The sequence below is a fragment of the Lampris incognitus genome, chromosome 13 (assembly GCF_029633865.1).
Source record: "Lampris incognitus isolate fLamInc1 chromosome 13, fLamInc1.hap2, whole genome shotgun sequence".
In the NCBI taxonomy this organism is placed as follows: Eukaryota; Metazoa; Chordata; class Actinopteri; order Lampriformes; family Lampridae; genus Lampris; species Lampris incognitus.
Window position 1 is genome coordinate 6,055,797 of NC_079223.1, and position 72,089 is coordinate 6,127,885.

A 72,089-nucleotide genomic window follows, 5' to 3' on the forward strand; every position below is an offset into this window, starting at 1 on the left:
ATAGCGAGAGAGATAGATCGATATATAGATATAAATAATCCAGTGAGTCAAGTAAATTCTTTATGAGACAGTACAAGCCTGTTTCATGCCATAAGCCATCATCAGCTGTCAATAATAACGATGATGATTATTGACAGCTGATGATGGCTTATGGCATGAAACAGGCTTGTACTGTCTCATAAAGAATTTACTTGACTCACTGGATTATTTCGCTCCTTGTTGGTCGAGCACTTCCCCTACCGTCGAGTGTCTCTTTTAACAACGTTACATATGCATATATATGAAGTCCTAAAAAGCACCACCATGCCTGTTGCGGAGGCTCGACGGTCTTTCGTGTGAGGTTCGTGCGCGACCATTGGCCTCGTACGTCTCCATGGCTTGTGTACTGGCCGAGCTGCCGTAGCGCAGCGCTCCTCTGTGGCACTCCTCAGTACACACTGGAAAAATGGCGTCGGCACACGCACAGGCGAGACTTAACTGTGCCGGTGGGTAGAAAGTGCCGTGAAGAGAGTCACATTTGCCGCCCATGCAAACGTCCAGAGGTGCACAGCTCAGCCGAACTCGTCCGGACATGGTTTAGTTCATGCACGTTTCGGAACAAGGAGCCCCCGCCTTGCAATGGACCCTCCGGATCGCAACGAACCCAGCAGGTAACGTGAATTTCGCGTAACAGAAACTAACGCCGTCAGTGAGCCGCGCTTGCCAAATAGTGAGCCGAACGTGACACTGCAGTCGGCCGAACGGTCAGCGCTTGCGCAGCCCGCAGGAATCGACTTCCTGTCCAATAGTGGTTCGCGTGCAGATGCTGCATTTGCAACATTGAAGTTGTAAACTTTTTTTGTGTGTGTGTGTCTGTGTGTGTGTGTGGCTAATTTGTGTGCACGATTGCCTGCCGATATTCGGGTTTCATCTCTTGACGTATGCCAGAGGCCCCGGGCAAAATGCTTGCCAAATGAAAAGGTAATGGCTTGCTGGATTCCCAACTGTTCCGACAGTGCAGCACAGTTAAGCTAACGTTAGCTGGCGTTTGTCAGTGTATTGTTCAAGCGCAAGTTCAGTGTGCTAAGCTGCCTCTGCGAAGGTAGGCGACTGTGGAACCGCACTGCCAGACTGGCAGCCCCCCTTTTGTTGATTCTGTAAGATGGAAGACTTTGCATTAATATATCCTCTTTTTTTTTCTTTCTAATTTTGCAACCGCTGCTTTTGTAATTGCCTTTACCCAGCAGCCGCGCTGCACTGTTATTGATCATCTTGTTGCTCGATTGGCGCTCGTGCTGTTGCGTTGCATGTCTCCTGATGCATGGTGAAGAACCTATGGTCTTAATTGCGGCCTACGACAATTTGCACCGTGCAGATTTGTGTCTGATACAGGCCTGGGAATATTGAATTTGTAGCAACAAATGTCATTACAATGCATGTGCTCGCTGTGCTGCTGGGGAAAGTTGGTGGCGACGTGAATCGATTGAAGTTGTGGCATATTGCAGGAGAATGCATTCTAACAAAAAGCTAACGGTTTTTTTGTTTGTTTTCGTTTTGTTTAACTATTTGCATCAGAACGCATTGCACCTATCTGCCCCCCGACCGACGGCGACAGTCTCTGGAATATTCCTGTCTTCCGCTTTCCCTTCTCATTCCATGCATTTGTTTTTAGAGCCGCCGGTTTAAAGGTCTTGTGTCATGTGGCATTAGGAATGTCAGCTTTAACCACCCAATTATATGTGAGTTACACTGATGTCATATCAGACAATCCGAGACAGACGTGCTTAAATGTGGGCATTGCCGCTCTAGGAAACTAGGCCTACAGAATCATTTGCATTATTAGAAATGCAAGCAACATTTGCTTGTCATCATTGTTTAAACTACCTCCAAATCAAGAGTTGTTGTAATCACGGGGGAGCTTGAATGATTCGTCAAAGCTTGAAATCCACCCACCCTTCAATTTCAGAACAAACTGTGTTAAGTAGCCTAAGCCTTGTTTTCAGCTGCTCCTTATACACTCATACATTTTGCTGTGGTCTCCAGGGGCAGGTCACATTCTTGCATATGGATTGGATTAACCAACACAAGAAAAAAAAAAGTACAAGAATGATGTAATTTTGTGCTTCTATAACAAACACCTGCTTATTTTCCTTACTGACACTGCATGCTTTCATTGTAGATAAAGGCGAACTTGAGTTTGAAATGCTAATGACAAATGCTGAGTTAGTGTTTTTCTTTCAGAAAAATGGTGCACATACATTTAAGATGATTGGGTTAGGCTCTCGCTTTCAAAATGAAGCCTGCCATTGGCAGGACAGAGATCCTTTGTCAGTGTTGTCTTGCTCTTGAAATAAGTCTGGAGACATTAGACATTCGGGCCCACAAACATTCCAGAGATTTCAGGATGTGGTGTGCGTAGTGGATGGCTGGCTTGAGCCCTGGAGGCACCCATGGCTAACTCATTAATGCTTGTAAACGCCTACAGCACAGGCAGAGGAATACAGATAGATCCACCTCTAGCATTTCCTTGACTACGGCATATCAACAGTCACAATCTGGCACCCTCGAGTTAGCCTTTTTCCTTTTTGTCTTTCCAGTCTGTTTTGCATACTGTCTCAAAGTTGTGACATTGATCTCACATAGGTTGTAAATGTGATTAGGGTGGCCTTAAGATGCCAGGATATGTAGGAAAAAAACATTATTTTATAACTGCGGAATAACACGAGTTAATTTTTTGAAGCCGTACCTTTTGAATGCGTTGTGCATACTTGCACAGAAAATTGGAATACAGTTATTACTGAAGATGTTGTTTATTGTTTGCCATAGTTATCTTACTCATATAATAGGCAGCTGTGTGCACTGCATTTATGGTGAAAGTGGCACAAGTTAGAGGAAAAGCTGTCACGCTACTTATATACTGTGCCATCATACATTGTGAGTGTTGTAGGCTTGTAGATGCCCTTCTGCATCTATGCACATTAAATCGGTACTGTTGCTGTGTGGCTCGTGAGGATGTTGTTTTCTGATGTTAAGTTATATACAAGGTCAAATCAAAAGTATAGTTTTTGAGCATACTTAGCTTTTCTGATCAGGTATTGTTTGAACGGCTTGCACATACATATGTTGCAGATGTAAGGAGGTCCACTTTTTCCACACTGTTACACTATTCCCGAATTGGGTGGGGCCAGGCTTGTCCTGTTCCCCTTTGTTTTTTGTTTTTCTCTCTCTCTCTCTCTCTCAGCCTTTGGCAGGAATCCTGCTGGCTGCCTTATCTTGTTTTTCAGGCACTGGTGCTAGGTCAGTCACTTCAGGGGTCTGGTCAAAGATGCAGAAGTTTGTTTTGTGTCTTTGATGAGCTGAACTTTTACACGAGGGTTGCAGAATGCAATGGCAGTTGAATTTCTTCTCTTGATGCCTCACCGGTCAACTGCAGCAGAAAACTGACAAAAGTTTTGTGCCTTTTTAAAATTTGTTATCGGAATGCAGTAATCGGCCTAAAAACTAAATTGTTAAAGTCAGAATTAGATTAGTTGAAAAGGGGCCCTTGCACGAGCACAGCCAGTATTCCCCCCTTTTCCTCTCTAAAAGTCCTTTTTTAGTTTGGGCATTGTAGGAAAGTGTGCTCACTAACCAGCTGTGTGCTATTCAGCTGTGGGCCCCATGGGCCACGTGTCGCCACTATACAATAGATTGCCCTTTCCTCTTACAATGGTTCGGATGGTTGTGTGTCAAAAGGTCAGGCCCCTCCCTGACTCTGGTGGCCCTTGGTGTCACTGCCTCAGTCGGTATACAGAAAAGACTAAATTTTATGCTGTTTATTATGCACTCTGTGTTTCTGCCCCGGGGGCTGTAACATTCCATCGGCCTTTATTACAACCCCAATGAGCCATCAGATGAGCCATTGAGAGCAGCCAGACACCATCTGCAGCGATAATTCACCAACGGCAGCCAGGCAGGCACAGCTTGGAGATCACAGCACAGCCATAGTGAACAGGAGGGCGGGCAGGTCGCTGCCATTCTATGTGCTGCTTGCAGTTTATTTAGGAAAAGGAGAGAATCCTTACGAGGAATTTGTGCAGCCTTTACAGTTAGGACTCTTCCAAGTGCATGCTTATAATGTCTCATGGCAACCAAACAAAACACCGGCCAATGATGACATCACTGTTTCCGCTGTCATTCCTGAGTGATTTAGTCATTTCATTCTGCCTCGGACGGCGCCTTTTTAAAACTTGCACGTATTACCTCTCGCATGTATGCACTATTTACATCTTCAGACAGCACACACCTTTGCATGTTTTCTATGCACCTACGAGTGTGCATAAGCACTCAGTGCCTGGGGGTTTGGTGGGTGTTGTACACCAGAGTGCATCAAACCAAATGTGGTTTTGTTCTTGAATTCTCTTTTGCATGAGTGTGTTCGAGGAATAGTCTACCACTTTGAAAGCAGTTGCAGTGCATTCTGTTCCCTTCTTGCAGTTTCGAGTTGCGAATGTGCATTTTCTGAAAAAGCACAGTGGCATTGGTCAGTTGTAATTACATAGTGATAAATGGCCACTTGTGCACAAGATTGCTTACTATGCCTCCTTGTGCCTGAGGAATGAAACAATCGCTGTAGTGTTCTGTTCTCTGTGGGGACCCCTGAACAAGCCGCTCCACAGTTTCTCGTACAATACGGTCAGAAACCATACCTTTTCAGTGTTAGCGTTCCTCTGGAATAACAAATTTATTTTTTTTTCCTTTGGAGTTCATCTGGAATAATGATTTCTCCTTTACCTGATATTTTCCCAAATATGTTGGCCACTTGAAAGCCTGGGTTGCGTTTGGAGTCCATTGGCATGTTAGGCCAACGGATTTGCAGCAGGTGTCTCCCTGCCTTGTTCCTAGCTCTGCTGCAGCTCTCAGGGGACTGTGTGTGTTATTGTGTCTCTCAGGAGTGTGTGTGTGTGTGTGTGTTTGAAAGAGAGAAAGACTATGTTGCAGGGCAGACTGGCAGTAGGGGTCTAGACTCTTTATGTGACTCCTTTTCTTTCAGTGAAACGCTGCAGCAAGTTATTTCCAGATTGCGTCCCCCGCCCGCCCCCCTTCCCCCCAGGAGAGCCTCTACACAGACACTAATGGGCACGTGTGGGGGATGCCTTTCAGTCCGATGATGGATGGTGGGGCGTTTGGTGACCAAGCATATAGAATTTTGGATTTCAGCCCACCGCGCTTCTCCCTCCTGTTTTTGTTAGTGGGGGTCAGACCCTCTAACCCTCCTTTCTAATCCTATTAAAATACCCTCAGGAGAGGTTTAAGGAACAACAGCCCTGGCAATGTAATCTGAAAAGGCATGCCACTTGCATTGTTGTTTTTTTTTCCACCATAAAGGAAGTGTTTCGGGAGATCGTTTTACGATATGATCGTTTTCTGTAGAGCTAGACATACCATCTTCAGCTACCTTATGGCCGTGCTTAGCTAAATTTTGCAATCAGTTTGTCTGGCTGGCCTGATGCTGACCATTGCCACACCATAGTGCTGTGCTATAAGATTTGCAAAATAGCTGCCTTTGGATTAGCATTGTGATTTGCCTCCGTTCTACCGACTTTTAGACACTTGGGTTTTAATGATACGGCATGCTATTTTCTCATCTTGGCAAAGCTGTCCTGTTTACCGACATTAAGAGAGTTGCTACTAAAAACCCACAGATTATATTATCCTATGTCTGGACTACTGTGGTTATGCACACAGCATTGCTACTGTACAGTCCGGAGACAGCCAGTCAGGCTCCAGAGGAAAGACTACTCATCAGTCTGCTGCAAGTAGCAGTAGACATTTAGTCTGGTTTGAGTTCTTTAGCAACCTGATTTAAGAGACTGGTTGAATTATTGTGGGTACAAACTGCCCAGCACTGTTCGACCTTGTATTTGGAAGTTTATTTGTGTAGACCTGAATCACTGTCGGAGGGCTTTGCATTTACACAGTGACAACTGAGCAGATGCAGTAAAATGGCAGTTGAACATACCCTCTACCCTTACACCCTCTATGTGGAAGAGGAAATGCTCCACAGTCGGGCGTCTGGGTAGCGTGGTGGTCTACTCCGTTGCCTACCAACATGGGGCTCGCCGGATCGAATCTCCGTATTACCTCTGGCTTGATCAGGCGTCCCTACAGACACAATTGGCCGTGTCTGCGGGTGGGAGGCCAGATGTGGGTATGTGTCCTGGTTGCTGCACTAGCGCCCCCTCTGGTCGGTCGGGGCGCCTGATCCAGGGGGAGGGAGAACTGTGGGGAATAGCGTGATCCTCCCACATGCTACGTCCCAGCGTGCAATAGGTGCCGAGATAGACAATGCGCTAACAGATATGCTTAATGAAAGCACTTAATGACCAACTTATTGATAGAATGCAAAAAAAAAGAAAAATGGATGCTGGGATAGCACGGCAGTGCAGAAGCACATGAAGCATCTTCCCCAAATCTTGCTACAGAATGACACTGTACGGTGCAACAGAGATGTTGTGTTAAAGCATTATAGGGCCCTTGGGGGTCAAAAATAGTAGCGCTCTCATAGTCACAACTGGCAGGCCCAGGCACATCTCTCATAGAGGGAGTACAGTGTGTGGATGATGTGTATCCTGAGCCGTCACAAACGTCCATCTTTAAATGCTAGTGTGTGGGTGGGCCTTCACCAGTTGGCATTGTCAGACTGTTTGCTGCCCTTTTAGTGCCTCGCTTTGTTGCTCTTTTAGGTGGCAAAAGCAGGTATAGAGAGTAGAAGTCCTAATCATGTTTTTGCTTCACCCATGTAATAAACCAGCTGATTCTTATCAACGCCACTCTTCAGCTGGGCAGGCGTGGCTCCAGACCTTTTTTTTTTCAAGGTGTGAGTGATTTTTTTTTTTTATCCAACGGTAGCTCTGGTGCGACTGCACAATTAATGGACACTTGGGGGGAAATTTTTTTTTTCGCTGTCTGATTGAAACTGTTCTGGTCTGATTGTGCCTTATGACCATCTACAATAAATCTAGTCACTGTAGAAATGGTACCAAGGCAGCTACAGCCCATTTCTGCAGGCTATATCCCTTCCCATCTGAGCTATAGCAGCATGCGCAGTTTGCACATTTACTCTTGCAGATAGGCTACTGACAGCAAACATTGAAACTAACTTGGACAGTAGCAGTGACTGGCGATGAAACATGCTATCAAGTCATATTTATTATTATTACTAGGGCGGCATGGTGGCGCAGTGGTTAGTGCTGTCACCTCACAGCAAGAAAGTCCTGGGTTTGAGCCCCGGGGTTGTCCAACCTTGGGGGTCATCCCAGGTCGTCCTCTGTGTGGAGTTTGCATGTTCTCCCCGTGTCTGCAGTGGGTTTTCTCCGGGTGCTCCGGTTTCCCCCGCTATCAAAAAGACATGCGTGTTAGGGTTACTACTCCTGTCTGTGCCCCTGAGCAAGGCACGGCAAGACGAACTAGAGTTGGTCCCCGGGTGCTGCACGGCGGCTGCCCACTGCTCCTAACTACACAGCTAGAATGGGTTAAATGCAGAACATAATTTCCCCATGGGGATCATTAAAGTGTATCCAAATCAAATTAGATATTTTCTACCAAGTTCATCGAGTGCTGTACCCAGTAATGTTATAGCAGGTGAGGCACAAGGGAGAGTCAGGAGGCGACCAATGAGCCGTAAAATGCCACTAAAAAAAGACATACATTTTTCAACGTGAATGGCTAGTTGAATTTCCTTGGTTTAGGTTCAACAAGGAAAAGAATGAAATGCCCTGTGTGCACTGTGCAGAGTGTGGTGTTTCCAGTGGTGGCAACACAGAGTTCGCTACAGCCACAACCAACATGAGACATTAAGGCCTAGTCCACACATACACAGATATCAGATATTTTTCTAAACGGATATTTGACCTTCGCTTTACAAAATAGTTCCATACACATGAGAACGCAAAGACGACTACAAATGTTCAAACAGTCATGTCGGGCCAGTGGGTGGCGATAAAGTCTACAGTCATCGATAGGTCACATACCAGAGAAGAACATTCTGAGCATATGTAGAGCGCTTATGTTCCTTTGGCGGTAGTGACAAAAACAATAGTAGCTATTTGTCTTCATCTTTATCTTTATTTATCTGTGGCGAATGAAAGGAAAATATGACTGTTTGTGTGGACAGACGATGAGCTGGAGTTGCTGCTTAGTGTTGCGTTACAGTACAAGGCGAAGAAAGCCCAAGAAAACATCGACCGGGACTCTTGTTATACCGCAGATGCAGACATCTTGGTGGTGTTTCAGGAACAGTATCCTGGCAAATACTGATAAAGTGGAGAAAGAGTTACCTCATTCAAAAGACACGGTGAACGGGGCGTCTGGGTAGCGTAGCGGTCTATCCCGTTGCCCACGAACACAGTGATCGCCGGTTGGAATCCCCGTGTTACCTCCGGCTTGGAATTGTGTCCCTCCAGACACAATTGGCCATGTCTTCGGGTGGTAAGCCGGATGTGGGTATGTGTCCTGCTTGCTGCACTAGCGCCTCCTCTGGTCGGTCGGGGCGCCTGTTCAGGGGGGAGGGGGAACTGGCGGGAATAGCGTGAGCCTCCCATGCGCTACGTCCCCCTGGTGAAACTCCTCACTGTCAGGTGAAAAGAAGTGGCTGGCAACTCCACATGTACCGGAGGAGGCATGTGGTAGTCTGCAGCCCTCCCCAGATCGGCAGAGGGGTTGGAGCTGCCACTGGGACGGCTCGGAAGAGTGGGGTGATCGGCCAGGTACAATTGGGGGGAAAAAAGGGAGAAAATACCCCCCCCCCAAAAAAGAAAGACACAATGAACAAGGCAATAATATCGACCAAGCTCAAGACCATCCGGGCGAAGTACAGTGGGGCAGTTGACGCAGGACGCCGAAGTGGACAAGGTAGAGTGGTGCTGCTGTACTTCAAGCTATGTGAGCAGATTTGGGGTGGCTCGTCTGCAACGAGCTCCATATCTGCTGGCATTGAGTCATCAGACGCTGATGTGGATGAGACCTCCTGCACCAGTCTGGATCCTGCTACCACAGATTTGGATATTGCGTCTGCTGACAGCGAGGCGTCTGCCGGAGTGTCTGCCTTGGTCCTCAAGGAGCGACGAAATTGACTTCAGGTACGTGTGATTGGTCTTTGCTGATTGTTGTTGAAGTGAAACGGGATTTGCATTGTGTTGTACATAGGCCATACCAGTGTTTCTGAACTGATGTGTCCCCTGCTTATTTTAGTTGGTTGCATAGAGCCTCACCTCTTTGTAATTCTGCCCACAATTTTGCATTTCCCCACAAATAATCTTCATCATCGTCAGCACACTGTTTTTCTAAGGGCATATCAGTCATAATTAGAATGAAGTTAGTTTCGATGGCTCGTGATTGTTGACACTCAGTTATAATGAGGAGGCCATTCAGCTTTTCAATAGTGCGCTGAAGGAGGAGAGCAGACGCGTTCACACTTGTCCGGCTGAAGTGTTCATCAATAGTCCAAATCAGTCTGTCCTAATTTTGAGAACACATGCATTTAGATCACAAATATTTTGGAAAAGTCATGGAAGATCACGTCTCTCGCATTTTTAGTTTTGGAGAATTTTTTATTTTATTGGTTTTTTTTGGATTTTTTCCCCCTTTTTCTCCCCAGTTGTACCCATCCAATTACCCCACTCTTCTGAGCTAACCCGGTCGTTGCTCCACCCCCTCTGCCGATCCGGGGAGGGCTGCAGACTACCACATGTCTCCTCCGAGACATGTGGAGTCGCCAGCCGTTTCTTTTCACCTGACAGTGAGGAGTTTCACCAGGGGGACATAGCGCGTGGGAGGATCACGCTATTCCCCCCAGTTCCCCCTCCCCCGCGAACACGCACCCTGATCAGCTGGAGAAGGCGGCTAGTGCAGCGACCAGGACACATACCCACACCCGGCTTCCCACCCGCAGACACAGCCAATTATGTCTGTAGGGACTCCTGACCAAGCCGGCGGTAACACAGGGATTTGAACCGGCGATCCCCATGTTGGTAGGCAACGGAATAGACTGCTATGCTACCTGGACGCCCTAGAATTTTTTTTTTTTTTTTTTTAGGGCCTGCATACATTAACGTGTGCTGTGGTGCAAGTCAAAGCAGAGGAACAGGGTGGACACTGAGCATGATCACCCAAGACTCTGAAACTCTTATCAGGAGTAAAGCACGTCCCAACTGTCTCACTGGCTTCCTCAAATCCCCGTTAAGTGAAAACAGCCCGTTTAGTAGGCCTACTCGGAGAGATTATCAAATGATGTGTGTAAACACAGTTATGATGGTCATTTTATTCATGTTCACCAGGATCAGCTGCAGTTTTGATGTTCATACTCATCAGTTCTTCATCAGGATCAGTTATTGCTAGAGTAATGTGCTCTGAATGCAAACATTTGTTTATTTTATGTTAAAAAATGGTCATGATCGGGGCGTCTGGGTAGCGTGGCGGTCTGTTCCGTTTGCCTACCAACACGGGGATCGCCGGTTTGAATCCCCGTGTTCCCTGTGGCTTGGTCGGGTGTCACTACAGACACAATTGGCCGTGTCTGCAGGTGGGAAGCTGCAGGGGGGAGGGGGAACTGGGGGGAATAGCGTGAGTCTCCCACAAGCTACGCCCCCCTGGCGAAACTCCTCCCTGTCAGGTGAAAAGAAGCGGCTGGCAACTCCACATGTATCAGAGGAGATGTGGTAGTCTGCAGCCCTCCCCGGATCGGCAGAGGGGGTGGAGCAGCGACCGAGACGGCTCGGAAGAGTGGGGTAATTGGCCAGGTATAATTGGGGAGGAAAAAGGAGGGGAGGGGGATCCACACAAAAAAAAACCGGTCATGATGACATTGTGTATGTGTGTTTACGAGCCCATTTTTGAGAAATAAATTTGCTTAGTTTGAATGCTGTAAAAGTGGATCGCGACTTAATGACAATGGGAAATTGTAGGTCCCAAGGCCAGACCAGTTAACTGGGTTGTACCACAGACTAGTAGTTGCCTGTTGCTCTGTATTGCTTGTTTTTAAAGTCATGTTCCTGTGTAAGTCATGTATTCTCTTCTTCTATTCAAGGGCTACAGACATGACAAACTCAAAGAAGGCCTTCGGCGGAGAACGCAGCCCAAGAAGACCTACATGTGAAGAGGAGTGTGCTGGAGCTCATGAAAAGAGCAGAAACGAAATAACATGGAGAATCTCGACAAAATAACCTCCAACCTCACATAGCTCGCAACCTCGATCACTGAAGGGTTTTCTCTTCTGAGGCAAATGATTTGGCAACCTATCCACAGGATGCCACCATATTACACACAACCCCAAGGGTATTATGCTTATGCACAAATACATGTGCCCGCACCCCCACCTCAACCAATTACAACCAATTAGCCAATTACACACAGTCTCACCTCCACCACCAAATACCACACCACAGCATCCTCCTCGGTTCTCTTACAGGCAGGCTCTGTTCCAAGATGACATCAAGCTATTTCAGTAAATATTGTTATGTAATAGACTAATGTTGCAGTTAAACCCAAATTGTTGTTATTTGAAGTAATGTTGCACTAAGGCCTACTTTTTTTTACAGTTTTGTTGCATTACAGCTAAAACCTGTCTTTTAGTTAAGAGCACATTAAATGTATAGCATATGTGGATGAATGTACTTGACAGTACAAGCTAGACATAGAAAGATGTTGCACTCTCTGCAAAGTTAAGTTTATTAAATAAAACTTCTTTTTTTGAATGGCTCAACATGTTTGCTAAAATGGTTTTTTGCTGGAAAACTGAAATTTGCAACAAAAAACTGAAATCTGTAACATGAGGAATCAGGAACACTTTATTTGTCATTTCACTTCATGCACTTGCGTACATGAAATGAAATGCTGTTTCCCCAAGCCCACAGCACTATAACACAAAGACAAACTACAAGAACACACATACCCAAACTAACACATACAAAAAAAATCACTGTCCAAGGGAACGAACGCCAGCCAGGATGACTGTCGGAACCGCTGGTCTGCAAGGGTTAGCAGTTACCTTAGCCCGCCCCGCTTCCACCTGCTGTCAGACCGTCCTCAGCGTTTCCTCTTCGGGCATTCCTCTTCGACCACAGCCCCAGGCAGGGGCTGTGGTCTGCGGACCCACCGGACGCAGCAGACCAAGCTCTCCCAGCCGATCCAGCGCCAGCTCCCCCAGCCAGACACCCTCAACACACAGGCCAGACACCTTACGGAGTAAACTAATTTCAGCCGCTTGTATCCGCGATCTCACCCTTTCAGTCACTACCCAAAGCTCATGACCATAGGTGAGGGTTGGAATGAAGACTGACTGGTAAATTGAGAGCTTTGCCTTCCGGCTCAGTTCCCTCTTCACCACAACGGTCCGGTACGACATCCACATTACTGCTGATGCTGCACCAATCCGCCTGTCAATCTCCCGCTCACTCGTGAACAAGACTGTGAGATACTTGAACTCCTTCACTTGAGGCAACAACTCATCCCCAACCCGGAGAGAACAATCCACCATTTTCCAGTAGAGAACCATGGCCTCAGACTTGGAGGTGCTGACTCTCATCCCGGCCATTTCACACTCAGTTGCAAACTGCCCCAGTGCGCGCTGGAGGTTGCGTTTTGATGAAGCCAACAAAACCACATAATCTGCGAAGAGCAGAGATGGAATTCTGAGGTTCCCAAAATGGTCACACTCTTCACCTTGGCTGCGCCTTTAGATCCTGTCCATGAATATCACAAACAGAATCGGAGACAAGGGACAACCTTGGCGGAGTCCAACACCCACCGAAAACGTGTTTGACTTTGTGCCAAGAATGCAGACACAGCTCTCACTTTGGTTATACAAGGACCGGATGGCTTGTAGCACCTGCCCTGGTACCCCATACTCCCGCAGTACCCCCCCCCCTGGGGTGCCCAGGGGTACACTCTGTGAGGGGTACAGGGGAAATTAAAAAAAAATTTTTTTTTTATTTTGACAGTGGTGTATGCTCTCTAATCATGGTAAAGATGCCAGTTAGTATTATGTAACCCGATTCCTTCGTCCAAATGGATAAAATTACTGTTTAATTAATGGAGAAAAATGCTAGATTTCAGCTTTAATATTGCAATCAGCTGTTAAGATGTGGTTTTTCCTGGATGTTTGCGCACAAAAAGTAACACAATTTTCTCACAGGCAGGCCAACCCTCTGAAAGATGAACCCCAACAGAGCTCTGAGGTGGATGAACCATGGGACTCTCCCAGTGAGGAAGAGGAAGCTCTGTATGGCACATCTCCCCCCTGCACCCGCCGTCAGATAAAGCGCATGTCAGGCAAACATCAACGGAACAGCCAGACTAGAGCTGCTGGTCGCTCCCCTAACAAGAGTAAGTAAATGGGTCAGTGAAGCTGCAGTGTGAAGGGCAGAAACTGTTAAAATGAGTGGATTCACTAAATTATAAACATTCTTGAAAGAGTTGTGCAATGTTTTCTACATGTATTCCACTAAGAGGCCTCTTTCATGTCCATTTTCAGCAGACCTCAGTGCAATAGCCCTGAGAGAAAGTCCAAGGCAAACCGAAACCCCCGAGGAACACAGCTACAAACAGGGGAAGAAGCAGAGGGCCACACTTCGTTCCACTGAGAGAGACCACAAGAAGACATTTGAAGGCTCATTTATGTTGGATCCACTCTCTAAGTCAAGCCCTTTCAGTGCCCTCAACATGGACCCCAGGAAGCATTACTTGAGCTTGGGCTGCAGCAGTGGCAAACTCCCTGTCTCTATGCCCCATCCCATGGCCCGGACCCATCGGCAGACTTCACGCACAGACTGCCCAGCCGACCGCCTCAAATTCTTTGAAACCCTGCGACTGCTGCTGAAACTCACGTCCATGTCCTCAAAGAGGAAGGAAAAAGAGCAAAGGGGACTGGAGATCATGGCCTTCATGGGTCACAACAATGAGGTCATTTGGCTGGAGCTGCAGGCATGGCATGCGCGACGCTCCACCAGTGACCAAGACCTGTTCCTTTTCACAGCCCGCCAAGCCATCCCTGACATAATCAACGAAGTGCTGCAATTCAAAGTCAACTTTGACAGTCTGAATCCTGGTCGATTTGCCTCAAATCCAGGGTCAGAGCAGAGCCAGTTAGGCTGTCAGAATTCCCCAGATCTAGTTTGTGGAGAAGGGAGGGAGCCTGCCGTAGCAGAGACAAACCACTGTGGCATAGATCCCTGGGGCTTTAGCGCCTGCCCACCTTCAACTATGAATGCAGCAGAACCCTTAGGCTCTGGGGCAGGTTGCAGGGATCACCTTCAGCGTCAGCGTTTGGCCTTTGAACAGGTCAAGCGGGTCATGGAGATGCTGGAGTCTGTGGAAGCATTGTATCCTTCTCTGCAGGCTTTGCAGAAGGACTATGAAAAATACGCAGCACGGGACTTCCAGGGCAGGGTGCAGGCACTCTGCCTGTGGCTGAATATCACCCAGGACCTCAACCAGAAGCTGCGCGTTATGGCAACTGTTCTGGGCCTACATGATCTGTCCCGTATTGGGTGGCCTGTCTTCGAGATCCCCTCACCTCGTTGCTCCCGTGGCAACGAGGAAGATGACAATGAAGAGGATGAGGAGAATGACTCAACAGCCACTTTTACAGCTGATAGTGACGCAGAGGACAGGGATATTGGGGCGGACTGGGAAAAGGGTATGGCTGAAGGAGAGCTATCTCCCTCTCTGACACCTAAATTTGCCCGGCTGTTGTCAGAGGACGAGTTTCTCCCAACTGCTGGGCCAGGAAATACAGAAATGACTGGGGGAAGTTCAGTGTTTTGCCCCACAGCCATCTACAGGCCATTTGTAGATAAAGCTCTGAAACAGATGGGACTACGAAAACTGATCCTCAGACTGCACAAACTGATGGACCGTTCTCTTCAGAGGTCGAGGGCAGCCCTGCTCTGCCACACTCCTGCACAGGAGGTAAGGGCTGTTTGGCGATGAAGTAAATCACAATATGTTCAATTTTATGAAATGAATTATACTTGAACCTCATATCCACACCATTTTTACAAAGCAATAGTATCTTCCTGCTGCAGGGGCCGCATTTAGTACCAATTATGATTTACTCAAGTATACAGAATAAACTAGAATTGGATAAAAGAAGGTGGAATGTAAGATGCAGTGACAAGTTAGATTTACATGCAGCTTGTGTTTTTTTTTTTAACCACCTAAGAAAATATGTGTTAGGCTGTACTGTTCTTTTTGTAAATGCAGTGCCAAGTGGACGACATATCTAGGTTAATTAAGTGAAAATGTCTTTAAGTCAAGGGCCTTGTTAGAGTTGTATTAATGTATAGTGCCTTTTTTCTGGATCGGTTCTTCTCTGTTGAATTTGTCCGAGGAACTTAAAGGCCATAAAACTATCCAGAGAGCCGCCGTCCTCTCACAAGAGGGAAGTGTTTCTGTCATAATGGACGTGGTCTCCGTTAAGATCACGTTACATCTGTTGTCAGGATGGAAGTGGTCACTGAATTTATTTCTGCAGTGAAGCTAAATGGACATATGTGATGGCTGTTTTATAGTGAGCAGACCCTACACCTAGTGAAGATTCACTGGTGAGTCTGGAGGAGTGCATGACACTGTCAACAGAGTACCAAGTGATGGAGTATCCGGTACAGCTTCGACACACATATAGTCCACTCCTCTTGTGCTTTGTGGTCGTCCATTTACCTTTTTAGACACTAGGTCAGGGAGTTGGTTGGTGCCTCCCAATTATTCAATATTACAATATCTTACTGTCAATTTGATGCATATTGCATTTTTTTAAAAATATTGCAATATAATAAATAGCCTGCCACCCAGTGACTGCTGGAATAGGCTCTAGCATCCCAGTGACCCTGAGAGCAGGATAAGCGGTTCAGATAATGGATGAATGGATGATGTGATGGGGTTTTTTCAGGGGGGGGGGGCTCCTTCCCCTTCCTATCAGTAGTAAAATGTGAAATTTAAAGAAACTACAACAAAGCACATTTGTTTTAAGCCCCATGTGTTATAAAAGTTAAAAAACCTGAAAACGGGTATGCATTCCTGATTAAATATTTCAACAATTAAAACTCATACATTCAGAGATTTAGAAATCATTAAGAGGTTTGATGAGAAGAGAAAAAATATCCTTGCATCAGTAGATATCATTTCACTTCACAGGAATAAACAAATGTATAACTGGGCGTCGAGGTAGTGTAGTGGTCTATTCCGTTGCCTACCAACACGGGGATTGCCGGTTCAAATCCCGTGTTGCCTCTGGCTTGGTCGGGCATCCTTACAGACATGGTTGGCCGTGTCTGCGGGTGGGAAGCTGGATGTGGGTATGTGTCCTGCTTGCTGCACTAGCGCCTCCTCTGGTCTGTCGGGGCGCCTGTTCAGGGGGGAGTGCAATGTCCCCCTGGTGAAACTCCTCATTGTCAGCTGAAAAGAAGCGGCTTGCGAAGTATCAGAGGAGGCACGTGGTAGTCTGCAGCCCTCCCCGGATCGGCAGAGGGGTTGGAGCAGAGACCGGGATGGCTCGGAAGAGTGGGGTAATTGGCTAAATACATTTGGGAGAAAAGGGGGGGGAAACCCCCCCCAATATGGGGGGACCCCCCCAATATATATATATACACATGTTGATATTCCACTCCTCATTAGTCGAGCACTCAACACCATTGACGGTTTAAAAAAAATGCTATATATATATATATATATATATATATATATATATATATATACACAGTGCATCCGGAAAGTATTCACACCCCTTCACTTTCCCCACATTTTGTTATGTTACAGCTTTATTCCAAAATGGATTAAATTCCTTTTTTTTTCATCAATCTACACACAATACCCCATAATGACAAAGCGAAAAAGGTTTTGTAGAAATTTTAGCAAATTTATTAAAAATGAAAAACTGAAATATTGCATGTACATAAGTATTCACACCCTTTACTCAGTACTTGGTTGAGGCACCCTTGGCAGCGATTACAGCCTCAAGTCTTCTTGGGTATGAAGCTACAAGCTTGGCACACCTATATTTGGGGTATTTCTCCCATTCTTCTCTGCAGATCCTCTCCAGCTCTGTAAGGTTAGATGGGGAGCGTCGCTGCACAGCTATTTTCAGGTCTTTCCAGAGATGTTCAATGGTGTTCAAGTCTGGGCTCTGGCTGGGCCACTCAAGGACATTCATAGACTTGTCCTGAAGCCACTCCTTCGTTGTCTTGGCTGTGTGCTTAGGGTCATTGTCGTGTTGAAAGGTAAACCTTCGCCCCAGTCTGAGATCCTGAGCGCTCTGGAGCAGGTTTTCATCAAGGATCTCTCTGTACTTTGCTCCATTCATCTTTCCCTTGATCCTGACTAGTCTCCCAGTTCCCGCCGCTGAAAAACATCCCCACAGCATGATGCTGCCACCACCATGCTTCACTGTAGGGATGGTATTAGCAAGGTGATGAGAGGTGCCTGGTTTCCTCCAGACGTGACGTTTGGCATTCAGGCCAAAGAGTTCAATCTTGGTTTCATCAGACCAGAGAATCTTGTTTCTCATGGTCTGAGAGTCCTTTAGGTGCTTTCTGGCAAACTCCAAGCAGGCTGTCATGTGCCTTTTACTGAGCAGAGGCTTCCGTCTGGCCACTCTACCATAAAGGCCTGATTGGTGGAGTGCTGCAGAGATGGTTGTCCTTCTGGAAGGTTCTCCCATCTCCACAGAGGAACGCTGGAGCTCTGTCAGAGTGACCATCGGGTTCTTGGTCACCTCCCTGAACAAGGCCCTTCTCCCCCGATTGCTCAGTTTGGCTGGGCGGCCAGCTCTAGGAAGAGTCCTGGTGGATCCAGACTTCTTCCATTTACGAATGGTGGAGACCACTGTGCTCTTCGGGACCTTCAAAGCTGTAGACATTTTTTTGTACCCTTCCCCAGATCTGTGCCTCGATACAATCCTGTCTCGGGGGTCCACAGACAATTCCTTTGACTTCATGGCTTGGTTTCTGCTCTGACATGCGCTGTCAACAGTGGGACCTTATATAGACAGGTGTGTGCCTTTCCAAATCAGGTCCAATCAATTGAATTTACTACAGGTGGACTCCAATCAAGATGTATAAACATCTCAAGGATGATTAGTGGAAACAGGATGAACCTGAGCTCAATTCTGAGTGTCATAGTAAAGGGTGTGAATACTTATGTACATGCAATATTTCAGTTTTTTATTTTTAATAAATTTGCAAAAAAATCTACAAAACCTTTTTCACTTTGTCATTATGGGTATTGTGTGTAGATTGATGAGAAAAAAAAGGAATCTAATCCATTTTGGAATAAGGCTGTAACATAACAAAATGTGGGGAAAGTAAAGGGGTGTGAATACTTTCCGGATGCACTGTACATATATATATATATATACATCAACACAGATACAGGAAAATACGTTTTAGTACATTGCAGGTATTATGTGTAATGAATGCCTGCCGAGTAATATATGTAGTGTAATATATGTAAAATATGTAGTATCTTGACTACCTGAAACAAGCACACACACAGGATTTGTTTACTTGAATATTGATGAGACCTCGGGAGCACAACACAGAACAGCCATCTTGGCAGGCATTCATTACAGAACCTGCAATGTATTAAAACTTTTTTTCCTGTATCTGTGTTCATATTCCGCTCATCATTAGTTGAGCACTTATAACACCATTGACGGTTTCGGAAAAAAACGCTACATATATATATATATTAATTTTTATATAAAATGTAAATATAAAATTTATAAAATATATAATATATATAAAATAAATATATATATATAAATATATATAGCGTTATATTTATATAGCGTTATATATACACATACACACACACACGTGTGTGTGTGTGTGTGTGTGTGTGTGTGTGTGTGTGTATCTGTTATTTTTTTTGGGGTTGCCCCTAAAATCAAATTTTTTTTTTTTGCTGCTGACCTAATTGAGTTTGGTTTGATGGAGTCACTAGAGGTAATTAACTATTAAAAAAATTCTTACTATTATGGGTATCGGCACCTTTTAGTTATTATTATTTGTATTACTATTACATATTATTATGTATTATTAAGTATTATTATTGTTACTGTTGTGGGTATTGGCACCTTTTTGTTTGACACAGCAAACTGATTTGTTGAATTTGGGTCTGACAGAAAGCATTTTAGCATGTGCTGTCTTTTATACAGCTGATATGTAAAAATCCTGTGAAGCTGTTAATTGTAGTAATTACCAATTATATGGTAAACTGAATTTTTGCCAAATTTAAAACATATGATTGAAGTGTGTGACAAGATGTTCTAATAAATGCCTAGGGAGACGTTATTGGAAGTCAAACAAAACGTCTCCCTCCCGTTGCCAGTCATTAGACATCTTTTGGTCTAGCAGCGGCTCATGTCGGAAGCCGTCAATGTGAAATATCACGCAGGCAACGTCGGGAGAGGCTAGATTAATATTGCTTTAAGTGCTTGTTGAACTTCAGTTGTGCTTACTAAGCACAAAGAAATATGCAGAAATGTTTGGCTATGCAAAATAACAGTGTAAGAATTTCACATCTTTAAATGAGAAGAACAGCAGGAATGGAAAGGACGGAACAATCAGACTGTTAACAAGACATTTAAAAGCATTTTGGTGTATTTAGTAATCCATCCATCCATTATCCGAGCCGCTTCTCAGGGTCGCGGGGATGCTGGGGCCTGTCCCAGCAGTCTTTGGGTGGCAGGCGGGGAGACACCCTGGACAGGCCACCAGTCCATCACAGGGCCAACACACACACACACACACACACACACACACACATTCATACCTTGGGACAATTTAGTACGGTCGATTCACCTGACCTACACGTCTTTGAACTGTGGGAGGAAACCGGAGCACCAGGAGGAAACCCACACAGACACGGGGAGAACATGCAGAGAACTCCACACAGAGGATGACCCCCAAGGTTGGACTACCCCGGGGCTCGAACCCAGGACCTTGCTGTATAGCGACCGCGCTAACCACGGTGCCACTGTGCTGCCCCTACCCAGTTTCAATCAATTGCAATTTCAGTGTTAGAGTAATCCATTGCTGATAATGTTGGGAGTACTTGTGACCATTGCTGGCTGTGATTTATGAAATGCAATGTTGCATCTCTGGTATATTACCAGAAATCAGTAAAAAAAAAAATTAGCCTTCTTTTGCTAGGTAGTATTGATTTAGTGTGGCCAGTAGAATTTCACAAAATAGCTTTTTGTTACACAGCCTTTGAAAATGCAGTAAAATAACTGCAACTTTTCCACTTTCACTCTCCCACATTCTGGGCCTCATTGCAAATATGCATTCTAATCTTGCGTTGTACAAGGCAGTGTGAGAATTAGTTATTAATGGTTAACAAAAGGGCCGTTTGAAACGTAATGTAGTTCATGTCAGGATCACTGATGCTCTTTGGAGAAAAGGCTTTTGTGTAATTGTGCATATCGGTAAGAGTACAGATACTTGGAAAAGCATCCTCACTAATCTCATTGGACTTGTCTTCATCTGCAGTTTGCAGACTACCCAGACCCAATGCTGTACAGTGATTACCTGCCAGAGCTGTCCCGCCATGTTTCCTGTAGCGGTCCAGCTCATCCGGAGCTGGGGGCAGATCAGGTGTCCTGGGAGGATCTGCGAGAAATGGACCTCCCGTCCTTCCGGCCAGCTTTCTTAGTCCTTTGCCGGGTTCTTCTCAACGTCATTCATGAATGCCTTAAACTGCGCCTTGAACAGAGACCTGCTGGAGAGCCCTCACTGCTCAGTATCAAACAGGTAAGCAGTTACCTCGCCATGCTTGCTTTAGCCCCAGTGCTGAAGACTAACTGAGTCATTACCTCCTTAAATCTCTTCACGTTGCATGTTCCTATATGTGCCGGATGTGAGTTGTTTTTTAAGGATATTTTATGATACAGCCACGCTGTATGAGAGGAATGTGGTATCAGCCCACTCATGTTGATGTTTATTTGTGCCCTGCAGTTGGTGCGTGAGTGTAAGGAGGTTCTCAGGGGTGGCCTCCTGATGAAGCAGTACTACCAGTTCATGCTGCGTGGTGTGGTCACTGATGCTCAGGGCTTACAGACAAATGCCAACATTGATGAGTTTGAGGAGGATCTGCACAAGATGCTGGTGGTAAGACTACTCTTTACCTTCTCTCCAATACAGTGAAGCTAAAGCTATAAGCCCTCATTCACGAATCTTACTAGCAGGTTTACCAATGCAGTAGAGGTAGTAGCGGGGCAGTAGCATTATCTTCATTAATTAACAGGTATTAGTGCTTGACTTTAACGCTTGCCTCCTTTTGATGATTTGATGTCCTGTAGGAGCTCCATAGAAGCACACTGCTGCACTAAAACACTGCCTGCTCTGTCAAGGCAGTATAGTTTCTAACTTAATCATTATCCACATTAAAAAAAACAAAAACATATATATATAAAATGATCCCAAAAGTAATGTCAATTTGTGTCGTTGTTGTCTTCAGAAACCGGTATCAGTAGCCAATCCTAAGAGACACCATTTGGTGCTACATTTTCAGTTGGCTATTATGGACCATCGTTAAGGGCCAGTTTCCATCTAATTGATTTTGGTTCATGGTAAACATTTGGGAAGTATGTGATTAGTCGACTAGTTCGTTAAATGTTGCTACCCTCACTACTACTACTACTACTACTACTACTACTACTACTTTTGGCTGCTCCCGTTAGGGGGCGCCACAGTGGATCATCCGTTTCCATCTCTTCCTGTCCTCTGCATCTTCCTCTGTCACACCAGCCACCTGCATGTCCTCCCTCACCACATCCATAAACCTCCTCTTTGGTCTTCCTCTTTTCCTCTTCCCTGGCAGCTCCATATTCAGCATCCTTCTCTCAATATACCCAGCATCTCTCCTCCACACATGTCCAAACCATCTCAATCCTGCCCCCCTACTTTGTCTCCAAACCGTCCAACCTGAGCTGTCCCTCCAATATACTCATTCCTAATCCTGTCCTTCTTCATCACTCCCAGTGAAAATCTTATCATCTTCAACTCTGCCACCTCCAGCTCCACCTCCTGTCAGTGCCACTACCTCCAAACCGTATAACATAGCTGGTCTCACTACCGTCTTGTAAACCTTCCCTTTAACTCTTCTCCTGACACTCTTCTCCACCCACTCCACCCTGCCTGCACTCTCTTCTTCACCTCTCTTCTGCATTAGTTGGCACCAAAAATACTAGTTAAACTTTATCATTATTTTATTAATGTACACATTTAAATTACATATCTACACAGTTTGCACTGAAATGTCATGTCTTCCTAGTCAAATGTTGCTTTATGAAAACAGAGCGTCCTTAGCCTGTTCGGCAGAGTTGCCACGTCCGCTTCTAATAAGCGACTTTGGGCTTCTTCTTTTTTAAAGTCGCTTGACTGGGGCACCGCTGACAGTAACACAGTAGAGTGCCTGCAGCTTTAACCAGTGAACTTGGATTACCACAGCATTTGTGTGGCGCAGTGCCACACAAAATCAGTGCCATACAAAGTCAAACCTCAGTTAGGGCCCATTTTTGAGTATGGGCCCTGACTGAGATTTAAGGCTTTTTTTTATATAACAGCGATGGCCATGATAACATAGGTCGGTTTTACTCTTGTACGTTGTGACACACAGTAAACATTTGTAATTTTTAGAGTCACAAGCAGTAGTTTTGTCTCTTCATATAACCATCCATCCATCCATTGTCCAAGCCGCTTATCCTGCTCTCAGGGTCACGGGGATGCTGGAGCCTATCCCAACAGTCGTTGGGTGGCAGGCGAGAAAACACCCTGGAAAGGCCACAGGGCCCACACACACATACACACACATACACACCATGGAAATTCAAAATCCAATGATACAGCGTTATTAAAATCTTCTACCTGATGCAGGGACAGACTTTGTGCAGAAAGGGGCTTTTAAAGTCAGTTTGGGCTCGGTATTTTTGAATGACCTATCTTTTGTGAGAATTTGCTCTTCATACTTATGCAAGAAAGTCCTTGGACTATTAGTTGAATCAGTATTTTTCTAGATATAACATACATGCAGTGGTCACACATTGAGGCATATTAGACCAATACTTGACACAACCTGTTGCAGTAAATAAATATCCAGTTAAGTTAGAAATCAGTGTATTCTGCATCAGTGTATTCATTTGTGGCACGTTTGGCAAATAAAGTCTATACATGTTAAAATTTACCCCTGGAATGTTGAAGATGAGGACAAGGCATAGATAATTCTGCTTCACAGGAGATGTTACGGGTGCTTTTCTGCAGAAGGAACATTTTACAAACTAGTGTGACAGCTGAGCCTGGTACATAGTTTACAGAATGATTAAATTCACAGTTGTCTGCCTGTTTGTTGGAAAAAAGCTGGCGGTGTGAGATGAATTGAATGCATCACCTGGACATAGCCAGAGGTGTTTGCAGTGAGTTAAGTTCAATCATAGATAAGGTTTTAGGAATCCGGCTTGTTCCAGTGCAGTCTCTAGACGGTGGTGGTAAAGACGGATGAGTAACATCTCTGAAAGTCATTAAGACACACAGAGCCAAGGGAAGAAGTCCAGCTTTATCTACTGACAGTATTTTCATTTAAATATGAAATGCTATATCAATCAGTTAAATGCTACTCAACAGCAAGGCCTTCCCTAAATGTTGGTCCTGTTGAAGGACTGGTATATTTTGAGTGTTCTCTTCGTCTGTACACCGTGTTCTCATCTCTGCCTCATTATCTCATTGTCTAACCACTATTTTAGTTGCAGCATACCCACTTCCTTCACATTCGGGGCCCCAGTTAAAAAGATAGATATCCAGACTTGCACGCAAATTCAGCCACATCAGAAATGGAGAGGTGTCACAATAAGTCTCGTCTATATTGGAGACGAAATGCCATCTTATCCACACCTAATTACCCTCTTCTCCCGACCACACGGTGATCCAGCGGTTAGCACTGTTGCCTCACAGCAGGAAGGTCCTGGGTTCGAACCTCAGCCCGTTCCAGGCCCTTTCTGTGTGGAGTTTGCATGTTCTCCCCATGTCTGCGTGGGTTTCCTCCCACCATCAAAAAGACACGCATCCATTATCCGAACCGCTTATCCTGCTGTCAGGGTCGCGGGGATGCTGGAGTGTATCCCAGCAGTCATTGGGCGGCAGGCGGGGAGACACCCTGGAAAGACGTGCATGTTACGGTTAATACTCCTGCCGGTGTGCCTGACCAAGGAAATGGAAAGAAGAACCGGAATTGGTCCCAGGGTGCTACACGGTGGCTGCCCACTGTTCCCAGTGTGTATGTTGGGGTGGGTTAAATGCAGAGGATGAATTTCCCAATGAAATTAATAAAGTACATCTTAGCCCCCCCACTGAGCCATTAGTGATCATGTATTTTTTAATTTTTTAATGTCGCACCTCTCCCTTCCCCATTGGACGTTGTGCACGTGATGTGCATGACGAGGCAGTAAATGGTATGTTCTTTCCCATGTAGCTTTACTGACAGCTGATGATGGCTTATGGCATGAAACAGGCTTGTACTGTCTCATAAAGAATTTACTTGACTCACTGGATTAAAGTACATCTTAATTTATCTTACTTTAGTGTGATATGAATAATTGGTATCAATTAGTACTTATGCTCAACGCTCAGTTGTTTTTTGCAAAAAAAATTTTTTTTGGTGGGGATTTTTTTGCCTCCTTTTTTCTCCCCAATTGTATCCAGCCAATTACCCGACTCTTCCGAGCCGTCCCAGTCTCTGCTCCACCCCCTCTGCTGATCCGGGGAGGGCTGCAGACTACCACATGTCTCCTCCGATACATGTGGAGTCACCAGCCACTTCTTTTCACCTGACAGTGAGGAGTTTCACCAGGGGGGCGTAGTGCGTGGGAGGATCATGCTATTCCCACCAGTTCCCCCTCCCCCCTGAACAGGCGCCCCGACTGACCAGAGGAGGCGCTGATTCAGCGATCAGGACACATGCCCACATCTGGCTTCCCACCCGCAGACACGGCCAATGTAGGACGCCCGACTAAGCCGGAGGTAACTTGGTAGGCAATGGAATAGACCGCTATGCGACCCGGACGGCCAGCTCTACTTTTTTTTTTTTTGAAAGAACTATCATCTGCTGTTGGAAGCCAGCTTTGTCCTAACAGGTGCAGGTTTGTTGTAACCAAAAAAAATCTACCAAACTATTTTTCTGGTAGTAATTGGCAACTATCATGAACCTTCCTCTTGACCAACTCGTCTTCATGAGATGCCCATGCACGGCTGTGTGTGATCAGGTTATGTCTTCTTGTGACTCTCAGTTGGACAGATCAAAACACGAGACCTGTTCATTAGATGTGCTTGCTGCCTTTTCATTAACTCAGGCAGGTTACGGGTTATTTCAGTCCTCCAGGCCTATCTGTCATCTCTCGCTCATTTAGCCACTGGTAATTTCCCTCCCGTTTCAAGTATGTTGTATAAGCCCGCTTAATTTAAAGAAAAAAGAGGGGGAATAATACCTCTCCCTCCACATTGACAATACTGCTAGTTACAGGTCTATTTGGGAGAAAAAAAAACTTCAATCAATACATTTTCTTTTGAGTAAAACCCATTTTTGATTCACTCTGTTGTACATAGAAGGCACCTGTTAACACTAGAATGACCAAAACGGTTGGATTTTCAAAGTTTAATTACTGTGGGAAAAAAAAGATACAGACCTATCGCTCCATGAATGCTCCTAAAATTGCATATATTTGCATTAAAACGAGTTTTACATCAATTGTACAAAAAAAAGTTATAAGATCTACCTAAAACCACTATGAGCCGTCAAAAAGACGGCTCGTAATTTGCACGTGATTGTGTGCGTCACGTCACTATTTATGACGTGTGTTGGTCGCATCATTTCCTTCGTGAAGTTCATTGCTCTGTCCTAGAAACACACTAGTGTCCTCCAGTGCAGAGAAATAGTCTAAACTGATTTTTGATTATCGCCAACATGTCTGGTTACAGACGCCATTACAGACGCACCATGACTACCACCGAGGTGCTGCAGTGTTTACAGGCGTCGGAAGCGACCATTTTAAATTGTTTGAAAAATATTATTAAAGTTGTTAAAATGTCAATTTTGGTGTCAGTTAGTTTCTTAACAGACATACTAACATATGCAATGCATTAATATCTCAATTGGGTATTTATCTTGACAGAATATAGAGTTTAAAACCGGCTGTCATTTTGACCGCCCATGGTCATTTTAGGTAGGAGTGAAATCCCAGTCGTTCTAGTGTTAAAGTGCTAATAACTAATCATATCTGCAATGTTATTATTAGATGTAATATTTTCTTTAATTTTTTTGTACTTTTTGGCAAAGCATTTGACAAAAACAGGGCTTGTGGTGACAGGCTCTGTACCTCCACCATCTCTCGGGTTGAACAATTTCAGTTAAAAAACATTTTTTCAGGAATATATACAAGAAATTACTATATACAGGTAAAACAGGAAGACAATAGTGCATTGGTGCAGAGTGCAAAGGTGCTGGAATAAATATGTCAACAGGTTACTTATATACGCATGTATACATACAATATACAGTATATACAGCATGCTTTGATTTATTATGACAAGTGTTAAGTGTTCATCAGAGTGACAGCCTGTGGAAAGAAACTGTTCTTGCGTCTGGTTGGTTTGGGGGTACAGTGCTCTGTAGCGCTTACCAGAGGGGAGGAGTTGGAACAGGTTGTGACTAGGGTGTGATGGGTCTGCATTAGGATTGGGCGATATGGACAAAATCAAATATTACAGTATTTTTGGATCAAATACTTCGATATCGATATTGTGGGGATGACTATTAGTGCTTTCACAAAACATTTACAAAACCAGATTTTCGATAAATAATCATCAGTAATGCCTGTAATAACTAAGTGGGTAATGGCAAATAATACAACATCTAGAAGAGTCTGGTAAATTCAGAAAATCAAATCACTTTACTGTAATGCAGCCTTTAAAACCAGGTAAAGACAATACTTATGCTATATTATGATATTCAAATTCACAGATGATATCTAGTCTTATATTACAATATCGATATAATATCGATATATTGCCCAGCCCTAGTCTGCAGTAATGTTGCCTGCCTATTTCCTGACTCTGGAGATGTACAAGTCCTGAGTGAAGGGCAGGTTGGCACCAGTTATTTTCTTTGCAGTCCTAACTGTCCATTGTAGTAGGTTCCTCTCCTGTTTGGTGGCCGATCCAAACCTGGATGTGCAGAGAATAGATGGGATTTTTGCAGAGTAGAACTGAATCAGCAGTTCTTGTGGCAGGTTGAACTTCCTGAGCTGATGGAGAAAGTATATCCTCTACTGGGCCTTTTTGATGATTGCGTCTGTGTTGGACACCCACTTTAGGTCCTGGGAGATTGTGGATCCCAGAAACCTGAAGGTTTCCACAGCAGACAGCAGCAGACAGAGTACTGTCGAGTATGGTGGGGGGAGACAGTGTTGGAGGGCGGCTCCTGAAGTCCACTGTCATTGCCACAGTTTTGAGCATGTTCAGCTCCAGGTTGTTATGACCACATGAGGGCCAGCTGTTCAACCTCCCATCTGTATGCAGAGTCGTCACTGTCCTGGATGAGGCCGATGATCGTTGTTTCATCTGCAAACTTCAGGAGTTTAACAGACGGGTCTCCTGAGATGCAGTCATTTGTGTAGAGGGAGAAGAGCAGAGGGGAGATCACACATCCCTGGGGGGGGGGGGGGATTTTCCCCATCCTCACCAGCTGTCTCCTGTCTGTCAGGAGGTTTTTGATCCACTGACAGGTGGGGGCTGGGGCTTGTAGGGTGAGCCGGGTGAATTTGTAGTGGAGGATGTCTGAGATGATGGTGTTGAATGCTGAGCTGAAGTCCACAAACAGGACCCTTGAGTATGTTCCTGGGGAGTTGAGTTGTTGCAAGCTGTAGTGCAGTCCGATGTTGACTGGATCATTCATTGACCTGTTTGGCCGGTAGGCAAACTGCTGGGGGTCCAGTAGGGGGCCAGTGATGTCCTTCAGGTGGTCCAACACCAGTGTCGCAAAGGATTTCATGACCACAGACGTCAGGGCAATGGGCCTGTAGTCATTTAATCTTGAGATACAGGATTTCTTGGGGACTGGGATGATAGTGAACCTTTTGAAGCAGGAGGGGACTTCACTCAACGCCAATGGTCTGTTGAAGATCAGTGTGAAGATGGGGGCCAGCTGGTCAGCACAGACTTTCAGGAGAGACACCGTCTGGGCCTGGTGCCTTCCTGATCTTCTGTCTCTGTAAGAGCTGACACACATCCTCTTCACAGACCCTGAGTGCAGCTGGGAGGGTCAGTGGTGAGGGCTGGCAGGGGGTGCAGTTGGTTTTGTGATGTTGTCAGAGAGGGTGAGGGGTGTGAGAGTGGCCTTATAAAACCTGCAGTAAAACACATTCAGGTCGTCAGCCAGTTGATGGTTCTCTGCAGTGTGGGGGATGGTCTCCTGTAGTTGGTGTTGTCCTACAGGCTCCTCCACACAGATGCAGGATCGTTAGCTGAAAACCTGTTTTTCAGCTTTTCAGTGTAGCCCGTTTTGGCCACTCTGATCTCCTTTGTCTGTGTGTTTCTGGCTCAATTGTACAGGATCCTATCTCCACTCCTGGAGGCTTCTTCCTTGGCCTGATGGAGCTGCCTGAGTTTAGCTGTGAACCAGGGCTTATTGTTATTGGAAGGTGTGGAAAGTTTTGGTGGGCGCCACACATGTCCTCACAAAAGCTGATGTAAGATATCACAGTGTCAGTAAGTTTGTCCAAGTCTGCAGATGCAACCTCAAAAACACTCCAATCAGTGCAGTCAAAGTAGGCCTGAAGCTCCAGTTTTGACTTGTTGGTCCAGCTCCTCGCAGTTTTAACCACAGGCTTTGCAGATTTTAGTTTCTGCCTGCAGGTTTAGAGAAGATGAATCAGACAGTGATCAGAGAGTCCCAAAGCTGCACGGGGGACAGAGCGATAGGCGTCCTTTAATATTGTGTAGCAATGATCCTGAGTGTTTTTATCCCTGGTGGGACACTTAACATGCGGTCTGTATCTTGGTAGTGTGTGGCTGTGGTTTGCTCTGATAAAATCCCCAAGGATCACGAGAAGGGAGTCCGGTTGTTTGTGCTCCATGTTTATTATCTGGTCGGCCAGGTGTTGTAATGCCTCACTAACACAAGCCTGGGGTGGAATATAGACACCAGCCAGAATAAAGGTACATCTGCCAAATACATCTGCCAAAAGTTGCCGCTTTCCAAATCACACTTTTACGTATTGTTAAGCCTGTCATAATGTTTTATGCTCTTGATCTTATTCCTTTCTTGCATTATTTGTTCTTGAGTCATTTTTAGTATTCATGAGTTTTATAAAGCAGTTTGTAATGGCTGTTTTTAAAAAAGTTAGGGACTTGGTTCTTTAACATAAGCAGTTAAATGAGAAATGTTCTGTGGTTATCTACTGTAGTTCATCACGTCTTCATGTGTCTGTAGGTCTATTTTGACTACATGCATAGTTGGATCCAGATGCTGCAGCAGTTGCCCCAGGCCTCACACAGCTTAAAGAACCTTCTAGAGGAAGAATGGCACTTCACCAAGGTCATCACCCCTTATATCCGTGGAGGGGAGGCCCAGTCTGGTAAACTCTTCTGGTCAGTTGCCCTACACCCCATTTGTCTTTTATTTCTGTTTTAAATTCATTTGTAGCATTTCATCATATACTCATGTTAACCAACTGCATGCCTTTTTCATATTGGCGGTTGTTTTTTTTCCCCTCCTTGGTGTAAGTTTACATTTTAATGGTAATTTGTATGAAGCTCACGACACTCTTCTGCTCTTTGCAGTGATATTGCTGGGATGCTGCTCAAATCCACAGGGGACTTTCTCGATGCTGGCCTACAGAAGAGTGGAAATGAATTCTGGGAAAGTGCAGATGACAGCACAGCATCAGATGAGATCAGGTAAAGGGACATGACTAGATTATATTATTCAGATCAATACTTTAGTGATCTGCTCTGGTCAATGGGTTTTTACTTCAAACCCCTTTTTGTTGTCTTAGGCGTTCGGTCATTGAAACTAGCCGGTCACTTAAGGAGCTGTTCCACGAGGCAAGAGAGAGAGCTTCCAAAGCTTTGGGCTTTGCCAAAATGCTTCGTAAGGTGAGAGGCTGCCACAGTTCTTTGTTTTCTTTCTCCGTTTCAGTCTCCTGACAGTGCGAGGCCACGACGTGCTTTGCTTACGCAGGTTTTCCGTGACCTGTTTTTCTGGCCGAAGATCTGGGACTGTGTGTTCTGACATACTTTGTTTGCTTGCTCTTCTGCAGGACCTGGAAATTGCTGCAGAATTCAGTATTACCAGTGGGGTGCCTTTTCTCCTGAATGCACTCAAGGAGAGAAATTATGTCAAGGTGTCTATTAAATTTCCCCTTTCTACTTGGCAGTACTTTATAATCAGTTGTTCGTGTTTCTTTCTCCTCTGTTATTACCACAGTCATTCCCCCTTTTGAGTTTGAGCAACTTTCCAACCTTGCCATTTGTCCTCATATATGTCCAGGTTCAGATTCTGGGCCTAGAGGAACTGGAGGTTTTTGTTCCTTGTGGCTTGATGCACCAGCGACCCCTCATCCTGCAGCTCCTGAATGCTGCTGCTGGAAAAGACTGCTCCAAGGAGCCAGATGAGATGCCTGAGGATGAGGCCTACTTGCTTATAGGGAAACATGGACCCGGCGACACTCCTACCACTTCTGACTGGGTTGAGTGGGATGGAGAGTTGCTCAAACTGGTTCCCCAGATGGAGACTGTGGACACACTAAGAGCCATGAAGGTGCGTGGCATTTCTTTCTTTTTTTTCCCCCCTCAGGATTATACAAACTAAAATTGGCTGTGCACCTGAGTTGCTGAAGCACCTTTTGGTTTAATCATATTTCAGGTTGAGAACATGCTCTTGATTGTGATGCAGTCCGCTCACCTCGTGACCCAGCGTAAGGCCTTCCAGCAGTCCATGGAGGACGTTCTCACTCTGAGCCGGGAGCAGACCTCCAGTCAACCTCTTATTGCTGGTGCTCTGGAGCAGCTCAAGGTATTCATGTACATACATGCTATGATGCCTAACCATTTCTTAAGTTCAAGTCCTCACAGCTACAAGTTTATGTGTGTCCTACTTCCATACATTATGTACTGTCAGTGCTATCAAACACCGTTACTCATCGTTAAGCTTGAGAAATAAGACAAGGTATAATAAAGCACTTTCAGGCCAAGTTTCAAAAATATTTCTTGGATGTGAATATGCAAACGTTCACATTTTCAGCAGTCAGGAGTCCCAATAGCCACTTGTTATTTTCCGTCATCGCCCTCCTCATGTTGTCCCAAAGAAGGTACCGGTTTTGCAGTTTTGTATGTTAATACCGATGTTTCCGTTGACGTTGAGGCCTGGTTGAGGTTGAATTTCAACATCTTATCTCAATAGTTTTTTAACAAAGAAAAGCAAATCTCTTTCCCATACACGACTGACACTCACTGTCTGCTACCATTTTTGTCTTTGCACAGAATGAGGCACTGCAACTATGCATCAAGATCAACACCGCCATCGACCGGGTGGAGTACATGTTCACATCGGAGTTTGAGGCAGAGGTGGAGGAGTCCGAGTCAGTCACTTTGCAGCAGTACTACAGAGAGGCCATGATACAGGGCTACAATTTTGCATTTGAGGTCAGAGCATATTGGGCTTAAAATGGGTCGGTGGCATAAACCTCTTCAACATTACTTCTGTGTACAACTGATGGAATACATCAGAAATGGAGCTAAAAAAACTGGCAAGATCAAAAAGGGTTCTGTTGTTGTGCAAATGTGCACTACTCTTAAACTGTCATGAAGTCAACTCACATGTTTTGTAATAGTCCTACAATTTATCTATAACCACATAGTTTAATTTGGCATCAGAAAATGTGAACTTGTGAAAACTATTTAACACTATACAACATGTGACTCCATTTGTCACATTGAAATGTATATATCTGTCACATGCGCATGGATAAAGCTAGAATTTTTTGTTTTATTTTTAGATAGCACCGATGGACACTTAAAATGAGCACTGATATGTATAATTGGGTTCTGCTGAAATTTTGACTAAAAGGAGTGCACATAAATAGGTGTGTGTAAATGTTGTAATTTCTAGTGTTGATTCTTACATATCTCCAGAAGACCTTGGATCAAGCTCACCAAATAATTTTGAGTCGGCTAATGTTGAAAACAGCTGAAAGGAATTAAAACAATGTTATTTTCATGGACTTCAAGGTCCTGAAAGACCACCTATATCTCACCCTACAACATTTCGGCCCTAGTATTTCCCACCGCTGTCCCAGCTCAGTTAGTCACTGCTTGTCTCTGAGCAGCTCCTTGCTGAACAGCACCACAGTGGTCTAACAGTCCAGATTTGCTCCCTAAATCTCCCAGCATACATCAGCCTTGTCATGAAAGGGCTTATATGATACGCTTTGAAGCTTTTGATATGCAAATATGATTTTTGAATATGGATATTGATTGTGCGCTAACCACTGACACGATGGCGCAGTGGTTAGCGCGGTCGCCTCACAGTAAGAAGGTCCTGGGTTCAAGCCCTGGGATAGTTCAACCTTGGGAGTCGTCCCGGGTCGTCCTCTGTGTGGAGTTTGCATGTTCTCCCCATGTCTGTGTGGGTTTCCTCCAGGTGCTCCGGTTTCCTCCCACAGTCCAAAGACGTGTAGGTCAGGTGAATTGGCTGTACTAAATTGCCCCTAGGTGTGTGTGTGTGTGTGTGTGTGTGTGTGTGTGTGTGTGTGTGTGTGTGTGTGCTCTGTGATGTACTGGCGGCCTGTCCAGGGTGTCTCCCCACCTGCTGCCCGGTGACTGTTTGGATAGGCTTCAGCATCCCGCGACCCTGAGAGCAGGATAAGCGGTGTTGTGTGGTAGACAGTTATAAGAGGCTGACATTATAGAAGTAATTATAAAGTCACCATATAGAATTAAGGAACTAATTAAACTTCTCCACAATGCTTTCAGATGTCATATTGGCATACCAGGGAGTTGAGGAGATAGTAGTAAACAGACCGCTGCTTCCCTATAAATCTGCTTTTGTTGTCGAATTCTTCACAGTACCACAAGGAGGTTGTGCGCCTAATGTCAGGAGAGTTCAGGCAAAGAATCGGAGAGCGCTACATCGCCTTTGCCCGCAAATGGATGACATATGTCCTGACCAAGTGTGAAAGTGGCAGGGGCACCAAGCCTAGGTGAGATGATGCTTGCTGATCTTAGAGGACATTGTATTGACTTTTTTTTTCCTAACTTGTCATGATTGCTTCACTGTCTTTTCATCAATCTTTGCAGAAGTTTTCTGCAAATAATGTCTCAGGTATTGATGGAGAAGTTGGAGAGTTGTTAATATTAATGTGTATTTGAACCTTGAATGTTAATCTTAAAACTTAAAATGTGAAGTCGTGGGTCTTTCAAGAATCACTGCATTTTGTTTTCTTCTGTAGAAACTGTTTCCTGTATAGGACATTTAAGTTAGTGTCTAGCGGATACTCTCCTCTGCCTCTGACACATGTGCAAATGCCAGTCACTAGAAACCTTTATTCTACTCATTTGTTCTGTTGATATACTGCAGTCTGTTGTACCCAGAGAGTTTTAAGTCATAAAACCAGATTATTTCTGTTATGCGTCTCAGCTGTATGACCCGTCATGGCAGCCATGTCCTTAATGACAAGCTCTTGATCTTATTATTAGCAATAGAAACCTGCAGAACTATCGGTTTGGAGACGGACTAATTTCAGAATGGTATCAAAAGGCGGATTGGTGCAGCATTAGCAGTAATGCTGACGTTCTACCGGACCGTTGTGGTGAAGAGGGAGCTGGGCCGGAAGGCAAAGCTTTCAATTTACTAGTCAGTCTTCGTTCCAACCTGCACCTATGGTCATGAGCTTTGGGTAGTGACCAAAAGGGTGAGATCGCGGATACAAGCGGCTGAAATGAGTTTCCTCCGTAGGGTGTCTGGGCTCAGCCTTAGAGATAGGGTGAGGAGCTCGGACATCCGGAGGGAGCTCGGAGTAGAGCCGCTGCTCCTTCGCGTCGAACGGAGCCAGTTGAGGTGGTTTGGACATCTGATTAGGATGCCCCCTGGATGCCTTCCTTTGGAGGTTTACTGGGCAAGGCTAACTGGGAGGAGACCCTGGGGTAGACCCAGAACTCGCTGGAGGGACTACATGTCCAATCTGGCCTGGGAACGCCTTGAGATCCCCCAGGAGGAGCTGGAGGGCGTTGCTTAGGGAGAGGGACATCTGGAGTGCCCTACTTAGCTTGCTGCCACCATGACCCGACCCCGGAGAAGCAGCTGAAGATGAATCAATCAATCAATCAATCAATCAATCAATCAATCAATCAATCAAAAGGTGTCAAAAATGAGTACACGGGGTGACTTTTCAATTTAGTATTTTCAAAAGTTAAAAGTTACTCCATTCTTCTCATTATGACCAAGAAACAAGTCATTTTACTTATCCAGAAGTAGAGAATACGTACAGCTGCTTGGAAGAGGATATTTAGTCCTCTCATAGTGAATATCCAGTGGAGGACTTGGGTTTTGCAATGACCAAACCAATGCTGTACTTCTCAGATGTGAGATAATTCAAAGCATAAATGAGGATTGAAACCAGACTTTTACAGCCTTACATAATGGTGTAAAATTTGATTACATAAAGGTGATGACACGTAAAATTATTTGCCAACAACTGCCTTTTGAGTATTTTTATTAGCTTGCTTAACTGATCTTTAGTTTGCAGGAGTTTAAATGTTGGAGCTGCAGAAAACATGTTGAACACGTTGATAGGCTGTCATCTCCCTCTCCGTTCTGCAGGTGGGCGACTCAGGGTTTTGATTTCCTTCAAGCCATCGAGCCTGGCTTCATATCAGCGTTACCTGAGGATGACTTCTTGGTAAAATAATCTTTCTCCTACACGTTTTTCCTCCCCAATTCTCCTCCAGGATTATCTAAAATAGGACAATACAAGTCCTGTTAAGAACAACACGATTAAATCCAGTGAGTCAAGTAAATTCTTTGTGAGGCAGTACAAGCCTGTTTCATGCCATAAGCCATCATCAGCTGTTAAATAACGTAAATAAATAGCTGTCGAATAACATGGTTATGCGTCTGGGTAGCGTAGCGGTCTATTCCGTTGCCTACCGACACTGGGATCGCCGGTTTGAATCCCCGTGTTACCTCCGGCTTGGTCAGGCGTCTCTACGGGCACAATTTTGTCTATGGGTGGGAAGCCGGATGTGGTATGTGTCCTGGTCGCTGCACTAGCACCGCCTCTAGTTGGTCGGGGCGTCTGTTCAGGTGGGAGAGGAACTGGGGGGGAATAGCGTGATCCTCCCATGCGCTGTGTCCCCCTTGCGAAACTCCTCGCTGTCAGGTGACAGGGGAGACATGTGGTAGTCTGCAGCCCTCCCCGGATCGGCAGAGGGGGTGGAGCAGCGACCGGGACAGCTTGGGAGAGTGGGGTGATTCGCCAAGTACGATTGGGGAGAAAAATCCCCCCCAAAAAAAGAAAAGAATAAGATGATTATAACTGGTATCTATTAAATGTGGATTTGTTTTTGGGTTTCCTTCGCAGAATTTGCAAGCTCTGATGAATGAGTGTATCGGACATGTGATTGGCAAGCCCCACAGCCCAGTCACTGGACTATACATTGGTAAGACGCTCTTTGGTGATGAGAATTTTGATGCAAATGTAAAGTCAGAGATTAAGCTCAGCATGTAGTACATATAGTGGTCTCTTAACACTAGAACGACCAAGGCTGTCATTTTGATGGTTTTGGATTTTCAAAGTTTAATGACTTTGTGGGGGGAAAAAAGATACAGACCTGCTGCTCCCTGAGTGCCCCTAAAAGTACATATATTTGCATTAAAATGAGTTTTAGATCAATTGCACAAAAAAAGTTATGATAAGATCTACCTAAAACGACTATGAGCCTTCAAAAAGACAGCACATAATTTGTGCGTCATTGTGTGTGTCATGTCACTATTTGTGACACGTGTTGTTGCATCATTTCCTTCATGGAGTTCATTGCTCTGTCCTAGAAACACACTAGCGTCCTCCAGTACAGAGAAATAGTCTGAATTGGATTTCTGATTATTTCCAACATGTCTGGTTACAGACGCCGTTAGACGCACCATGACTACCACCGAGGCATTGCAGTATTTACAGCGTTGGACAGCGGCCATTTTAAATTGTTTGAAAAACAGTATTAAAGTTGTTAAAATGTTAATTTTGGTGTCAGTTAGTTTCTTAACAGACATACTAACATATGTAATGCATTAATATTTCAACTGGGTATTTATGTATAGAGTTTAAAACCCGGCTGTCATTTTGACCACCCGTGGTGGTTTTAGGTAGGAGTGACAGCCGGTCGTTCTGGTGTTGGGAACAGTGAGTCACGCCGCCCTGGTCGTCTGTGTTAAGCAGGCAAACCAGCATTGACAGATTCACCGTCTGTTAAGTGGTGCTCTAAAGGTTGTTGAAGTGGGCTTGTGACTTTCAATCACCAAACTGTAAGGGGGGAAAACTCCTACCATGGAGGCTCCTGTCAGCAAGGCACTAAAGCCACAGCTGGTTATCTGAGGCCGGTGAGTGACCAGCAGCAGAAGACTGGTTGCACAGGACACATCAGCCGGGAATGTGTGAGGCAGGGCGTTGCTGCAGTAGAGCGTGTTTGCCTGGCACGCCTTCCCCCGGATAAAGAAAAATTGAATATTAGATCCAGCAAAAATGAGTTGCCAGCTGTGGCTTAATATTTTTCGACCAGTGCCAGTGTCCAAGATGTGGAAAATCCTCTGTGTTTCACACCTTCGTCGTCAGGAATTATGAGGAATGGAGCAGCTAACAAACGACACTTGGCTAAAAACACAAAAAGGCAAGAAAACATTTTTGAAATAGAAAAGAGCAACGTCTGAGCAGAGTGGTGAGATTTGTGCTAGTTTACAGTCATGGCCATAAAATGGATAAACAGGAATGATGAGGGAACAGAACGGCATTCCAGAATGCATGACTTGATCTTTGTCTCAGATGGGTTAGAGTAGAAGACACCCATGCCGGCTCCCACATAGTTCCCTGATGAACAGCACAGAGAGTTGTTGTATTGTCAGTGGCGGTGGCGCTGGAATGGACATTTTAATGGAACATCCTTCCTAAAACACAATTCATAACCGTTCAATGCTTGGCGGCCCAGACAAGACACCAGTGTGTCTTGTAATTCTAGTTCAGCTGCATGGACAGACAGCTATTGCAAGAACAGCTCTGTCGAGCCTGTGAGCAATAGAGGAAATTTTATTGGGCCTCATATTCTTTAATAATTGAGTTTTTAGCACCAACACTGAAACAACTGTTATAGCGACCAGGACACATACCCAAATCTGGCATCCGACCCGCAGGCACGGCCAATTGTGTCTGTAGGGACGCCCGACCAAGCCGGAGGTAACACGGCGATTCGAACTGGCGATCCCCATGTTGATAGGCAACGGAACAGACCGCTACGCTACCCGGACGCACGTTTTTGTGTGTGATGTTTTTAGCCAATGTTCCAACTATTGAGTGCATTTATTTCTTTTGTTTTTCAGCACCCAGGAATAGTCCTCGACCTGTGAAGGTCCCCCGCTGCCATAGTGACCCTCCAAACCCCAATCTGTTCATCCCCAGTGCTGAAGGGTTCAGGTACATGTGCTGGACCTGAAGAATAAAATGTTAACTTTTTACAGTAATGTAAAAATGAAATGTGTGTGTCTGCATCTTTATGCATATTCTTTCCTGCATGGCTGATGTTGCTTCTGCTTTTAATTGATGGGTTCTGATGGGAAAAGTAATGTGTTTCTGCCTGTGTGTAATTTCTCTGATTATGGGTGTTTCTCTGTGTGTGTGTGTGTGTGTGTGTGTGTGTCTGTGAGTGTGTGTCTGTGTGAGAGAGAGAGAGAGAGAGAGAATGCACATGAACACAATGCTTTTTTGTGTGTGTGCATGAGAGAGTGTGGTTGTGTTTGTTCATCAGCTTACCACTGAGTCACTCATACAAACACACACATCCCACAGAAGCCCTCTCCCCAGAGCAGAGCTCCTCAGTTTGTTTTTTCACCACAGCTCTCGAAGTCTCCCCTGCGACCTTCGGAACCAGCTGTTCCCCAATGGCCCCCGCCCCATTCCCCAGGGCCCGGGGGAACACGGCCACACCAAAGCACCCGGCAGCGCCCCCAATGATGTCAGGTAGCCTTGCCCCCCAAGTCACCTGCTCGAATCGGTTGTCAAAACAGAGTCGCAGCTCCAGAGACCTAAAGCCACCACTCAAATGCCCCTAATTTCCCCCCCGAATGTTCTAGACTTGAAAGGAGAATAATGGACTCATGTAAACACATGCTTTTGCCCTAGACCACTTAAATCTTTATTGCTGAAGTTGGGTAACTCTTCCATTGACACATTTGAAATTAGTTTGGCCCCAGCCGTGATTTCCTGCAAGTTCCTCACATTATGCATGATGGATTGCAAAAGGTGGAAGTTGTGCTCAGTTTTTCAGTGAGGGCACACAGGATCAGGACTGATGGAGATGCTTCTGACCCGGAAAACATGTTCCTTATATATAGGGTTGGGTATCGTTTGGATTTTAACGATTCTAATTCCGATTCTGCTTGTTTTGTTCCAGTTCTTAACGATTCTCGATTCCGGTTCTTTGAGAGGCGGGCTCAAAACAGGTCACGTGCTTCTTTCACAGAAGAAAAAATTATTTAAAAAAAAACTTTATATAAGCCATTCTGTTTTAAGAACGGATCATTCATGTGAATGTCTCATTCTTAAGTTTACATTTAGAACAACTGCCTTAATACATGAAGATGAAGAAGTAAAGACACAGTCACACTCTGGTCCGGACAACCAGGTGTTAAACTCCTTAAATTAGAAACAGTTCTTGTTTAGAAAAATTAGCATATCTGCCTTCGCAGGCTGTGTACGCGAGCGTTCAGCACAGAAGAAACACATTCCAGTGTTTGCATACAGTTTACAGCAGTTCGCTCGTGTATAAGTTGTTTGCTGTCTCGCTATTGCGAAGAAGACAAACGTCATTAATTTTCACCCACCCAACTGCGACGAGGTGCTGCTTGCTGCGGGCTCCGGGTTGGCTGAAGAGGACCCCGAGGCAGGAGATGGAGCCCGGTGCAACGTGTCAGACCCGGTACACTGGTTCATTTGTACACCGCGTAGGCGAAGGTGTTTGGTCATAGTTGTTGTGCGTCCTCCCTTGCACGACATAATGTTGCCACAGGCGCTGCACTGTGCCAACCCTTCGACCATCACTTGCTCTGGTCCATGATGGCGCACGTTGGCTGTTGCGTCGGCCAATAGACAGTGCGGAACCTCGAAGTGCACTGACTTGAAACAAACGATGCGCACTGAAACATTTAGCTAGCTAGCTTACAACTGACCTCAACATTGCCAGACCGTACTGTAACGATAGCTAACGTTAACGCTTGCTAACAATGGAAATTCAAAAAGAGTTTAAACCCTAGCCCTAACCAACAACCAATTACGTTTACTTCCGTGCCTACACCCCGTTGGATCTAGCATCAACCATTTAACTTGCGGAGGCGGAAACTACGGAAACTGCATGCCGCCACCACGGAAACCGAACATGAGTGAAATTTATTTAGGAACCGATAGGCAGAATCGAAATTTGAACTTATTAACGATTCCATTGGGATCGCCATTTTGGAACCAGTTCTCAATGCCCAACCCTACTTATTTATGTATTCGCTGCTACCTACGTTGTCAGAACTGTTTTGCTTTGTGTGACAGTGGTCTGCCATAGCAGATATCTCATTTGGGTATCTGTTTCGACAATGATAGTGCGAGTCAACAAAAAGTCAGTCTGCCATTTTGCGTAACTAGAGCATGTGACTATCGGCCCCGCATCGTAGTGTATTGTGGAGCTGTCTGTGCCCCTGAGCAAGGCAGTGGGAAAAGAAGTGGAGTTGGTCCCCGGGCGCAGCATGAAGGCGGCAGCCCGCTTCTCCTAGCTACACAGATCACATCTAGGATGGCTTAATCTGCACTAACTGCATTTGCCCAAGGGGATTAATAAATTAAATTAAGATTTTGGCTTTCTGTTGGTGTCTTTGAGAAACACGTCTTTGTTCACAAGCTCAGGGCAGGCTGACCCAGTCAATACGGGTCATGCTGCTAAAGGGAGACGTTAAATACGGGGTGCATCCTGTATTCAGATAATATATGTAGCTTTTACAGTAAACGTATTGAATCACTGGAGGATTAACTATGGAAAAATATTGAAAAATTATAACACTGCGTGATACACAAATGAAGGTGACGCGCATGGCATTTATTCAGGATACAGACAGTTTTCTGAATTCCTATATCGAAGCAATGGCACTTTTCAGCGAACTATTCAGGCAAGGATCAAGGTTTAATCTGAGCAGACCGGTAGGCTACATAAAACACACAGAATGCCAGAAATGCAGAAAATGGCTACCGGTACAAGAGCATCCTTACTAGTCAAGGTCGGAGACTGAGACTGTTGTGCTTGGTGTGAACGATGGGAAAACACACGCTACCTCCTTGCAAATCTAGTGCCATTAACAAATTAGTTTTGCTTCTATGCTAATAAATCGCTGCTATTAGATTTTGGCTTAATGTGGCTGTGTTTCTAAACCACGCACTCTGCAGATGAAACTTCCTGTGTTTGCATTGTATAACGATGGCTATCACAGCGCATGCTGAAATGCTAATGTTCTCGATGGGCAGACTGCTGGGAATAGCTCTTTCTGTTGTGTTGAATAGCAAATGTCACGGTACAATCTAATCATACCTTTCTTGATTTTAAGTGTTCTAGAGTATGTCAGTTATAGATTTAAGCCTCAGTTGTACATCTGTTGCTGGAAGCTTTTCTAGTCCCCTGTGTAACTCAGAATTTACGTCTTGGTTGTTTTAAGCTGCACAAGTGATCAAATCTGTAACCAAGCGACCTTAAAGTTCAAAAACCATTGAAAACTCATATTTAAGGGGACACAGTCAGTTGTGCTAAAAGCTTGGTTGATCTATTGAACTTGGAATCGGAGATTATTGTGCTGATCCTGAATCCCCCTTGTAATAGATATCAGACATACTCTGTGTTCATCAACATAATGCCACATGTAACTCTCCGTTAAGGGGGTCCAGTTTCCATGAGAATGACCGTCTGTCGTCAGTTGCAGCAGAGCTGCAGTTCAAATCTCTGAGCCGCCACTCCAGCCCCACAGAAGATAGAGAAGGTTGGTGTCCTCTTCAACATGGCCTGCTTGGCTGCTCTCGCCAGGTCTGCAATGTGCACATTCAAATGATGGGCTGGTTTCTTTTTCTCTCTCCTCAGAGCCTTCCTATCCTAAAGGAGACCCAAGCAGTGTTGCCCGCCGTAGCTGGGAGCTCCGTACTTTCATCAGCCAGTCCAAGAGTAAGAACGTTCAAAGATGTGGTAGATGTGCTATAGCATCAGAGGCAATGCAGTCTTATTTAGACCATGTTGGATGATGAGTGCTCTCTCCTCTTGTTGTCCTCAGATATGGCAGCCCGTCAGAGCCCCATGGAGGCGGTCCGTCGCTCCATTCGTGCCTTTGAGGAGAAACGCTATGCCGTAATGAAGCAGCGCAACATCATCGGCCAGGTGTGCCACACACCCAAGTCCTATGACAACGTCATGCAGGTTGGCCTCAGGAAGGTGACCTTCAAGTGGCAGAGGGGCAACAAGATAGGTAAAGCCAACTGAGAACAGTGTGTGCGCTTTTGTCGTGGCTTGTTGAGGTCACATTTCAGTTATTACATGGATGTCTGGTTTGTGAAAACAGGTGAAGGCCAGTATGGCAAAGTGTACACCTGCATCAACGTTGACACTGGAGAGCTGATGGCCATGAAGGAGGTATGTTTCCGACAAAGACCAATTAGTTAATTAAAAAGGAATGGTGTCTGCTGAGATGTGGAACAGGATGTTTCAGTCTTTTTTTGATCTTGTTTTCAAAAAGATCCGATTCCAACCTAATGACCACAAAACAATCAAAGAGACTGCAGATGAGTTGAAAATATTTGAAGGAATTAAACACCCAAACCTGGTGCGTTACTTCGGCGTTGAGCTCCATCGGGTAAGAACAATACTGCTGTTTCATACCAACCATCATTCGTCATGCCAAATGTCACCGCCATAGGATTTAGGAGCCATTTGAATGGTACTGATCACTCTTGTACTCCCGCCTCTCTCGCCCACTCATGTGTAGGAAGAGATGTACATCTTCATGGAGTACTGTGACGAGGGAACTCTAGAGGAGGTGTCTAGACTGGGGCTGCAGGAACACGTTATCAGACTCTACAGCAAACAGATCACTACAGCAATCAATGTTCTTCATGAACACGGCATCGTCCACCGCGACATCAAAGGTCAGTTACCACGTTTGGCCACCTGTGTCAACTCGTCTCACATTAGTCCCCCCCCCCCCAAAAGCATCCATTGTACATCTGACTTTGTTTGTCCAGTGATAACGAATTAAACATAAAAGCTTTTAGTGATGCTGTAGGTGTATCCACAAAGGTTTGTGGTTTGTTGCATTTTCTGTTCAGTCACGTTGAAATGAGTAAAATCTGCAGGTCATGAGATATTGATGGAACTTTCATTCTGGATTATTCTTTCATGTTATCCGAGTTTGAGAACATCTTTAGTACTGCATATTTTAACAGCATTGGAATTGTAAAGGTGGCACGGTGGCGAAGTGGTTAGCACGGTCGCCTCACAGCAAGAAGGTCCTGGATTTGAGCCCCGAGGTAGTCCAACCTTGAGGGGTCATCCCAGTTCGTCCTCTGTGTGGAGTTTGCATGTTCTCCCCGTGTCTGCTTCGGTTTCCTCCGGGTGCTCCAGTTTCCTCCCACAGTCCCAAAGACATGTAGGTCAGGTGATTCGGCCGCACTAAATTGTCCCTAGGTGTGAATGTGTGTGTGCACGTGTCGGCCCTGTGATGCACTGGCGGCCTGTCCAGGGGGTCTCCCTGTCTGCTGCCCAATGACTGCTGGGATAGTCGCCAGCATCCCCACGACCCTGAGAGCAGGATAAGCAGTTGGGATAATAGATGGATGTATGGAATTGTAAATGTAATTTTTGGTTTGGTTACGTTGAACAAACCTGTCTGTGGTGTACAGCAGGCCAGCGAGCTCTCACCGCCATGTTTCTGCTGTTGTTTTGATATCAGGAGCCAACATTTTCCTGACGTCATCGGGTCTGATCAAACTGGGTGACTTTGGCTGCTCAGTCAAACTGAAGAACAATGCCCATACCATGCCAGGGGAGGTGAACAGCACCCTCGGAACAGCAGGCAAGAAAACAATTGTTTCATACCACCAGCAGGTGTCACTGTTTCTCCAGAAAAACACTGAAAGATTTATCTGTTTGCAAACACAAAATAGTGACTATTCAAGTTCAATGTAAAGGTACTGCAAAGCAAGCATTCACCATCCAAATGACGATTATATTAAGTGACCCCCCCCCTTTTTTTTTTATTAGCGTACATGGCACCTGAAGTCATCACAAGAGCGAAGGGAGAAGGCCACGGGCGGGCAGCAGACATCTGGAGTCTCGGCTGTGTCCTGATTGAAATGGTAACTGGAAAGGTAAGGAAATTAGCCTGAGGCAAAATCCACTCCAGCTGTCAGGCCATGCATTGTGCTCTGCCCACTTGTTCCCCATAGTACCTTTTTGTTGTCTGTGTCACTAAAGAATTATATAACGCACAACTGGTTGCAAACAAAGATAAGTAATGAGGGCTCAATGGAAAACTGAAGCAAAAACACACAACAAATTGTCTTGTACTGCTGGCTGCCAGAACAGTAAAAAGTACCAAGGATTCTAACAAATTAAGTTTAAACAATAGCAAGACAATTACTATATGTATGTACACAGCAGTCCTTGTTTTTAGAGCATAATTTGGTTACGCTCACCTGAAAGGAATTGTGGCTTAATTTGGAGCAGCAGTGGCTTTTCCAGATCCGCAAGTAAATTTGAATTCTTGTGTGAATTATCTGTTCATAAAATGTGTATGCAGACGTAAACAAGTCAATTTGTGTTTCTAGCAAATGTTATTTCCTAGATTATGTTAGTTATGTTATTGTTATTTTAGTAGTCCCCCCACCCCGGCCAGATCAGTCCGCCACCCCGGACAGATCAGTCCGCTGTCAGTCTTAAAGGGTTTCAACAGTCACAGATTAAGCGCTGGTTATAATGTATGTTATCCACCAATACATGTACAACCTGCCGTTAGGATCAGATGATTTTGCTTGTCAATGATCGACTACATTTTTTACATTTCACTCCTGTAAACCACGAGACTTAGCAGTACTGCAGATTTTAAAACACAATAACCCTCTAAATTATGTAGAGAATATCATTTAATATTATCTAAAAATATCTGTGGCCTCAGGTAAAATACCTGAAGTCATCCAATGATAGTTTCTCTTTATTTTCAAAAAGATATCGGGGCGTCCGGGTAGCGTAGTGGTCTAATCCATTGCCTACCAACACGGGGATCGCCGGTTTGAATCCCCGCGTTACCTCCGGCTTGGTCAGGCGTCACAGACGCAATTGGCCGTGTCTGCGGGTGGGAAGCCGGATGTGGGTATGTGTCCTGGTCACTGCACTAGCGCCTCCTCTGGTCGGTCGGGGCGCCTGTTCGGGGGGTAGGGGGAACTGGAAGGGGAATAGCGTGACCCTCCCATGCGCTACGTCCCCCTGGTGAAACACCTCACTGTCAGGTGAAAAGAAGCGGCTGGCGACTCCACATGTATGGGAGGAGGCATGTGCTGGTTTGCAGCCCTCCCCGGATCGGCAGAGGGGTTGGAGCAGCGACTGGGACGACTCGGAAGAGTGGGTTACTTGGCCAAGTACAATTGGGGAGGGGGAAAAAGGGAGGGGTATTGGTACAAATCCAGCCCTTGGAGACAAGTTCATTTAGTGGAGCCTTTCGTAGCTGAGCTTTCAGGTCAGATAGTTCCTGACGACCTTTTTTGTCTGTGTGACGTAACTGGCAGTCCTCTACAAAACCTGCTGCCGGTTTCAGAAATGTGAAATTCCAGCTGGTTATGAATGAAGAGCTGACCCAGAATCTTCGTAATAGCAAGTCAAATCTTTGCCATCAAGTTTTTGGCTCGTTGCCTCAGACTCCAGGTTACTCACCAGGTGTACCAAGCCCTGAAGCGACACGTCTCTCCGACAACACAGAGAGCAGGTCATTGTCTGGGAAAATTAACCTTTCTGTTGTAAGCTGCAAGCCAGTATGTGACGCATCCCTCTCTGTACCTGTTCCAACCCTGCAGCGGCCCTGGCACGAGTACGAGCACAACTTCCAGATCATGTACAAGGTTGGCATGGGCCATAAACCTCCCATCCCGGAGAAGCTGAGCACAGAGGGAAAGGACTTCCTTGGCCACTGTCTGGAGAGTGAACCCAAACGCCGCTGGACCGCCAGCATGCTGCTGGACCACCCATTTGTTAAGGTTAGACACACAAGCCTAACGAAAATGACATGGCACATTAACCATGAAAGGATCCTTTTTTCATAGTGTGTTGAGATTTGTCCAGGAACCATGTAAAATACCAACCCCGGCAAAATGTGGCTCCTGGTGATGAGGTAAAAATAAAACACACATTTCTGCAAAAGAAAATTCCTCATTTAATTTTACTTTGGAATAATTACAAACTTTATGCAAAGGCTCCCACTTGTTAGTGGGAGCTGCGTTTGGCAGACCGTTGTGCAGACATTCATTCTGTTGCTTCCCTGCAGGGCATACAAAGATTTCATATTTGAAACTTGTACTATATAAAAGTAGGCGATATGGAGAGCGTAGCTGCATGTGTGCATGTTGATAGACGGGGGTGGGGTAAACGATAATAAAAGCCCCTGTGACAGCTACGGTGTCTCGCCTCTGCCTCAGGTTTGTACCGACGAAGAGTGACTTGGACCTCTGGGCTTCAACGTTTACAAAACAAAGCACTACTGTACATGCTGTCGGCGAAGAGAAACGGAAACGACTGCGGCCACGAAGACCAGGAGGCGCTGACGGATGCAGGCACATGGAGCTAAACTGAGGAACTGTACATGCTATCATTTCAGAGGACAACTGGACCTACGGAGTTAGAGGGTTGTGTTTTGACGTACCGTTGGACTGGGGGGGGGGTGTACATACTGTAAGAATGGGATTGGTTCTGATCCTTGTATAAACAATATTGTAAAGTCAAAGTAATTATAGCCAAATGTGTTGTTCTCACTGGTGAAGATCTCAGAAAAGGCGATGAGGATTTTTTTTTTAAGAAACGGGGGGAGGGGGGGCAAAAGCTATGGCACTTTTTAAATACTGTTTACCCACAGGGGAGGCAGTTTACTGGGGGGGGGTATATTTTATTTCAGCAGGCCTTTAGACAAGTTGATGTGGTGGTGGGGAGGGGGTCTTATTTACATTGTCTTTTTTTTTTTTTGGATGTTGTGAGCCCCATTAAAACAAAAGCGGGAGGTGTTGTTTTACCGTGTTAACGCCATTAAAACGTGCAAAATAAGTTGGCATTCATTGGGCTGGGGTGGGCACCCAGGAAGGATTTTTTTTTTAATGTATTTTTTTTTCCTTTGCCTTGATGAGGAATAAACGTCACCAGTAGTATCGTGTCGGAGCCGTGGCGGCTGTTTGAAACGGTATCCGAGTCAAGCCAGTGGCGTGCTGTAAAAAGCTGTCCGTGAGTGACGGGAGCGTGGCCGACCAAGAGAGAGAGAGACACGGGGTCTGCCCGCCCGCCCTCCCTCCCTCCCTCCCTCCCTCCCTGCTGCTGAACACATAACATCCATATTTAACCATTATACAGACACTGACAAGCACAACTTCTGCTCCTCTGCTGCTCTACAGTGTTTGCTATGTACAAACAATAATTAATAAACAAATCTTTTTTTTTAAGAAAATTGGAACATGTGTTTCCTGTCACCGTGATTACTTCCAAAGGTCAGGGCAGTACTTGGCTATCTAGAGAGGTAGTGGTCTTATTTTATTACTTTGTATGAATTTTAGTTTCATGTGCAGTTAAACTTGGGGGGGAAAAGCTTTGTGAAGCTCGGCCCGTATTCCGGCTGCAGCTTTGTCCCCTGCAGACCCAACGCACCAAATCTGCACGGTTCCGTTTGATAATAGTGTGTAATTTTGCAGGGAGCGTCGCTCGTCCACAACACACCCCCCCCCCCCCCCGTGCTTCTGAAGCAGGCTTGCACTTGTTCAGCCAGCAGCGTCGCACTGAACTGTAGCTTCAGGCCACAACAAGCTCTCTGCTGCAAAGACTTGCAGCCTCAGCAGCTGTGTGTTGGGAGCCGCTCTGCGTAAGGGGGTCTCAGTTGTTGGGGGGAGCGTCCCTGTTCCCGTAGCTTGAGCCTCTCTCAATCTCAGTCTGGCCGATCATCCATCGCACGCCCAGTGAAGCTGGATAGAGAAGAAACCAGAAGAAATACGTTCAGTCTTGCTGATTTGATTTTGATATACTTTAATGATCCCCGTAGGGGAATTACACTCTGCATTTAACCCCCATCCTAGCTGTGCAGCTAGGAGCCGCGGGCAGCCGCCGTGCAGCACCCGGGGACCAACTCCAGCTGGTCTTGCCCTGCCTCGGTCAGGGGCACAGACGGGAGTATTAACCCTGACATGCATGGCTTCTTGATGGCGGGGGAAAACCACAGCACCCGGAGAAAACCCACCGTAGACACGGGGGAGAACATGCAAACTCCACACAGAGGACGACCTGGGATGACCCCCAAGGTTGGACGACCCCGGGGTTCGAACCCAGGACCTTCTTGCTGTGAAGCGGCCGCGCTAACCACTGCACCACCGTGCCGTGCCGTGCTGAAGTGGAATGGTTTTTAAAAAAGCAGCAGTTTGTGTAGTAATATCCATGATTATTTCCACAATAAATTTATCGCCGGGTTGTAATTGTATTTTCCCTTGCAGATAAGAGGAAAGTAAGTATTTTTCTTGATAAAACTGATTTCATCTAAAGAAAAATACAGCACATCACCGGTATTTCAAGGCTAATGTTAGTTTCATGCACCAAAGTCAATAGATTTATATACATTTTGATGCAAATGTACAAAACTGATATTTGGTTGGAAGAACCGAAAGCAATTTGAGTTTTTTCATTGGCCAGCATACACATTTTCAAGAGGCTGATAACAGAGCATTAAAACCCCACGACAAATTCAACCCACTCAAGACTCTGCTACCACATTTGAATGAGAGATCTTTGGCCGGATTTAAGATTTTGACTCCGATGTGACACATCTGTGTACATTTACTGTGGAAACATGCCCTTCATGAACCCATACCGAGAAAATCAGTTACCTCCAGTACACTCATGACAACTCTGCAGATGGACAAATGACTTAATATGCTAACAAGAGAGGAGTGCATGCCCGATATGGCTAGGGACAGGCCCCAAATGCCGGTAATTTATACTTTCCAGAAAAGGGAACTTGCATAACTTACATTGGAGCTGCCGAATCTGCTGCTTAATGGGACATTTGGAAAAAGAGGAACTAGTTAAACAGAGAAGTGGCATTAGACCTGCTGCAGGGGGATCCCCCGCCGGCTTTAATGTGCAAAACCAACCTGTGTAGCACAGAACCACAGAGGCCAGGATGGTGAACACCGACCCAGAGCTGACCAGCCGAACCAGTAGTAAGCCTAAGGGGTAGAGGAGCAAGCAGGACCAGAACAGCCAGTTGATCAGGGTCCAGGGTCGGCGCGGGGGGCTCGCCACGGTGCAGGGGAAACGCCCGGTCTGTGAATAATGCTCCTGAAAGCTGTCCTGCGGACACAGAATCAGAAACACTTTGTCATTTCATTTCATGCACTTGCGCACACGAAATGAAACGAAACATCGTTTCCCCCAGCCCACAGCAGTGCAAAAAATCACTGTCCAAGAGAACAAACGGCAGCCAGAATGACTGTCGGAACTGCAGGTCTGCATGGGCTAGCAGTTAGCTTAGCCTGCCCCGCTTCCACGTCCTGTCAGACCGCCCTCGGTGTTTCCTCTTCGGGCGCAGCTCCAGTCAGGGCCGTGGTCCCTGGGCCCACAGGATGCAGCAGACCAGGCTCCCTCAGCCGATCCAGCGCCAGCTCTCCCAGCCGTCAAACGAAGACAAAACAAACTTAGATGCAGACGTGGACAAAGACACTGCATGGACGGTGCTGGGTGGGTAGGGCCGCCGCAAACGTGAATTTGCGCTGCCATCTTCCTATGCACACACATATACACACATATCACTTGTGTGTATCTGCAGTCTTCAGTTGCAGATACACACAAGTGATACCACAAAGTCCTTGCTGTGATCAGCATGGCCAAGACCAGATACAGCGAGGGCCGTGTTATGGGCCACCTTTTTAGAAACAACATGTATCGCACTTCTCTTATCACTGTGGCTGCTGCCAGCAACATTGCCAAGATGGCACTGCTTGAAATTACATTCACCAGCCGGCAAAGATTTACAGGTTTGTTAGCAAGAATGGAAACACCCAAACAAAGGTCGAGGGTGTTTCATCGGGGCCTGTGACTCATCATCGCAAAACCAAGCTGTAGTTTAGCACCAACACAACACACTATTGTATTTCATTCATCCCCTTGTTAAACCCTCCGACCTTCTCCTGGTACAGCTTGTGGAGCCAGGCGGCACACTCTGCCCCCTCCTCTGGGACGCTCTCCAGGGGGATTCTCCTGCAAACAGAGGAGTCAGATCTCTTAGATAAATCATAATCAGCCCAGCCACGCTAGAGATGAGCTCGAGATGGTAGCAAAAACATCGGGGAGGAAATGAACCGGAGATGTGAGATTCCACACGACCGTCAATGACTCAAAATGTGAGTGTGTGTGGGTGGGGCTGTGTGGGTGTTGGTGTTGTACCTTACGTATAGATCAGCATGATACTTCTGTCCATTTAAAACTCCCAGTAACGTAGGCACTTCATTGTTTCTGAAGTTCAGCGTTGAATCATACACCGCAGCAACTACACAAAGGAGGGCGGACGGGGCCAGTTACTAAACCGTACCACTAATTTGACGTGCAAATCAATGTGGCAAAAGCAACGGCTGTCGTCCTCTTATGGTAACACCTGTAACACCCGCTATCTGATACCGATGGTCTAAATGTATTATCCCAGGGGGCGGACTCTCACCTTTTCCTCTGAGATTTTGGACGGTGACCCAGAAGCCTTTGGTCCTGGGTAGCAGATGATGCTTCAGTTTGGGCAAACCTTTGCTCTCCGCCACCTGCATGCTGATCTCATGTTTCTTTGGCGTGAAGCGCGTTCCCTCGCAGTAAAGCAAGAACTAGTGCCAGGAAGTTAGGTTCGATCAATCCACTCATAACACCATCCACATATACCTTCCATTATAATCACTTTTAAACTATACCGTCACTCACAAACATTTACATTTCCATGTTATTGGCACCTACAGCCAAGTCTTACCCAAAAGTTTTCCGGGTAATCCCTCAGGTTCTGGAGACTTTGAGTCACCGTTCTCTGGTCGTCCTCCCACTTCCTCTTACAGAACACAATCTCCAGGAAGTTCCACATCCAGCCAATCACAGGCACATAGGCCAGCTCCTTTTTAGCCAACACCTTAGAGCTCTGGACAAGTTAAAATGTAGACCTCGTTAGAAGGTGTTCAGGATGGCACCGGGGCTGACCTCTGTGGCTCAAAGGCCGGGTACGGCTCGACTTACCCCAAGGACACCAAATCTCTCACAGAAGGTCCAACCACACAGGAAGTCTATTTCAAAGTTGTGGTTGAGAACAACAATTGCATTTTCTTTTCCGTACAGCGGGTAACTTTTGGGGTCGGTGTAGAGCGTGCATTCAGTCCCGGACCACCACTCCAGGGCCGCCACCAACTCTGAGGAGAACAAAGTCAAAGGTGGTCGTCTCTGCTTCTGCTGAGCGAATCAGGAGTCAGGAACCCTTTGCGGATTCGTTTCATCCACTTGCACACACGAAATGAAACGAAACATCACTTCCCCCAGCCCACAGCGGCGCAGCACAAAGACAACAACACACACCCGAAGACTACAAGAACACACATATCCAAACTAACACACAAATCTAAACTAAACAACAACAAAAAAATCACTGTCCAGGAGAACCAACGCCAGCCAGGATGACTGTCAGAGCTGCCGGTCTGCATGGGCTAGCAGTTAGCTTAGCCTGCCCCGCTTCCGCGTCCTGTCAGACCGCCCTCGGTGCCTCCTCCTCGGGCGCAGCTCCGGTCAGGACCCTGGTCCTTGGGCCCTCCAGACGCAGCCTGCATCATGACGTCCTATCTTGCCTACGTATGACATCCTAAAGCTGGGCCCTTTTCCCTCGTCGCATACAGAAAATGAGACTGAAAACAAGCAACGGGTACGGTTACGTACTTTGTTATGTGAAACACAACGGACTGGTCAGCAAGGTTTACACAAATGCTGCCCTGCCCACGGCAATGCTCCCTCCTCCCATCACAATTCGGGAGAAACTCTGACAAGCGACAGATTTCGGCGACGGTGGTTGTGAACTCACGGCTACTGATGCAGTAGGCCAGTCTGCAGTTGATCTTGCGGGCCAGCTGCTTGTTGAGAAGCCACAGGGGGAGGGTGCAGAGCTGCAACAGGTTGATGATGAGGCCGCTGGCCAGGAACACATACCAGATGACCAGGTGGCACAAGAACTGGGATTTCAGCAGCTGCAGGAGGCCCATCTCTCTGTTAAGCACACGGCAGTGAAACACGGTTACGACTCCCCATCACACACAAACACACACGCACAACAATCTCCCGTGAGGTAATTATGCATCAGAGCGCAGTATGAAATGCAACTTGATTGGTTGATCATGCCATTCAGCATTGCATCACTGTCCTCGGGCGAGATGACCCCCCCCCCCGTGACCACTGGCCTAGGAGAGCAAGGGCAGCCATTCAGCTTTGCATCACTGTCCTCGGGCGAGATGACCCCCCCGTGACCACTGGCCTAGGAGAGCAAGGGCAGCCATTCAGCTTTGCATCACTGTCCTCGGGCGAGATGACCCCCCCGTGACCACTGGCCTAGGAGAGCAAGGGCAGCCATTCAGCTTTGCATCACTGTCCTCGGGCGAGATGACCCCCCGTGACCACTGGCCTAGGAGAGCAAGGGCAGCCATTCAGCTTTGCATCACTGTCCTCAGGCGAGATGACCCCCCCCCCCCCATGACCACTGGCCTAGGAGAGCAAGGGCAGCCATTCAGCTTTGCATCACTGTCCTCAGGCGAGATGACCCCCCCGTGACCACTGGCCTAGGAGAGCAAGGGCAGCCATTCAGCTTTGCATCACTGTCCTCGGGCGAGATGACCCCCCCCCCATGACCACTGGCCTAGGAGAGCAAGGGCAGCCATTCAGCTTTGCATCACTGTCCTCAGGCGAGATGACCCCCCCCCCGTGACCACTGGCCTAGGAGAGCAAGGGCAGCCATTCAGCTTTGCATCACTGTCCTCGGGCGAGATGACCCCCCCGTGACCACTGGCCTAGGAGAGCCAGGGCAATCATTCAGCTTTGCATCACTGTCTTTGGGAGAGATCACCCCCCCCCCCGTGACCACTGGCCTAGGAGAGCAAGGGCAGTCATTCAGCTTTGCATCACTGTCCTCGGGTGAGATGACCCCCCCCCCCGTGACCACTAGCCTAGGAGAGCAAGGGCAGCCATTCAGCTTTGCATCACTGTCCTCGGGCGAGATGACCCCCCCCCCCGTGACCACTGGCCTAGGAGAGCAAGGGCAGCCATTCAGCTTTGCATCACTGTCCTCGGGCGAGATGACCCCCCCCCCCATGACCACTGGCCTAGGAGAGCAAGGGCAGTCATTCAGCATTGCATCACTGTCCCCGAGCGAGATGACCCCCCCGTGACCACTGGTCTAGGAGAGCAAGGGCAGCCATTCAGCATTGCATCACTGTCCTCGGGCGAGATGACCCCCCCCCGTGACCACTGGCCTAGGAGAGCCAGGGCAGCCATTCAGCTTTGCATCACTGTCCTCGGGCGAGATGACCCCCCCCCCCGTGACCACTGGCCTAGGAGAGCAAGGGCAGTCATTCAGCATTGCATCACTGTCCTCGAGCGAGATGACCCCCCGTGACCACTGGCCTAGGAGAGCAAGGGCAGTCATTCAGCATTGCATCACTGTCCTCAGGCGAGATGACCCCCCCCCCCCCCCCCGTGACCACTGGCCTAGGAGAGCCAGGGCAGCCATTCAACTTTGCATCACTGTCCTCGGGCGAGATGACCCCCCCCCCCCCCCGTGACCACTGGCCTAGGAGAGCCAGGGCAGCCATTCAGCTTTGCATCACTGTCCTCGGGCGAGATGACCCCCCCCCCCCCCCCCGTGACCACTGGCCTAGGAGAGCAAGGGCAGTCTTGTCCCAGGCGGTGACAGCTAGTACGTTGCAGCAGTTGGCAGCGTGCTCAGAAATAAAGCCCTCCATTCATCGGACTTGTTCATTTCACTCCCTCCCAAGCTGAACTGAACCTCTGAGGCGTCGGTGCAGAAAACCAAGCGACCTAGACGGAGCAAACAGCGGCCCTTCTCCGCACTGCACCGCGGCCTTTTTCTGGACGTGGTCACCGCACATGAGCACGTGTGTACTGCAGCTGCGGCCGTGGGCCTACGGTTTGCTGGAAGACGTGTGGGCATCCTTCACAGGTTCTGCTTCGTCAGGTCCACCATTACACGCCACTCGCCGATGACGTCAGGGCCAAACAGCGAACCGGCCCCACGGATACACGTGTCGGGGGGGTAAACAGCGTCACCAGGTTGTGCAAAGTCCCACTGCTCTGCAGAAGAAGTGGCTGCTAACAACGCGTCACCACAATGAGGGCCCTCGTGAGGAGTTTGCATGTAGGTGTACATTATTCTTGTGTGTGTTTCCCTGAGTGTGCATGTGTGTGTGTGTGCGTGTGTGTGTGTGTGTGTGTTGGGAGGGTACATCTGGTGCAACAAGTAGGACATGGTAGGACAAGGACTTGATTATTATTCCACTGGAGCAAAAGTGTAAAACACAATACAAACATGGCAAAACATCTACAATCAATCAAATGAAAACTAAATAAATGATCGCGCGCGACATGACCCAACATGACCTGAGCCGAATTAGTCACACAACACAACACAACACAAAACAACACAAAACAACACAAAACAACACAAAACAAAACAAAACAAAGAGTCTAGGAAGTCATTACAAACACGCGTGTGTGTGTGCACACGCTAAACCCAGCTGAAACGAGGCGTTTACCTTGCTGCGGTCCCTCTCTCAGAATCCGGGCAGAAGTTCAGGTCCAGAACCCATGGACCCAAAACGGAGGTGGTACGACTGGGGCAGAACCGCGGGTCTTCACAAGCTCCGCACGCTGTGTGACGACGCCCTCCCACCGAACGCAGGCTCGGCCAGACTTCCCTGTGCTGGGCACCGCACCCATCACCAAACCACGCCCGAAAACCCGACGGAGCGCGATGTGTTTGGTGCGCGCTTCCTCCACCCCTTTCAGCAAGGATGACGCACACGCGCACGCGCACGCGCGCACGGATCCTTGCGCGCAACACGTTGCACTCCTCCCCGGACACAAGGAAGTGCCAGGACCTGAGCCATTAGTCACACTTGAACTCTGCGGTCGGGGTCAGGCGGGGTTGGGTCTGTTTACTGCGTCTCGGCCTCCGCGCGTCATTGCGTAATCCTCGCCGTCTGTCGCCCGGCGACGCCTCCCCCTCCTCGGCGAGCCGGCGCGCTCCTGTAGTCCGCCGAGCACCTTGACCGCGTGTGTCCTGTGTTAGACCCGGTCCTGGCGTCGGCCGCTGCGCAGAGACGCGCCCACTACGGCGGAGGCGCCGCTCTGCAGGAGCGGCCCAGCGGTCCGGCTCCGTGCTCTGCTCCTGGTAAGAGGGGGGAGATCCGCAACATGTCTGGAGGAAGGAAGGGAGGGAGGGAGGTCGTGCGCTTAGCTTCTCCAGGCAGATCAAGGGAAACTGTGCCGGGTCTCCCACCGAGTGCTGGACCCGTCTGGACCACCCCACTCCGGCGGAGCCGCGTCGCTGCCGGAAGCAGCAGCGAGCTTTTGACGGCCGCGCTCTTGATGAGTCCGGCTGGAAGAGACCTGACCCGGGAGACCCGTCCAAGGTGGCGACCACACGGCCCCTCCCGCAAAATCCGTACCGCTCTCGGCCACGCCCCGAACCGAACCCGGGTACTGGTGGAAGACTGGAGCCTTCCAGACACGGCAGCGGCAGCGGAGCGGGTGATGCAGGGGTCCAAGCCCCCCAGCTCAGTCCACCAAGCCGCGAGCCCTGACCAGAAGCAACCACCAGCGCCAGATGCTCGTCAGAGACGTAGTTGCTTCCACCTGGTGACGAGTTCGGTCCACTCCTCACATGGGACGGGCCGGCTTAAAGCCGGGGTTCTGGTTTCATGCTCCGCAGTTATGTTGTGGAGGGTAAGCTGACAGGTCCATGCAACATGCACCCTACACCCAGTGTGATGAAGCCCTCCCTCCCCCACACCGCCCCACGGAACCCCCACACAGCCTCACGGAACCCCCACAGAACCCCCACACAGCCCCACGGAACCACCCCCCCACGGAACCCCCACAGAACCCCCACACAGCCCCACGGACCCCCCCCACGGAACCCCCACAGAACCCACACACAGCCCCACAGAACCCCCGCACAGCCCCACGGAACCCCCACAGAACCCCCACACAGCCCCACGGAACCCCCACTCAGCCCCACAGAACCCCCACACAGCCCCACGGAACCCCCACTCAGCCCTATGGAACCCCCACAGAACCCCCACACAGCCCCACGGAACCCCCCCCCCACGGAACCTCCACAGAACCCCCACACAGCACCACGGAACCCCCCACACAGCCTCACGGAAACCCCACAGAACCCCCACACAGCCCCACGGAACCCCCACAGAACCCCCACTCAGCCCCACGGAACCCCCACAGAACCCCGACACAGCCCCACGGAACCCCCACACCGCCCCACGGAACCCCCACGGAACCCCCACTCAGCCCCACGGAACCCCCACACCGCCCCACGGAACCCCCACTCAGCCCCACGGAACCCCCACACAGCCCCACGCAGCCCCACGGAACCCCCACACCGCCCCACGGAACCCCCACGACGCCCCACGGAACCCTGATGCACTGAGGGAACAGACGCTACACACCGCGTTGTGTCGTGGTTGTTGTCCAGTAATAAAACAGATCTTGTGGCGAAGCGGAAAAAGGAATTTTCCCTTCTGGAGACGCAACGTGAGCAGCCATGGAGGAAGCCACGGGTGAACGACGCTGCTTCTTTGTAGACAGCGCCCTCTACCGGCGATGGATGATATGTGCACATCCACAAATCCTCAACTCGAGCTGTGCTTATGATGCTCGAATGCAGAATCCCCCCCCAATCCCCCCCCCCCTTTTTAAACCAGGAAGTTGATGCAGCTTGCTGATGAGAGGCCGGGGGCCCTGCGGAAGTTGCACAGGTGGGAGAAAAGCGACTCAACGCGTGCAGGGTCCCTCCATCCCGTCGCTCCAGCAGCTGCTTTCCACCCGGAGTAGCGACTGGTCGGATGGAAAACCTGCACATTTCTTTTCTCTTTTATTTATAGGGAAAAATAAACATTCAAAATACAACATACACATATTAAACCAATAGGAAAACAACATATTTCACAAACTCACCGAACTCTACACACTCAAGGAGGACGAGAATTAGACATTAAAACACCGGTAGACGAGCGGTACCCTGCAGGTTTTGGCATGGACCCAGCCTACAGACCCTCCCCCCCACCACATCAAAGAAATCAGACCAAAAACACACATAATACCATGCACACTACACCATTTAACCAAAATCCAGCTTCACCCTCCCTCCTTCCCCGACCACACTAAAACTGCTCCCCCCCCCCCCACAGATCCACCCTCCCTCCTTCCCCGACCACACTAAAACTGCTCCCCCCCACAGATCCACCGATAAACTCTGCTTCTCCAGGACAACACATCAACACCTCTTCCATTACACTCCTGACCACCCACCCACATTACACTCCTGACCCACCCACCCACATTACACTCCTGACCACCCACCCACCATTACACTCCTGACCACCCACCCACCCACCCACCAGTACACTCCTGACCCACCATTACACTCCTGACCCACCCACCCACATTACACTCCTGACCCACCCACATTACACTCCTGACCCACCCACCATTACACTCCTGACCCACCCACCCACCATTACACTCCTGACCCACCCACCCACCATTACACTCCTGACCCACCCACCATTACACTCCTAACCACCCACCCACCCACCCACCAGTACACTCCTGACCCACCATTACACTCCTGACCCACCCACCCACATTACACTCCTGACCACCCACCCACCATTACACTCCTGACCACCCACCCACCCACCAGTACACTCCTGACCCACCATTACACTCCTGACCCACCCACCCACATTACACTCCTGACCCACCCACATTACACTCCTGACCCACCCACCATTACACTCCTGACCCACCCACCCACCATTACACTCCTGACCCACCCACCATTACACTCCTGACCCACCCACCATTACACTCCTGACCCACCCACACCCCAGCTCTCCTCTTCTCGTGACGGGCTTTGTTCCTCCTCCTTAGCGTCTTGGCGCCCCCACAGCACACGGTCCCCTACATGTGGCCCAGGGCTTGACTGAGGTGTGTAAGGTTTGCAGCCTGCAGGAGAAGTTCAGTGCCTTGCTGACTCCTTCAGCCCAGCGGCCTTCCGGCTGCACGTTTCTTTCTTTTTCCCAAAAAAACCTTTTATTTACAACAAACAGGTGTACAGTTGTCACACAGAGGGGAAAACAAAACACAACACATTTGTACAGACGAGGGGGGTTCAAAGTCCACTCGTTTTACGTCCCGTCAGAGTTCAGACAAAATGTACTTCTTTTGTCCTGAAACGTCAAGAATCTTCACAGCTTCTTTGTTTTTCACATTTTCAGTGAAGGCGCCACCCCGCTGGAGGCCAACAGCAAACCGATGAAAGCAGGTTTGGAGTCAGACCACCTGCATGTGGACTTCCCCAAGACTGATCAAAAGCTGAATGATGCGGGTAACACTGCTGCCCAGCCCATCAAACATGAAAGACAACATCACATCAGATGCATTCATCTGCTTTCTAAACAAGTACTGTTTTCATCACAAAGCGACAGCAGTGTCCTCCAAGCTCTGACATCGAATCTGGAAAGATTTAATATGGATTTAATATTTCTGTTTTTTGTAATTCAGATAGGGAAACTATATTTCATTCGTCCCCCCCCCCCCACTGTGCCCATTCAAAGGTATTTTGGGTTGATATGCAAGACTTTATAAATGGAAAAATAGGTACTAATGTACTGGCTGCACGCCCCCCCCCAACCAACCAACCGGATGGCATTTCTGGTCCCCGTGCGCTGAAGCAACACTTACTTTGAATGTCACCGCTTTGCACAGAAACAGATCCAGCTGCAGCCGAATTAAAGCCTAAATCTCCCTTTTCAGGCTCACAACAGGGAGACGTCCCTCGCTGGATACGAGGTCAAACAAACGATGCGTTAGTTTGGACATCTGCAGCCGTTTCCTCTTTCTGACACCAGGGGGCGGCAAAGAAGCACGGCTTGCTGGCTGCTACGGTCCTGGTGTGCAAGGCTTTTGACCGAATAGCAGGTTGTAGTATTAGGTTACCTATATAACGGTTTTATTACACAGGTAGGAACCTTGCTTATGTGCGGACTGTTGTACGGGGGACAACTAATAAACGGGGACTTGACCAGACGCCTCGTGATTATCAGCCGACGTAAAGGTTGTCGTTGTACCAACAACTAGACACACAAAGTAGAAGAAGAATAAACAACTAGACACAACAAGCAGAAGAAAAGTAAACAACTAGACACAACAAGGAGAAGAAGAATAAACAATTAGACACAACAAGTAGAAGAAGAGTAAACAACTAGACACAACAAGCAGAATAATAAACATCTAGACACAACAAGCAGAAGAATAAACAACTAGACACAACAAGCAGAAGAATAATAAACAACTAGACACAACAAGCAGAAGAATAAACAACTAGACATAACAAGCAGAAGAAGAATAAACAACTAGACACAACAAGCAGAAGAAGAATAAACAACTAGACACACCAAGCAGAAGAAGAATAAACAACTATACACACCAAGCAGAAGAAGAATAAACAACTAGACACAACAAGCAGAAGAAGAATAAACACCTAGACACAACAAGTAGAAGAAGAATAAACAACTAGACACAACAAGCAGAAGAAGAATAAACAACTAGACACACCAAGCAGAAGAAGAATAAACAACTAGACACAACAAGCAGAAGAATAAACAACTAGACACAACAAGCAGAAGAAGAATAAACAACTAGACACAACAAGCAGAAGAATAAACAACTAGACACACCAAGCAGAAGAAGAATAAACAACTAGACACACCAAGCAGAAGAAGAATAAACAACTAGACACAACAAGCAGAAGAATAAACAACTAGACACAACAAGTAGAAGAATAAACAACTAGACACAACAAGCAGAAGAATAAACAACTAGACACAACAAGTAGAAGAATAAACAACTAGACACAACAAGTAGAAGAAGAATAAACAACTAGACACAACAAGTAGAAGAATAAATAACTAGACACAACAAGCAGAAGAAGAATAAACAACTAGACACAACAAGTAGAAGAAGAATAAACAACTAGACACAACAAGCAGAAGAAGAATAAACAACTAGACACACCAAGCAGAAGAAGATAAACAACTAGACACACCAAGCAGAAGAATAAACAACTAGACACAACAAGCAGAAGAAGATAAACAACTAGACACACCAAGCAGAAGAATAAACAACTAGACACAACAAGTAGAAGAAGAATAAACAACTAGACACACCAAGCAGAAGAAGAATAAACAACTAGACACAACAAGCAGAAGAAGAATAAACAACTAGACACAACAAGTAGAAGAAGAATAAACAACAAGACACAACAAGCAAAAGAATAAACAACTAGACACAACAAGCAGAAGAATAAACAACTAGACACAACAAGCAGAAGAATAAACAACTACACACAACAAGCAGAAGAAGATAAACAACTAGACACAACAAGTAGAAGAATAAACAACTAGACACAACAAGCAGAAGAAGAATAAACAACTAGACACACCAAGCAGAAGAAGAATAAACAACTAGACACAACAAGTAGAAGAAGAATAAACAACTAGACACAACAAGCAGAAGAATAAACAACTAGACACAACAAGCAGAAGAATAAACAACTAGACACAACAAGCAGAAGAAGAATAAACAACTAGACACAACAAGTAGAAGAAGAATAAACAACTAGACATAACAAGCAGAAGAAGAATAAACAACTAGACACAACAAGTAGAAGAAGAATAAACAACTAGACATAACAAGCAGAAGAAAACTAAACAACAAGACACAACAAGGAGAAGAAGAATAAACAATTAGACACAACAAGTAGAAGAAGAGTAAACAACTAGACACAACAAGCAGAATAATAAACAACTAGACACAACAAGCAGAAGAATAAACAACTAGACACAAGCAGAAGAATAAAAAGACACAACAAGCAGAAGAAGAATAAACAACTAGACACAACAAGTAGAAGAAGAATAAACAACTAGACACAACAAGCAGAAGAATAAACAACTAGACACAACAAGTAGAAGAAGAATAAACAACTAGACACAACAAGCAGAAGAAGAATAAACAACTAGACACAACAAGTAGAAGAAGAATAAACAACTAGACACAACAAGCAGAAGAAGAATAAACTAGACACAACAAGCAGAAGAAGAATAAACAACTAGACACAACAAGCAGAAGAAGAATAAACAACTAGACACAACAAGCAGAAGAAGAATAAACAAGTAGACACACCAAGCAGAAGAAGAATAAACAACTATACACACCAAGCAGAAGAATAAACAACTAGACACACCAAGCAGAAGAAGAATAAACAACTAGACACAACAAGCAGAAGAAGAATAAACAACTAGACACACCAAGCAGAAGAAGAATAAACAACTTGACACAACAAGCAGAAGAATAAACAACTAGACACACCAAGCAAAAGAAGAATAAACAACTAGACACACCAAGCAGAAGAAGAATAAACAACTAGACACACCAAGCAGAAGAAGAATAAACAACTAGACACACCAAGCAGAAGAAGAATAAACAACTAGACACACAGAGTAGAAGAAGAATAAACAACTAGACACAACAAGCAGAAGAATAAACAACTAGACACACCAAGCAGAAGAAGAATAAACAACTAGACACACCAAGCAGAAGAAGAATAAACAACTACACACAACAAGCAGAAGAAGAATAAACAACTAGACACACCAAGCAGAAGGAGAATAAACAACTAGACACACCAAGCAGAAGAAGAATAAACTAGACACAACAAGCAGAAGAAGAAGAATTAAAAAACTAGACACAGAGTAGAAGAAGAAGAATAAACAACTAGACACAACAAGTAGAAGAAGAATTAAAAAACTAGACACACCAAGCAGAAGAAGAATAAACAACTAGACACACAGAGTAGAAGAATAAACAACTAGACACACCAAGCAGAAGAATAAACAACTAGACACACAGAGTAGAAGAAGAATAAACAACTAGACACACCAAGCAGAAGAAGAGTAAGCAACTAGACACAACAAGCAGAAGAACAATAAACAACTAGACACAACAAGTAGACGAAGAATTAAAAAACTAAACACAGAGTAGAAGAAGAAGAATAAACAACTAGACACACCAAGCAGAAGAAGAAGAAGAAGAAGAGTTAAAACAACAACTAGACACAGGTCGGTTGTCTGTTTTGAATAAAAAATAACGAAGTCCGCCATGTTGCCGAGCGGAGGGCAGGTCAGCGTGTGGCATGTAGGCGCCCAGTTGTTCTTCTTCATGACCCCGGAGAGCGTCTGCCTGGAGTAGCTCAGTGGCGCCCCCTGCCTGCTGCAGTTCAGGGGCTTGGGGTGACGTTGCTGCGGCCCTATTTTCAGACGTTTTCTTTCACAGGTCCCGGAAGGCTCCTGTCCTCCGAGTCCTTGAGGAGCTCGTAAAACGGGGGGAAGACGTGCGTATGTGAAGTGTCCAGAAGGTTCCCCCAGCTTGTTCCACGGTTCCCCCGGCTTGTTCCACGGTTCCCCCGGCTTGTTCCAAGGTTCCCCCGGCTTGTTCCACGGATCCCCCGGCTTGTTCCACTGTTCCCCCGGCTTATTCCACTGTTCCCCCGGCTTGTTCCACGGCCCCCCCGGCTTGTTCCACTGTTCCCCCGGCTTGTTCCACTGTTCCCCGGCTTGTTCCACGGTTCCCCCAGCTTGTTCCACGGTTCCCCCGGCTTGTTCCACGGTTCCCCCGGCTTGTTCCACGGATCCCCCGGCTTGTTCCACTGTTCCCCCGGCTTATTCCACTGTTCCCCCGGCTTGTTCCACGGTTCCCCCAGCTTGTTCCACGGTTCCCCCAGCTTGTTCCACTGTTCCCCCAGCTTGTTCCACGGCCCCCCCGGCTTGTTCCACTGTTCCCCCGGCTTGTTCCACTGTTCCCCCGGCTTGTTCCACGGTTCCCCCAGCTTGTTCCACGGTTCCCCCCGGCTTGTTCCACGGCCCCCCCGGCTTGTTCCACTGTTCCCCCGGCTTGTTCCACTGTTCCCCCGGCTTGTTCCACGGTTCCCCCGGCTTGTTCCACGGCCCCCCCGGCTTGTTCCACTGTTCCCCCGGCTTGTTCCACTGTTCCCCCGGCTTGTTCCATGGTTCCCCCGGCTTGTTCCACTTTTCCCCCAGCTTGTTCCACTGTTCCCCCAGCTTGTTCCACGGCCCCCCCGCTTGTTCCACTGTTACCCCGGCTTGTTCCACGGTTCCCCCAGCTTGTTCCACGGTTCCCCCGGCTTGTTCCTCGATTCCCCCGGCTTGTTCCATGGTTCCCCCAGCTTGTTCCACGGTTCCCATGGCTTGTTCCACGGTTCCCCCAGCTTGTTCCTCGATTCCCCCAGCTTGTTCCATGGTTCCCCCGGCTTGTTCCACGGCCCCCCGCTTGTTCCACTGTTCCCCCGGCTTGTTCCACGGTTCCCCCAGCTTGTTCCACGGATCCCCTGGCTTGTTCCACGGTCCCCCCAGCTTGTTCCACGGTTCCCCCAGCTTGTTCCACGGATCCCTCGGCTTGTTCCATGGTTCCCCCGGCTTGTTCCACGGTTCCCACGGCTTGTTCCACGGTTCCCCCAGCTTGTTCCTCGATTCCCCCAGCTTGTTCCACGGTTCCCCCGGCTTGTTCCTCGATTCCCCCAGCTTGTTCCATGGTTCCCCCAGCTTGTTCCACGGTTCCCCCCAGCTTGTTCCACGGTTCCCCCAGCTTGTTCCTCGATTCCCCCAGCTTGTTCCATGGTTCCCCCGGCTTGTTCCACGGTTCCCCCGGCTTGTTCCACGGTTCCCCCGGCTTGTTCCACGGTTTCCCCCGGCTTGTTCCACGGTTTCCCCCGGCTTGTTCCACGGTTCCCACGGCTTGTTCCACGGTTCCCCCGGCTTGTTCCTCGATTCCCCCGGCTTGTTCCATGGTTCCCACGGCTTGTTCCACGGTTTCCCCCGGCTTGTTCCACGGTTCCCCCGGCTTGTTCCACGGTTCCCCCGGCTTGTTCCACGGTTCCTCCGGCTTGTTCCACGGTCCCCCCAGCTTGTTCCACTGTTCCCCCGGCTTGTTCCACTGTTCCCCCGGCTTGTTCCACTGTTCCCCCGGCTTGTTCCACGGTTCCCCTGGCTTGTTCCACGGTTCCCCCGGCTTGTTCCACGGTTCCCCCAGACCCAGACCAAGCCTGTGAAGGGTGACTACGATGACCGGTCAGGCTCAACACAAGCCACCCAGACGCCTTGGCACATAAGACGTGGTTGTGCGTATGGTAGCATGCACCTTTTAGGAATATTCAGGGAGATAAATTAAACTTGCTGTGAGGCGTCCTGGGTTCCAGCCCCGGGGTCGTCCAACCGTGGGGGTCGTCCAACCGTGGGGGTCGTCCTCCGTGTGGAGTTTGCATGTTCTCCCCGTGTCTGTGTGGGTTTCCTCCGGGTGCTCCGGTTTCCTCCCACAGTCCAAAGACATGTAGGCCAGGTGAAGTTGTCAGTTTTATTTGTGTAGCCCAATATCACAAATTACAAATATGCCTCAGGGGGCTTTACAACAACACCACATCCTGTCCTGAGACCCTCACAGCGGATAAGGAGGAGAAACAGGGAGAAAGCTCAGGGAGAGCAGCAGAGGAGGGACCTCTCTCCCAAGACGCACAACGTGCAATGATGTTGTGTTTACGCAATTCACACAATACAACACTGAAAGAGGATAACACAATTATAATGGAATTATAAAATATATGAAGAATATGATGAGGAGGACGCCAAGCAGTGTCCAGACGCCACCGGAGCAGCCCAGGACCTGAGCCCCGCGACCAGCGCCACCATGTAAAAACACAACAACAAAAAACCCAGGATAACACAATGATGTGGATTCATAACAGCTGAATCGCCCGCACTAAATGGCCCGTAGGCATGAATGGGTGTGTGTGTGTGGGCCCTGTATGATGGCCTGGTAGCCTGTCCAGGGTGTCTCCCCACCTGCCGCCCAGTGACTGCTGGGATAGGCTGCAGCATCCCCGCCACCCTGAGAGCAGGATAAGCGTTCGGATGATGGATGGATGGATGGATGGATGGATGGATGGATGGATGGATATATGGATGGATATATGGATGGATATATGGATGGATGGAGATATGGATGGATGGATGGATGGATGGATGGATGGATGGATGGATGGATGGATGGATGGATGGATGGATAATGGATGGATGGATAATGGATGGATGGATGGATGGATGGATGGATGGATGGATGGATGGATGGATAATGGATGGATGGATGGATGGATGGATGGATGGATGGATAATGGATGGATATATGGATGGATGGAACTGAGCTGATACAGCATCCATCTGACACAGGGATGGAGGAAGCCCTACAGAGAGGTATGTTCCATTTAATAATGATAGTAGTTGGGTGCAGTATCACATGTCATGTCATGTCATGTCATGTCATGTCATCTCATCTCATCTCATCATCATCATCAGCCGCTTCTCCGGGGTCGGGTCACGGTGACAGCAAGCTAAGTAGGGCACTCCAGACGTCCCTCTCCCCAGCAACACCCTCCAGCTCCTCCTGGGGGATCCCAAGACGTTCCCAGATCAGACTGGACATGTAGTCCCAGTAGTTGGGTGCAGTATCACATCTCATCTCATCTCATCTCATCTCATCTCATCTCATCTCATCTCATCTCATCTCATCTCATCTCATCTCATCTCATCTCATCTCATCTCATCATCATCATCAGCCGCTTCTCCGGGGTCGGGTCACGGTGACAGCAAGCTAAGTAGGGCACTCCAGACGTCCCTCTCCCCAGCAACACCCTCCAGCTCCTCCTGGGGGATCCCAAGGCGTCCCCAGACCAGACTGGACATGTAGTCCCAGTAGTTGGGTGCAGTATACCACAGATAATCTATAATGGGAAACGTGACGCACACCAAGGGTTGTAGTGAGGTGCTGATCACTGGAGGTAGACCTGAAAGTAGGAAAAGAGTGCTGCACACTCTGGCTCCACATGCTTTTCTCTTTTGTGATCCCTCTTTGATTTAGACGACTTTTCGGCCCTCGGGCCTTCCTCGAGATCAACAAGAACAGTAGAACACAGGCACTGGTATGTTATGTAGGCCACATCCTAGTAACACATCTGATGGTGATTAGACAATCATGTTCCACCGCGAGGGTGAGAGAAAAACATCCAGAGGCTTTCAGCAAATCCAGACTCTTAACCAACGGCGACAAGAACTACAGCCAGTCAAATCACCTCACCCAAAGTGACCAGAACCATTACGTCCTATACCACACACACACACACACAGAGTCAAACTCCACACCACAATTTCCTGGTCAAGTACAGTCAAAAATGCGTTGACCTCGCACAGACTTCTGGTAGATGTACAGAAAACGTTAAACCTCAAGTTTAGATGAACATCATGAGCGACTTCCTGTAAACATCCGACACAGAGAGGGAGATTACAGCACATCACGTCATAGTCTATATTCGGTCCATGAGGCGACGGGGTTCTCGGGCGGCCGAGCCAATAGCGTTCCCTTCTGGAAAGTAGAACGTCCAAGTTAGCTCCTCTTGGGGGGAGTGACACCTTCTCAATACCAACATATCTGAGAGAGGAAATCGGATTAAATTCAGCAAGATGTGCTGACACCGGATAATTCATGTTTTTGCATCTGGTAGTACTTCTGTGTTCTGCAACACGAGTTCTCGCCGCTCTACTCGCCTTCCCAACACATGACTTACCGCGAGGGCGAGTGATAAGGTAAATGGCTGACTTAGTGTAACATGAAACAACTCCTTTCATAGGGACCTGTGCCTGTGTGAGGATGTTTAAAACGGTTAAAACAGTAAGTGTAATTGCACCGACTGCATCAACCGCACGGCGGGCGTCCTCAGGGATCGGGCCTGAAGCGGGTTGAGCCGGTACTGACTGAGCAGCAGGTAAGCATGAGTGTACCATCAGAGGTCTTTCTTTGAATACGCCACTGAGCTGACAACCAGATTCAAGCATGTGAAGCTTAAAATACTCTGTAACCATGATACACACAAACATTATAGGCACATGCCTAGGGCCTCATTGCCACTAGGGGGCGCAGACAGGAGTACAGAACATCAACTGCCCACATTAAATGTTATCAACTCCCATATTTTCGGAATGTGTGTGTGTGTGTGTGTGGTGTTAGTGTGTGTGTGTGTGGTGTTAGTGTGTGTGTGTGTGGTGTTAGTGTGTGTGTGTTAGTTAGTGTAGATAGCGGGACCGAAAACTAAAGCATTTATGATCCTAAGTCTTTGTGGAGGTGGTAGGTATTGTCTCAGAGAGTAAGGGGAAAAATCCCAGAAAATTAAAATTATGAATAATTATGCATAAATGTGCAAAATATGCATTTTTCTAAAAATGGCTAAAAACCACTTTTCTCAGCATTTCAGATGATTCTGAGCATCTTTGATTTTTTTCACCTATATAAAAAACATTTCTGGGACTTAAATGTTTTGGCATTATGCAAAATATATGCATTTTTGCAAAAATGCACTTATGATCCTCATTTTTTTTGGAGGTGGTAGGTATCGTTCCAGAGAGGACCAGAAAAATAGCAGAACATTAAAATATAATTGTGATAATTATGCGTAATTATGCAAAATATGCATTTTCTAAAAATGGCTAAAAACCACTTTTCTCAGCATTTCAGATGATTCTGGGCATTTGGGGGGAGGGAGTTGGAGTGGGGGGGGTTTAGGGGCAGGGGGAAGAAGGTTAGCTGGCTGGATGAAGAGGAGGGAGATTTAGACGGGTGGAGAACCACACCGCTACATTGTAGCGGGGTTCTTCTAGTTTAATAATGTAATGAATAATGTTTAAAACATTATTTCAATGTTTAAATATTTTTTTTTTAAAGCCAACACAACGGTAGCGCCGATGTGTGGGGGAAAGGTACTTCCGGGGAGGTAAAGGCTTGCAGCTTTTCAGCCAGGAGCCTGCAGACGACAGAGAGGGCCTTTACACAGGTTTCTCTCAGGCCCTGCTGCAGTTTCAAAGGCCACAGCCTGAATGCCGGACTGCCAGACCCTCCACATCTGAGCTCTCAGCCTCAGACGCAGCTGATTGGGTCGCAATTTTGACGGATCCCGAGGAGGACCACAAGCAACAAGGCTGTGCAACATCAGCACCACAGGGCCTTGGTAGGCTCCGGGATTACAACAGGCCGGAGGACGTCAGCCAAGTCTCTTCTGTACAGAACTTCTGGACCCAGACGGGGTGATAGCAAGCTATTCATCTGACCCTGTGAAGTGGGACAACATTGATGACTGAATGCACGAGTCCTTCGCTCAAACAAACATTGACGCGTCCGGGTGGCGTGGCGGTCTATTCCGTTACCTGCCAACACGGGGATCGCCGGTTCGAATCCCCGCGTTACTTACGGCTCGGTCGGGCGTCCCTACAGACACAATTGTCTGTGTCTGCGGGTGGGAAGCCGGATGTGGGTATGTGTCCTGGTCGCTGCACTAGCGCCTCCTCTGGTCGGTCGGGGCGCCTGTTCAGGGGGGGGGGGACTAGGGGGAATAGCGTGATACTCCCCCGTGCTACGTCCCCCTGGCGAAACTCCTCTCTGTCAGGTGAAAAGAAGCGGCTGGCGACTCCACATGTATCAGAGGAGGCATGTGGGAGTCTGCAGCCCTCCCCGGATCGGCAGAGGGGGTGGAGCAGCGACCGGGACGGGGGCGTAACTTGTAGGGATGTAACTTGTAGCTGGAGGGGTAACTTGTAGGGGTGTAACTTGTAGCTGGAGGTGTAACTTGTAGCTGGAGGTGTAACATGTAGCAGGAGGTGTAACTTTAGCAGGAGGTGTAACTTGCAGGGGTGTAACTTGTAGCAGGAAGTGTAACTTGTAGGGGTGTAACTTGTAGCAGGAGGTGTAACTTATAGCAGGAGGTATAACTTGTAGCAGGAGGTGTAACTTGTAGCAGGAGGTGTAACTTGTAGCAGGAGGTGTAACTTGTAGGGGTGTAACTTGTAGCAGGAGGTGTAACTTGTAGCAGGAGGTATAACTTGTAGCAGGAGGTGTAACTTGTAGCAGGAGGTATAACTTGTAGCAGGAGGTGTAACTTGTAGCAGGAGGTGTAACTTGCAGGGGTGTAACTTGTAGCAGGAAGTGTAACTTGTAGCAGGAGGTGTAACTTGTAGCAGGAGGTGTAACTTGCAGGGGTGTAACTTGTAGCAGGAGGTATAACTTGTAGCAGGAGGTATAACTTGTAGCAGGAGGTGTAACTTGTAGCAGGAGGTGTAACTTGTAGGGGTGTAACTTGTAGCAGGAGGTGTAACTTGTAGCAGGAGGTGTAACTTGTAGCAGGAGGTGTAACTTGTGCTTTTCTAAATCGTTAGCTAACAGCCATAAAATAGAAGACGACACCAAAGAAGAAGAAGATGACGCGGGATGTTTTAATCAGGTGGTTAAACAACTGGTCATTCTGGAGAGCAATAATATAATAATAATAACTTGTAAACAGTAGATTGACGTTAGAAGCAGCTCGTCCAGGACCCCTGGGTGGGTGGGTGGTGGGGGGGGGGTCCTGAGCCTGCGGCCTCGCTCCTTAGACGCAGCTCGGGCCTTCGGCCTCGCACCTTTACTACACAGCTAAATAACTGTAAAGCTAGCTAGCAACATATTGATACTGTACTCGAGCAGAAATGGAACCCACACCGGAAGTGGGTGGTGGGCCTGGATTGTAGTGGTGGCGTTACTATCAAAGCGGGCGTGGATTGTGCCTAGTGGGCGTGGATTGTACCTAGTGGGCGTGAATTGTACCCAACGGGCGTGGCTTGTACCTGTGGGCGTGGCTTGTAGTCTGCGGCTTTAAACGTGCAGTGTGAGTCCAAGCGGCATACAAGATTACTTGTAGATTCAGCCTGGCTTAAATCAAACAGCGCCATTATTCGTGTTAGTATCTGCAGCTGTGTTTATCCTGCTATGCTTACACCACGGAGTACCAAGAGCAGCCTTGCATGTTTTTAACCTTGGGATGGTTTTTAACCTTTAGATGTTAGTTATTCTCTAAAAAGCGTGTTTTCTAATACATAGCGATGACACATTCCGAGGCACCAGATAAACAATGAGCGAGAAAAGGTGGCGGAGGATTCAAGGGTCCAAGGAAATGACGCAGTGGGAGGGGCAGAAAAATAAACGAGTGCATTCTGCCCATGTGTATGTGTACACACAGCAGGCCTGTGATGCTTCTGTGAAAGTGTATACCTGGGAAAACCAGTATATATGTTGTATTGGAAGATTCAGCGATATCTCTGAAAACCCAGATGGGTGCAGTCTTAACTCAGCAAAAACAGCCATTTTTGCAGTAGACACTGTCTTATTTCTTTTATTGCCCTTTTGTCTTTGTTTTGGGGGAAAAAATAGCTTCAGCTGGTGAATTTGAATCAATTTTACGCACATACATTTTCCTTATTATACGACACAAAGGATTTTAGGATCTTGGTGGGCAAGAACCTAAAAAGCCCTATCACCTTTTAGGATTATGTTATGATATGATGATAAGTTATAATATAGGATTTTCTTCAAAGTTTAATTTCAGGGCACAAATACTTCCATGCCCTCATAAGACCCTTGTCCAGGGTGTCTGCCCACCTGCCGCCCTATGACTGCTGGGATAGGCTCCAGCATCCCCGTGACCCTGAGAGCAGGATAAGTGGTTTGGCTAATGGATGGATGGAAATACTTCCATGCTATTGAAAGCTGACAGTCATCTCAAGGTCGCCAAGCTGCACACATGACTGGAGTTTGCTGGTTTGGATCCCAGCGAGGTAAATCAGCAGCAGTAAAGATTATTATCAGGGATCAGGAACTCTTTGTCATTCCACTTCATGTACTTGCGTACATGAAATGAAACGAAGTATCGTTTCCCCCAGCCCACAGCAGTGCAACACAAGACAAAAAGTCAAGTCAGTTTTATTTGTATAGCCCAATATCACAAATTACAAATTTGCCTCAAGGAGCTTTACAGAGCACATATCCAAAAACTACAAGAACACATATATCCAAACTAGAACACATACATCCAAACTGAAAACACATATATCCAAACTAAGTACATATTTCCAAACTAGAACACATATATCCAAAAACTACAAGAACACATATATCCAAACTAGAACACATATATCCAAACTTGAACACATATATCCAAACTAAGAACACATATATCCAAACTGAGAACACATATATCCAAACTAGAACACATATATCCAAACTAGAACACATATATCCAAACTAAGAACATATATATCCAAACTAGAACACATATATTCAAACTAAGAACACATATGACCAAACTAAGAACACATACTATATCCAAACTAAACACATGTATCCAAACTAGAACACATATATTCAAACTAAGAACACATATTTCCAAAATTGAACACATATATCCAAACTAAGAACACATATATTCAAACTAAGAACACATAGTTCCAAAATTAAAAACATATATCCAAACTAAGAACACATACTATATCCAAACTAAGTACATATATCCAAACTAGAACACATATATCCAAACTAAGAACACACATATCCAAAATAAACACATATATCCAAACTAGGACACATATATTCAAATAAGAACACATATATCCAAACTAAGAACACATATATCCAAAACTAAGTACACACATCCAAACTAAGTACACATATATCCAAACTAAGTACATATATCCAAACTAGAACACATATATCCAAACTTGAACACATATATCCAAACTAAGAACACATATATCCAAACTAAGTACACACATCCAAACTAAGAACACATATATCCAAACTAAGAACACATATATCCAAACTTGAACACATATATCCAAACTAAGAACACATATATCCAAACTAAGAACACATATATCCAAACTAGAGCACATATATTCAAACTAAGAACACATATATCCAAACTAAGAACACATATATCCAAAATTTAACGCATATATCCAAACTAAGAACACATACTATATCCAAACTAAACACATATATCCAAACTAGAACACATATATCCAAACTAGAACACATATATCCAAACTAGAACACATATATCCAAACTAAACACATATATCCAAACTTGAACACATATATCCAAACTAAGAACACATATATCCAAACTAAGAACACATATAGCCAAACTAAGAACACATATATCCAAACTAGAGC

At 46.8% G+C, this 72,089-nt stretch overlaps 2 protein-coding genes across 2 annotated transcripts; one reads left to right on the forward strand and one right to left on the reverse strand.

Annotated features, from left to right (window-relative positions):
* The first annotated feature begins 853 nt into the window (after positions 1-853).
* map3k4 (mitogen-activated protein kinase kinase kinase 4) lies at positions 854-46,875 on the forward strand. The gene is made up of 27 exons (XM_056291574.1): positions 854-960; positions 13,151-13,341; positions 13,490-14,925; positions 20,505-20,765; positions 20,970-21,122; positions 29,491-29,648; positions 29,841-29,957; positions 30,056-30,155; positions 30,320-30,403; positions 30,550-30,819; positions 30,925-31,074; positions 31,542-31,703; positions 33,126-33,259; positions 34,879-34,957; positions 35,639-35,717; positions 37,642-37,735; positions 38,156-38,278; positions 41,225-41,325; positions 41,424-41,504; positions 41,611-41,802; positions 41,896-41,966; positions 42,070-42,186; positions 42,319-42,478; positions 43,282-43,404; positions 43,593-43,699; positions 45,398-45,577; positions 46,016-46,875. Exons 1-27 carry the CDS (start codon positions 953-955, stop codon positions 46,034-46,036), a joined length of 4,752 nt encoding a protein of 1,583 aa, XP_056147549.1. The 5' UTR covers positions 854-952; the 3' UTR covers positions 46,037-46,875.
* Position 46,876: 1 nt separating this feature from the next.
* Positions 46,877-54,631, reverse strand: agpat4 (1-acylglycerol-3-phosphate O-acyltransferase 4 (lysophosphatidic acid acyltransferase, delta)). The gene is made up of 9 exons (XM_056291573.1): positions 54,395-54,631; positions 51,658-51,839; positions 50,829-50,998; positions 50,572-50,733; positions 50,278-50,431; positions 50,007-50,109; positions 49,745-49,820; positions 48,716-48,914; positions 46,877-47,536 (listed from the first exon to the last, which is right to left on the reverse strand). Exons 2-9 carry the CDS (start codon positions 51,833-51,835, stop codon positions 47,448-47,450), a joined length of 1,131 nt encoding a protein of 376 aa, XP_056147548.1. The 5' UTR covers positions 51,836-51,839; positions 54,395-54,631; the 3' UTR covers positions 46,877-47,447.
* Positions 54,632-72,089: the final 17,458 nt, after the last annotated feature.

Excerpts from the sequence above, each read along its gene's own strand:
- map3k4 (XM_056291574.1), top strand. Across the intron at positions 41,803-41,895 it reads GCAGAGGGGCAACAAGATAG|GTGAAGGCCAGTATGGCAAA; the intron begins GTAAAGCCAACT and ends TTGTGAAAACAG. Across the intron at positions 42,187-42,318 it reads TCGGCGTTGAGCTCCATCGG|GAAGAGATGTACATCTTCAT; the intron begins GTAAGAACAATA and ends ACTCATGTGTAG.
- agpat4 (XM_056291573.1), bottom strand. The coding sequence starts at position 51,835 with ATGGGCCTCCTGCAGCTGCTGAAATCCCAGTTCTTGTGCCACCTGGTC. Across the intron at positions 50,734-50,828 it reads AGAGATTTGGTGTCCTTGGG|AGCTCTAAGGTGTTGGCTAA; the intron begins GTAAGTCGAGCC and ends TAACTTGTCCAG. Across the intron at positions 50,110-50,277 it reads CCAAAATCTCAGAGGAAAAG|TTGCTGCGGTGTATGATTCA; the intron begins GTGAGAGTCCGC and ends TCCTTTGTGTAG.